The sequence below is a fragment of the Papaver somniferum genome, chromosome 1, assembly GCF_003573695.1.
Source record: "Papaver somniferum cultivar HN1 chromosome 1, ASM357369v1, whole genome shotgun sequence".
Classification (NCBI taxonomy): Eukaryota; Viridiplantae; Streptophyta; class Magnoliopsida; order Ranunculales; family Papaveraceae; genus Papaver; species Papaver somniferum.
Window position 1 is genome coordinate 132,601,514 of NC_039358.1, and position 72,089 is coordinate 132,673,602.

A 72,089-nucleotide genomic window follows, 5' to 3' on the forward strand; every position below is an offset into this window, starting at 1 on the left:
GTGTAAATAGCAGAACTTCTTGGGTGCCTTTATTACTTCTTCGGGTGCCTTTAGTAATTTCTTCCGGAGAGTGCAAATACAACTTTTCTAACCAATTTCTCCGCAAAAGCGTATTTCTCCAAAAACACCTACAGAAACATAAAATACCAACATAAGTACAAAAAACGGGTACTAATAATATGGAAAATTGAGATCAAATTAGACACATAAATGCGTCTATTAATAACTTACCTTGGATCAGTGTGAGATTGATTGGGGTTCAACCACAGTCCAGACCGAAGTTAATTTGGAGTAGGCTAGTGTCTGTAGCGGCTTAATATGGTGTGTGTTCAATCTGGACTAGGTCCCGGGGTTTTTCTGCATTTGCGGTTTCCTCGTTAACAAAATTTTGGTGTCTGTGTTATTTCTATTCCGCATTATATTTTTTTGTATAATTGAAATATCACAGGTTGTGCGTTTTTCAATCAATTAGAATATCCGACCTTTTGGTTATTGATTTAAATTGATTGACACTTGGATATTGGTCTTTGGTACCATCCAAGTTATCTCTCTTTGATAAAGACTCGCAGATTTCTATTTGCTTGAGTAAAGATCAAATCGAGAGTTTGAGATATAAATTCTTTGATATACTTTTATCTAGATTGAGTATGACTTTCTAGTTGATTCTCTAGAAAGTATATTGGAGTTTGTCCATACAGATTGCTAATCGAATTTTTGGGTGTGGTTGTTGTACGCCCGCTTTTTCAAACAGGGCGTGCTCTTATAGATGAAGAAGCTCGTGTTGCTTCTAAACATCCATCAGAAAGGAATCAACAATCCAATTTCATCACACGTGAAGATATGGAACGACTTCTCCAAAATCGAGGAAAAGAAAACCCTGCCACCATTCATCAACATCAACCTCCTTACCCTCCTGATGTGCAAAGATCCTCTTCCAAGAGGATATTCTTCTCCTCAGTTTTCCCTTTATGACGGTACTGGTAACGCTCGTGAACGCATCTCTCGTTTTTTATAATCGCTAGGAGAACATGAATACAACCACGTCCTCCACCTTAAAGAATTTTCAAAATCACTCACTAGGAGAGCATACACATGTTGCAACAACATTGCACCAAACAGTATAACCAATTGGTGTGAGATGGTTAACGCTTTCTACAAGAAATATTTCTTTGTGTCTGAGCAAATCACTTTATCGGACCCGAGAAGGATATTTCGGCGAAACAATGAGCATCCAAATGATTATGTCAAGAGATTCATGCATTAGATTGTCGTGATCCAAATGTGACTGAACAACAACTGGTGGAATTGTGCATCAATAGCATGGTACCTGTCGACCGTGCTTTGTTGGAGAGCATGCACTTCCAGACGTTTTTTGAGCTTCATGAAGACGCTAAATGCTCAGCCACAACAGCACCAGCCTTGCTAAAAAGAACCAGACCTGCCAGGAATAAAGAGCCTCATGAGACTCGTGGAAGCGTACGTCTCATCAACGAGCGATACAACCTTCGATCTTCTGTAAGCATTTTCATCGAATGAGCAAGAGAAAATCCACCACTTCAGAATTACAACCTGCATGTGCATCCCTCCACCATCTCTAACTCCAGTACCACATGCGCGACTGCCGCAATGAGAAAACCAGTCCAAACTACAACATATCTGGCTCGACGACAACAACGTCAACAAGAGAGACGCTTTCAGAATTTCCTCTCTCATGGAAGAAGTAATTGAATTACTTGAGAGGATTTCACTTGGGGACTCAAGGGGTACACATGGACTTTCTTTATGTCAGGAACTTCATCATAGCACAACTCATCAATTAAGTCGTTCGCATATAAGAACTTCACTACTTCTCAAAGGAGACGATGCAAAGATGATAAATGCAAAAGAGTGTGGTTGGGGACTGCTCAACACTACTCATCCCAAAAATGTTGAATTTAGAAAGACGCATGCACGCTATCATTGTCATTCCAAGATGTCCAAAGATGTAGACATACTCAAGAGAGCAGACGTGTTGTCAAATCCCACTGATGTGCCTGATTGTCTATGAAGCACAACACAGACGCGAAGATCGGCATCTCATATGATCCTCATCAACACCGGGTTCAACTCCTTCCACAAAGTTATTGTCAACTCTTGTACCAGGATGATTGATCATGTTGATGAATCCTACCTTATCATTTTGAGACCGTCGTTGAGATTAAGGAAGCCTAATGATTTTTATATGCTTCGGTCGACATCAAGGAAGCTACTCCATCATCAGCTTCTCCGCGCCTCTCTTACCCTTACCTTGGTGTTACCTGCTACAAGTCGAGTCATCATCTCATGCTATTATTCTCGCTCGATTCGCCAATCCATATTACCGATGATATCTTGAAGGAACGATACGAGATCTACCATTATGTGAGGAATGTCCTATTCCGTTTTCGGAACATCGTCACGTGGCATATGTGAAGCAACTTCTGGAGAGGATGCAAGATCATACATCCGAAGGTTCCACACACAAGTAAGTCTTATTGAATAATTTTATTTACAATCAGCTATTCTTCTTCCCATTAGGACCTGGGGACTTGATCCGTCTATCAACCCAACTGTAACTAGACGATGTGAATGGAAAGCTGGCCCTTTTTAATATCTTATGATTACAAACAATTTCAAAGCAAGATCTCGATAAACTCAAAGTCTTTGCAAAACAATCTCCTACTAACTCAAATACCAGAAAATCAAACCATAAAAGAACATTTCTTGTCTTTCAAAATACCTAAGGATAAAATGTTCTAAGTAGAGAATACAGGCATTCAAGAGAAATCATCCAGTAGAATCTTATCCTTCTCAGAGAACACCCTCCTATCTCTTGAAGAACACCTTCTTTCAACTCCAGTTCATGAGTCAGCTTCTTAATCTTTACTTCGTTTTTCCTGATGAGACTACTAGAAGGAACCAAACCTGTTGCAATTTTTAAATCCATGGAAGTAGCAATTCCTTGATGGAACCATGAGACATGGTACACTCGAAGTCTTCACACATGCTCAGATGTTACTACCGGTGGAACAGTTCAATACATTATGACCTTTGTAGTACGCAAAAAAATGAAGTTAACTGGTGCACTAAATTCCAACAAGCATCCAATATTTCGTTTAGGCAATCTGTATGAAATAACTCCAATATACTTCCAAGAGAATCAAATAGACAGTCAGACTCGATCAAGGAAAATACATCCAAGATTTATATCTCTATTTCTCAAATCAATCTGCAATCGAACATATAGGAATCTGTGAGCCGGATCAATATGAGAAATAACTTGAATGGTACCAAAGACCAATGTTCAAGTGTCAACCAATTTATATCAACAACCAAAGGTTGGATTATCTAATTGATTGAACTACGCACAGCCTTTGATATTTCAAGTATATAGAAAATATAATGCGTAAAAGAAATAACACAAACACCAGAAGTTTTGTTAACGAGGAAACCGCAAATGCAGAAAAACCCGGGACCTAGTCCACATTTGAACACCACACTATATTAAGCCGCTACAAACTCTAGCCTACTAAAAATTAACTTCGGAATGGAATGTAGTTGAGCTCTAACCAATCTCAAACTGATTAAGGTACAGTCGCGTTCCTTACGCCTCTGAATCCCAGCAAGACTCTACGTACTTGATTCCTTTAGCTTATCTCACCCACAACTAAGAGTTGCTTCGACCCAAAGTCGAAGACTTGATAAACAAATCTGTCTCACACATAAAAGTCTATTGAATAGATAACTCTGTCTCTCGTAGAAATACCTACGAGTTTTTGTTCGGTCTTTTTATAAATCAAGGTGAACATGAACCAATTGATACACCGGACGTGTATTCCCGAAGAACAACCTAGTAATATCAATTACCTCACAATAATCTTAATCGTATGGTAGCGAAACATGATATTGTCGAATCACAAAGAATGAGACGAAGAGCATTGTGATTACTTTTTATCTTACCTATCGGAGATTAAATCTCGAGAAAATCTTAGAGAAGATAGTACTCAATATGATAGAACAAAGTAAGATCATAACACGCAACTATAAAGAAAATAGTTGGGAATGGCTTCAGAATCCCAATGAAGTCTTCAAGTCGTTAACCTATAATGGTTTTAGGAAAAACCTAGGTTAAAGTAGAATCGACTCTAGTTGCAACTAGTATCACATAGAAGGTGTGGGGATTAGGTTTCCAAGTTGCTAGAGTTCTCCCATATATAGTCTTCAAATCAGGGTTTGCAATCAATGTTACCTTGGTAACAAAGAATTCAATATTCACTGTTAAATGAAAACCTGATTAGATTCAAGCTAATATCTTTCAACCGTTAGATTGTCTTAGCTTGTTATACACATGTGAAATATACCTTCATTTAGATATGGGTAACAGTACCTAAACGTGTACACTTATTTGGCTCAACAATAGTTAACCGAAGTTAGCCATATGAACACTTTCATATCAACCATATTCATCTTAATCACAACTAGTTCAAATGACTCAAATGAAACTAGTAATATAGTTGTTCAATTGTTTATATTCTCATAGAAGTATACAAAACACAATTGAAGCAAAATCGGTTTTGATTTACTCGAATCAATTCATGAACTTCATAGACACGGTTTGCAAAGATTGCATTCCTTATTATATAAATGTATTTTTTCATGAGTATGTAAACATACTTAACCGATTTTAGAACTTAACCCACGCAGGTATGCAGACGGGTACGCATACCTAGGTTCCCGGACTTGGTCTTGTTTGCCAGTATGCAAACGGGTACGCATACTGTCGTTCATGACCGAACTCAACTATTGAATCAGTACGCATACGGCTATGCATATTAAATCCCCTGACTTGGAATATAACTGCAACAGTTAGCTTACAAGTATGCATACTGTGCTATATCCAATCAAAGGTTAATTGTCATAAACTCCATTTTAATAATTGAAACATTCTTTGAAGGCGAGAATAGCTGTCTCACACAAACTATTACCTTTAAAGTAATTTTCAAGTGATCAACTGATCAATACGAAACATTTCGAGTCTACATCAAATGACTATCTCACACAAATCATATAAGATGTTACCAGGCGATTTTCACATGATCATCTTTTGACTTTCGTCAAGAATAAAAGATGAACTTGGTTAAAGCGAAAGCATACCAACACATATTTCGAGAAGATATAAATGAGTTAAACTCAGCTCGAAATATTAAATATGTATAATATAAAGTCTATATAGATATACAACTTTTGTATCAATAGGATAGAACAGAAATGGACTTCTAAGTGATAGATGAGTTCAAGTCCCCACATACTTTTTGTTGATGAAGTTCCACAAGATCCCTTCACTAGTTCTTCGTCTTCAATCGATGAACGTTGTGAAGTCTAAAGCTCAATTAAACATTTTATCCTAATCTGAAACATAGCTATAAGTATACTAGAAATCAAGACTTATAGATTTGAAAACTAAACTTGACAAACAAGCTTGAGATAGCAACGCTTGCGAGTTCGACCGAGAAGTTCTCTAACAATATCCCCTTTTGTCAATTTTAGTGACAAAACTATCAATACATATGGATTACAAAATAAATAAACTTTGTAGCTTCTGATCCAAATGCTTGATTTCCTTGGTTCTTCAACATTACTCGAAATCTTCGTCACTTCCAAGTACTCCAGTGATTCTGAACGTGTTCAACTCAGCATCATAGTTTTTGAAGATCCGTATCCATAACAATAAGAAAGCAATTGTTCTCAGTTATTGTTATACAGTGTCATAGTATTATTACACAACATCAAAGTTCAATTGTATCACAACTTTGGCAATAATACTATGGTGATATGTATCACTCCCCCTTACATAATGATCCGCAAACCATATGTATATTAGTGTAAACTAAAAAATAATTCTCCCCCTTTTTGTCAATATAAATTTGCAAAGATATGAAAACTAGCGGGATCATAACGAAATTCTCAAAGAGATACTTCATGACTAAAAGAGAACATATCAACTTTGTTTCGATGATTTCACATAGTCGAAACTTATTGTAATCATCACGGAGTTTATAAAGATACAAGATAACTCCTACAATATTCCACAGCCATACTCCCCACAAAGATTTTGCAATTAAGCACAAGTTCAATTAAGAACTCTCCCCAATAAAATGTCATTCCCTAAAGAACAACAAGAGCGACCTTACTTTTGCAAGAAAAGAAGGATTTCTTTGGACATTAACAAATCACATGAAACATGAATTTTTATCCAGAAAACTCAATTAAATTAAACACAGAGGAACCTTAATGATTAATTTAATCGGAAATGCTCAACATAACATATCTTACATATCCATATAGTACTTTCACATAGAAGTGGATCAGGGAAAGATCAATATTGTGGAATATTCAAAGATTCATTTATTTTTCATTAATATTTGCATAATGATATCATAGACTTAATCTTTGTAATTCAGAAGTTCATTTTATTTTCCAACGATCTTTGCATAATGACACAATATACTTAACTTTTGACATATATGGGACAATCATAGTTCACGGACGTAAACACTCATATCCCATAACATTATTTGCAATATATGAAACCAATAAATATTAATACTGGAAAATCATCTTCCAAATAAACTTTAGAATTTAAATAAATAAATATAAAAACATTGCAAGATGAAAATCATTGGCAATAACAATGTGTAATCACAATATAAGCTATTCCAAACCCTAGTTATCCTTCTTAAAACACAATAATAAATTCTCATAAGAAGTTTCCTAGACATTAAGACCTCTGAAAATTTCTTTATCGTCCCCGAACTCCTTGTCGTCATCAGCCATTGGAACATAAGGTTCATGAAGAAAGGAGTAAATTCCAACGAACCTTCTTAACTGATGCCGAACCAAGGCCTTCTGAATTTCAAGAGTTCTCAAAACAATAGCCTTTATTTTCTGAATCTCCTTCCTGATAACCTTGAACTCTTCAAGAACACCAAAAAACTTCTGATGATTAGAGGGGATAGCCCTTAGTTTCTTCATATTCTTCCTTTTTCCCTTTAAAGTTGTAGAGGAATGAGATATATATTTTTCATTCATGATTGATGGATTAACAATCATATTAACATATTTTCCATCAAAAGACATAATACTTGGAGTCTCCATACAAATGGATTGTGAGAATACAAAGAATACACTCTACAAGCAGTCTTGTGATAAAAAGAGTTTTCAAAGAAGGAAAAGAAATGTAGGGTTACAGAACCTTTATACAAGAAAAGGGATTCACGTACGACCAATTCACATCCCTAAAAAAGGATGAATTGTCGAATTTAACCCTCTTTTAATAATAAAAAGGGAAATCTTTTCAATACCAATTTATGATATGAAAGGATCAACAGAATTCCGGAAAACAAAATAAAAAAGGGAAATATTTTGTGCCTGATCAAAGAGACAAGAGTTGAGCACAAACCATGCTTTAGAGGTCTAATCATTTCTTTAGAAATTAACTTCTTCAGAGAAGAATTGAGTTTCCTTACTTCAGAGGAATTAGACTTCTGAACAAGTTTGAGATTGTTTGCTAATCGATTTTCTCTTCATTGAAGTTTGTTAACATATCTTATTTTATGCTTGTACTTGAAATACTTAGAGAGTTCATGACCCTTAAAAGTACAATAAGAACATGTCAATGTGGAGGACGGTTCAGACATCATAGATGAGCATGCTGCTAGAAAAATTAAGGTACTTGAAACATGTGAGATACAACTTTCAGTAGACAGGGAAAAATCAATTTTACCCTCTAGAGTGGTTGAAGAAGTTTTCCGGAAAGAATATCAAGATTGATGTATGTATTGCTACAATTATCAAAATCAATATTTTCACCAAGGAGCGCAACACTTGACTTTCCATCTTCATTAGAATCATAGTGATCAGACATTTCATCAAGAGTTGCAGCAAGACCTTTGTCCCCAGTGTATTTTCTACAATTTGGGCACTCATTAGCAAAATGACCAAAATCTTTACACTTGAAGCACTATGGCATATCCTATTCATCAGTATCGGTGGTGTTTTCATTCTTATGAGGGGCACGATCATGATATTTGACTGATGACCTGGGTTTATCTCTGATGAACTCTTTAGTTCTCTTCAACAGAAGATCTCTAAAGTGTCTTGTGATCAATGAAAACTGAGTTGTCAAGATCTCCATCTGATGAATCAGTTTCAATAGTATCAACTATAGAGTTGCTAACACTTTTACTTTTATCAAGTAATTTAGTGTTCTTTTATGCTTTGAAAGCAATATCCTTTCCAGATTTGGATGTATGCTCATGATCAAAGATCTTTAACTTCCCAACAAGAGTATTTCTGGAAAGTGTATTAAGGTTATTTCCTTCAACGATGGCATGTTTCTTAGAATCGTATCTGGCTGGGAGCGATCTGAGAATCTTCATCACAATGTCCTTTTCAGGAATAGTATTACCCAATGCAAAAGATGCATTAACAATTTCAGACACTTTGCGATTAAGCTCATCAAAAGAATCTTCATCATCCATACGAAGGTTTTTCCAATCAGAATTTAGGTTTTGAAGCCTATCTTCTTTCTCAGGGGAATTTCCAATACAGTTTCTAAGTGTTCTTTTGTGCTTTGAAAGCAATATCCTTTCCAAATTTGGATGTATGCTCGTGATCAAAACTCTTTAACTTCCCAAAAAGAGTATTTCTGAAAAGTGTATTAAAGTTATTTCCTTCAATGATGGCATGTTTCTTCGAATCGTATTTGGATGGGAGCGATCTAAAAATTTTCATCACAATGTCTTTTTCAGGAATAGTCTTACCCAATGCAAAATATGCATTAACAATTTCAGACACTCAAAAGAATCTTCATCAGTCATACGAAGGTTTTCCCAATCAGAATTTAGGTTTTGAATCCTAACTTCTTTCTCAGAGGAATTTCCTTCGAACACAGTTTCTAAGATATCCCAAGCATCTTTATACTTAGTGCACGCAGTCACATGGTGCTGAAATCTGGGGTAATGGCATGTTTGATAGCATTTAAGCCGTCATAATTTTGCTTCGCAGCAAGGATCTCGTCAGGATCATACCTACCAATATCCTTTGGAAAAGTTACATCGCCTTCTGTAACAACCGGAGGATCATAGCCATTAACAACACGAACCCGTGTTCGAAAATCACGTGTTTATAGAAAGGCACGCGTAACAATTTTCTACCACGAGTAATTCGAGCCATCGAAGACTGGTGATATGTTTATAGAGATAGCGCTTCTGTCCATAGAGTCAGATTGCTACAAACACAGACTTATGAGGTCTTGAACGTGTTTGCTTGCTCTGATACCGATTGAAAAAGCGGGGATCTAACAACCACACCCAATATTTCGTTTAGGAAATTTGTATGGACTAACTCCAATATATTTCCAAAAGAATCAACTAGATAGTCAGACTCAATCAAGGAAAATACATCTAAGAGTTCTATCTCTATTTCCCAAATCAATCTACAATCGAACAGATAGGAATCTGTGAGCCGGATCAATATGAGAAATAACTTGAATGGTACCAAAGACCAATGTTTAAGTGTCAATCAATTTATATCAACAACCAAAGGTTGGATTATCTAATTGATTGAACTACGCCTAACCTTTGATATTTCAATTATATAGAAAATATAATGCGGAAAAGAAATAACACAAACACCAGAAGTTTTGTTAACGAGGAAACCGCAAATGTAGAAAAACCCGGGACCTAGTCCAGATTTAAACACCATATTATATTAAGCCGCTACAGACTCTAGCCTACTCCAAGCTAACTTCGGACTGGACTGTAGTTGAACCCCAATCAGTCTCCCACTGATCCAAGGTACAGTTGTACTCCCTACGCCTCTGAATCCCAGCAGGACTCTACGCACTAGATTCCCTTAGATGATCTCACCCACAACTAAGAGTTTCTACGACCCAAAGTCGAAGACTTGATAAACAAATCTGTCTCACACAGAAAAGTCTATTGAATAGATAAATTTGTCTCTAATAGAAATATCTACGAGTTTTTTTCCCTTCTTTTGATAAATCAAGGTGAACATGAACATTTTGATACACCGGACTTATATTCCCAAAGAACAGCCTAGTAATATCAGTCACCTCACAATAATCTTAATTTTATAGTAACGAAACAAGATATTGTGGAATCACAAAGAATGAGACGAAGAGATTTGTGATTACTTTTATCTTACCTATCAGAGATTAAATATCGAGCAAATATTAGAGAAGATAGTACTCAATATGATAGCAGATCAGAACACATAACTACAAAGAAAATAGTTGGTTCTTCAAGTCGTTAACCTATAATGGTTTTAGGAAAAACCTAGGTTAAAGGAGAATCGACTCTAGTCGCAACTAGTATCACATAGAAAGTGTGGGGATTAGGTTTCCCAGTTGCTAGAGTTCTCCCTTATATAGTCTTCAAATCAGGATTTGCAATCGATGTTACCTTGGTAACAAAGCATTCAATATTCACTGTTAGATGAAAAAATGATTAGATTCAAGCTAATATCTTTCAATCGTTAGATTGTCTTAACTTGTTACACACATGTGAAATGTAACTTCATTTAGATATAGGTAACCGTACCTAAACGTGTACACTTAGTTGGCTCAACAATAGTTAACCGAAGTTAGCCATATGAACACTTTCATAGCTTATTCATCTTAATCACAACTAGTTCAAATGACTCAAATAAAACTAGTAATAGAGTTGTCCAATTGTTTATATTCTCATAGAAGTATACGAGACACAATTGAAGCAAAATCGATTTTGAGTCACTCGAATCAATTCATGAACATTATAACCACGGTTTGCAAAGATTTCATTCCTTATTATATATAAATGTATTTGTTCATGAGTATGTAAACATACTTAAACGCCTTTAGAACTTAACCCACTCATGTATGCAAACGGGTACCCATACCTAAGTTCCCGTACTTGGTCTTGTTCGCCAGTATGCAAACGGGTACGCAAAATATCGTTCATGACCGAACTCAGTTGAAATCAGTATGCATACTGATCGCTGTCGTATGCGTCAAAAATAAATTACACTTTCTCACAACTCAAAATAAATAATATAACAAGGGTAAGAAAGGATCGTTCCCATAGAGAGGATCTAGGTTGTCAAGTTTTTTCGGTTTCCTATATAAACAAGGGGGGATTTCTGATTTGTATGTAAAGGAAAATAAACTAAAAGAAAATAATGAAATAAACAAGCAAATCAATAAGATGAAGATATTGGTCAAGGATTAGTTTTCATTCACAAACATGAATTTGTAACAATAACTAGAATTGATATTTAATCTCAACTTTTATCAAAAGTCCTAGGATACCTTGATCGCAAGAATATCCCGCTAATTTCCTCTTGTCATCAACAAACACATTAAAAGATGCGAAAGTGAATTCTTCCTAGAAAGTAACCTAAAGTGTAAAAGCACAATTAAGTTTAACTCCCTAAGAGCACTAAGTTCTATGAAATAAGACTAACCAATGCAAACGAACGTGTAAAAGCACTAATCCGTTTTAACAATGGTTATGATCCACTTGTGATTACTAGGATGTATCACTACAAGCAAACAATTATGCTACTTGTATTCAAGGTGTATCACAATTACGTATAATAAACCCTAAACTAGCAATAGATATGATTACGAGTTCTACCAATTTGCAACTTGACAAAACTAACAATCAATCATACATGCCGATATTTCTAGCGAATCATAATCGACAAAACATGGAGACAAAACTAATTTATTGAATGAAAACCCATATTTGGAAATCCAACTTATTCCTTAACCAATAATAAAATTTAGGTACTCATGTTAAAGGGGTTCATCACAAGAAGAAAAATAAAAGTTTCCATCTTTCTAAACCCTAGAACAAAAGTAGAAGATGAAGATCATCCCCCAGAAGATATTAGAATCCTTCTTTTTATAGCTTTTCAGTTATGCTCGGTTCCAAACTAAGGCTCTCACAGCCCATTAGCCAAGCCCATAAATTAAGTCCAAGTCCTTCTCTGGGTTGAATCGATAACTGACTCTCCGAGTCAACTCACCTGACTCGAGCTCAGTTGCAGCCGCAACCAACTCCCTGTAACTTCATAACTTGCAATATTGGTGCATTCATAGCAGCAGCTTCACTTCCACTCTCTACTCCTGCAACTCAAGAACATCTCCAACCAGTGTTATGTCTTTTATTCTCAGCATCAAAACCATTCTGAATCACCACCAACACTGAATCCATTACAATTCATTGCAGCTCAGATATCACCCTCTTCTCAACCATACTACCATTTGCTTGCAACTTCACATCATTCATAACTCAAACTGCCATCTTGTAGCTTCAAATGCATAACTTCTCAGCAATAGTATCACCACCAGGGCCATTTCCTCCAACACAGTTCACCAGCACAAAACTCCATCTGCAAAAGCCAAACACACTTCCTATTTTCTTGGCCACAGTCCCATGGAAATCCGTAAACAACAGCATCTTGAGCCTCCATTCTCTTCAGCTCCGGCTGATGCTCATCTACTTGCAGCTGCAACTACAAAGCCATCGTATCCTTGTCTCTGTTGTCTGCAATAAATCATCACCGTTCTCAACTCAAATTCCATGTCTTCTTACATTGCAGCACATCCTCATTCTGCTCTTCTCACCACCTTAAATCCACTGTAATGCAGCTCAGCTGCAACAGCAACACCTAGCCTTCATATCTCCATTTTCTGAGGTTTTGAACTCTTCGCATCCAACAACAACCATCAGCTGAACCTCATACCTTATCAGCACAACCAAGCCAGCGGCACCAGCTTGCAAATTCCTAGCTCTGCACCACAACTGCACAACCTCTCTATCACAGCCATACTCAAGTTCCCTGCTTGCCAATTCACAATACCAACAGCAGCATCACCATCTGAATTGCACCTACATCTCCGCCAGCAAACCAGTGCAACCACCACTATCTATGTGGCTTCAACTGTAACCATTCAGACATCTCAGAGCCAACTCCATTCTCAGCAACTACAACTGCCACTGCAATTACAGAAACTACCAAAACCATCATTCAACTCAGTTTTTCCTTGTTTGCAGCATCACTAGAACCTCAAGCCAACAGCACTACTACCACCTGCTCCCTGCAACCATCACATGCCATATCTCTAATCAATTCAACTCATCTACCTCCTGCAACCAGCAGAACAAACCCCTTGAATCAGCATCAGTACCGCCATCTCAATTCCATTCTACAATTCAAACTACCAGAACCCATCACTTGACGGCAAATCTGAAAACCCCTCTTCTGAATTTCATCAAATCAATACCAGATATCAAACCCATAAGTTATCACCAGAAACCTTCAAAAACATCCCATCAGATTCATACCCCTTTATTATTCTTCTTTGAATCGAGATATCAACCAGTATAAAGAGCAATCACCACTTCATAGTTCCACCTTGTTGCCAATTTGAATTCCAGAGAAAACCCATCTTTGATTCTTCAACGGACACCCATTACCAACTCCATTGCTACCAAATCAAATGCATCAGATTTTTTCAATGAACTCCCTTCTCAGATCCACGAGATTAAAAATAATTCATTCTCAATCTTCTTATGATAATCTCTGACTCCATTAATTAACCAGTAACAGCATTAGAACATCAATTTTTCCCTCTTTTCTTTTGGATTCGTGTTCAGAGGCAGACGCCATGGCTTCTCTCGGTTTCAGATAGAATAAATTACTGAGAAATGATTACTCTCAATTTTAGGGTCTTGTAGGAGTGGCAACTAGACTTAGGCGCCCAAAATGGATAAGGGCCACCAAGCAGAGGTGCCCCAGTTTCTGAACTTGTATTGGTGATGTAGAATGTTCCATATCCTTGACTGGCTCCAAATATCACTCACCATTGAAATAGCTAAATTGTCCTTTTCGCTTTAAATGAGTGATTTCTTCTTCTTTCGCCTCGAATGACTCCAAAGCACCTAAATAACTCAAAAACACACATAAGATACATATTTTACAAGAAAACTCGCCAAGAAAGCATAAACTGTAGATATAAATGAAGGTGTTTACGACAACTATCAAATTCTCCCACACTTAGACTTTGCTAGTCCTCGAGCAAATAAACAAAACAAAACTTATTCTAAAACATACATACAGCTCCGTGTCGTCGAGGCTACGGTTACTCTTAGCATGAATAACAATCCTTTGAATAGTGGACGAGTTATAGTCTCGTGAGGGTTTACTAGAGATATACCCACAAAACCTACTTTACCAACTTACTAGTTCTCCGAAATGATTGCATCCAACGCGCTAAGAAGACATAGAGATTCTGCACACTAGTCATAAGAAGTTAGACACATATATGAACACAATCTCATCCTTGAAAGTTGAGAGAGAAATAACCATCCCTTGTCGAAAGAAATTCGGGTTCGGAGTGATCAAAAGTCTCGACTCTGCCTCACAAGAAAGGGTTTTATGAAGTTACTCTCAATAATAAATAGCTTTTTATGGGCCACACATGTGTCCAGGTAGGAATGAAGAGAAAATCCTACGACACGTTGGATGGTAGGAAGGCAAAAACCCTCTGAATTGTTTTGAAAACCCACATCTTTTATTCATTTTGAAAACTCTTTTTTCTGACGATCTCTAAGAAAAGAAATCAACCACTTAACGAAGGTGGGAATATGCTTACTTACCTCGTTATCCGTTCGACGTGCATCTAGCACCACTCTCACAACATCCATAGAAACGTCTTCGGTCTTCAATCGGTGTCTTCATCTTCGGTCTTCAACTGTCGATGATAACTCTTGAACTTCGTAGAATCTTGACAATGTGATTCTTTCCTCTAATTCCTTGTTGCTTGAAACTTCATTATAGATATTCCTTCTTTCCATTGGCTTTATTGAAACAATAAAACTAAAATCAAACCAAAATATAATACAACACATTTTTCTTGTCTCTTTCTTCTCTTTTTTTTTCTTTTTTTTTTTTTTTTTTTTTTTTTTTCTTTTTTTTCTTTTTTTTTTTAATTGAGACAAAAAAAACTAAAACAAACACAAAATGAAAACAAAACAAAACCAAATAATAAAACTAATAATGAACCTAACAAAATTTTCTCTTGTCTCTTTTTTTTTTCTTTTTTCTTTTTTTTCAATCTCCTTTTTCTTTTTTTTTTTTTTTTTTTTTTTTGCTTTATGAGACAAGAGAAATAAACACAAACTGAAAATAAAAATGCAAATGCAAGTACAAAGGCCATGGTGTAAGTACTTTACCGCTCGAATCTTCACAACTTGTATGTCTCGATATCATAAACTTCTTGAACTCATATTGATAATCTTCACTCTTGTACAATAGTCTTCAACTTGTAAAAATTGTGATCCTTGTCTTGTTTCTATACTTGAATCTGAAATCTGATCATTTCTGTACCATTGCTTGTAAACCTTAAACGTCTTCAACTTTCCTTTGAATTTGTGATGCTCCTCTTGTTGATGATTGATGAGTGCTAAAAAGTACATATTTCTATATATTTTTCTTGGCATTTAACTCATCTTTTGTGCATTAATTCTACATTTTATCCCATATTCTGTGTTTTCGTTGTTTTCAAGAATAAATACTTTTCTTAATTAATTTTGCATTTTTAGGTACTAAATAAAGCCTGGTTAACTCACGGAGCGAAAAGAGCAGAGGAACGGCAAAGACTCTCGCTAGGAGGAAGCGAAGAATGATGTTTGCAAGAGCCGGATCAACGAGAAGTGGGCTTGAAGAGGAAGAATTGTTCTTAAAGAAGATATGGGCTTGGCATACCCAAGGCCCAAAACCCTTACCCAAATCCATTTCCATTATCCATACCCATTTCTGTGAGAGCCGTCAGATTGGATCCATCTCATCATCCAACGGTCGCCTCATCATTGTGCATCAAACTCCGAAGCTCCCGTCAAACACTTTAGTACCTAACTCCATCTGAAGCCGTCAGTTTTGTTGTATCTCATCATCCAACGGTCGCTTCTATCGCGTCATTGGATCTTTCCATCACCTTTTCATCATACGCTTTCGCTTCGCTGATCATCAACCTTTGATACACCCGCCTCACACCCTAGCATCGGAACCTATACCCTTCACCCAAACACTCCCTTCCCTTCTTCCCATCGATCTTATCTTCCCCAAATTTCTTTCTTCTTCCCCCGACAACAGTCTGCAACTCCATCCCTTCACCCTATGCGCCACCATCTCCATACCCTGTCCATCACCAAAAACCCCATAAACCCATTCCCTAGTTGCCTCTCTTTCTCGTTCTTAGCACCCACACACCTTAGGTGCTACAATCAAGAGAGAGATGAAACTAGGGTTTCATCACAGTTGAAAAAGATACCCAAATCGAGGAGTTGATCGAGCAGATAATAACAGAAGAGGAAGAGAAGTACAAGTATGGGTCGAGCAGATTTCAGGAAAGTATTGATTTTTTAGTAGTTATTTTCGAAACCCTAATTTTCTGATTTGGGGATTTTCATTTAGGGTTTGTAAAAGGGGATTTCTTGTACTATAAATAGATATTAGGTTTGTGTGTGTGAGGGTATGCCTGGGCTAGCCAGAGCTTCACCCTTCAGAGGACTGGACTAGCCAGTTCCTCAACTATGTTGTGTTGTTCATGTTTTGATATATTGTTAAGTTACTGTTCTGTTTTGAATTCTGTTTTGTTCATGTTTCTGTTTTGTTTATTTTCTGTTTTGTTTATTTTCAATTCCTTGTTCTGTTAATGATATTTTATGTTCAGTTTATTTGCAATTTCATGTTTAGTTCCATTTTAATGTTAATTATGTTCTGAGTTCATTGCTAGGGTTGAGATGAAACTAATAACCTACTGCTAATTTTGATTTATGTTTTAGTATTGTTCTTGTTGTGCTATAATGTTGTGAATAACAGGATTATTTAACTATCTAAATGATTGATCTGTGGTTAGTTTGTTTTGTGAGAGGGCAGCTAATACTAGGGTTAGGAATCATATTAGTGACACTAAATCTTTCTCATGTAACCACCCTTTGATGTGCAGCAGACTAGAATCTTTACTGCCATCTAGATAATCGGCAGAGCCTAGAAGTTTTCCGTTATCTATACAAGGGATAAGAACATTATTGAGACTGAATCCACTTAGTGTAGGATAGGAGGTAGATTCAACTGCCCTAGTGACCTTTTAATCTACATTCTTTCTTACACTTAGCTCACTGTCTGCCTTAGTAACTTCATATTGTTCTTCACTTCTTTTACTCACTGTCTTTGTCACTGTATTACTCTTTTACTCACTGTCCTGTTTAGCTACATTGATGTTTTGCACCACTGTTACTGTTAGAGAATTAGCTTAGGAACATAGAGAGATTCAATCACACACACCTAGTCTCTGTGGTTCGACCCTGACTTGCACACATCTACTACAACAGACCTTGTGCACTTGCAGGTATCACTGTAGGCATCCATTTATTCTCTTATTTTCACACTCTTATTCGCCTACCAATGATGATGGTGTTTCTATGGACCTGTAGGTGTAGAGAGAGATAAAGTGGATGGTGCTAACTGCGAACAAGATTACAAGTGGTATGTAAGTTAGCAATTCGATGTCACCATCATGATTGATAAAGTAGCACTCAAAAGATCAAAATAGTGCTTCTATTGGTGGGAAATTGGGTAGCTCACCATTCTACCCGGAGTTTACGTACGGTGACACACTCTAAAAGAACATATTTAGACAGGTACAAAGAATTGAAGGTCTGTGCCTCACATTATGTAACATGGGTAGTCTCCACTATAGGGGACCACTCTAATACCGAATTCAGTCTGCACCTCATTTTCCATTGGGATGGTTAAATCCAACTTTAACTCTCATACAAGTATGAAACCCGATCATGTTCTCTGTCATCTCTAAGTTCAGTCACTCTTGTGAGAATCTCGATGTAATCTTAGCGACATGTATACTATGTGACTCTAAACTAACTACAAATTGGAGTTTTTTATTCACTATTTTACAAAAAAGTTGAAATTTTTACAATGCAAATGCTTAACCACTCCCCCACACTTAAACTTTACATTGTCCTCAATGTAAATTGAATCGTTCAAAGAAAGTCAAGCTGGGAAATTTCTCATAATGATATGCGACAAGAAATCAGAAAAAGTAAATGCAAGACAAGAAAAAGCTAAAAACAAACAAGAATATAAAAATAAGACAAAAAATACTCATCCTATGTGTTGCCTCCCATTTAGCGCTTGGTTTAAAGTCGCCAGCCCGACTATAACCTTGCAAGATTCATTCCCCATATACCAACAATCTGAAAAGTTGGGGATCCTTCCACGTAACCTGTTTTGCAAACACTAGCTTCACACAAATACCAGTTTCATAAAAAATAAATGAAGTTATTTACCGATAGAAGTTTCCCCCACACTTATTCTTTTCTACACTTGGAAGTGTATAAAGAACATAAAAATCAGGAACTTCTATGGTTTCTTCTATGCAAACATCCATAGTATGAGAATCAAATGTTTCTAATGGAGAAAATCGAGAAACAAAGTCGTTCAACAATATTCTCGAAGCACATACATTCATACCAATAAGAGGTAAAGAAGAAGAAACAATATGCAAAGGGTTAGACAAACCTTTCACAATCTCTTGTAGCTCGGAATCCTTTTCATCCTTGAAAAAATCAAGTGAATTATTTACCTCTTGTATATCATGGTCCTCTATCAAACCTTGCAACCATTCTTCGTCAGTTTCTGCCTTAACTAAAGTTTCGACATAAACATCATCGTTACAATCCTTTGCAAGCTCAATTGGGTCTTCCACAATATTGGTCATATCGGTTTCATTCTCGACACACTCCTCTTCGTTGTAAGGCACAAACTCTTTTGCGGCTCCAAATTTCGTTGTAAGGAACTTTTTTAGAAGACTCAAAAATGCATCATCCTCAAGCTCCACCCTTTGAATAGGCTCTTGATCATTATTAAGATCAATGCTTGAGTAATATATAGAAGTGTCAACATATTCCTCTTCGTCTTCATTTTGATCCCAAAAAGATTCTGTTGTACACCTTTAAGAAATGTCACCATGAGTTGGTTCAAGCGATGTATCTTCATAATCATCATCTCTTTCATAGTTAACATAAGATTGGTTCTCGCTGAATTTAGTGTTGCTAATCTCAATATCATCCTTTTGAATAGGTGAATGATCATTATTAAGATCAATAGTTGAGGTAGCTACACAATTATCAATGAAATACCCCAAAGGTTGGACCTTTTCAACATTAGCATCAATCAAATATTCATCACAAACCATATGCACATTAGAATAGTTATTGTTTTTAAAAGCAAAGTTCTTCCTCATACCTTTCTTCTTTGATTTGATCAATACCTCTTTGTAAGTTAGCAATACCTTCACGAAGTTCTTGGAGTTGCTCTTCTGTAGCCTCTTTATCTTTTTGGAACTCTTGTTGTACAAAGTTGGAAACTTTGTCTAGAAAGTCAAAGACTTTTTGTTCACGAGCATAAGAATCCTCCCATCCTTGTGGTTGTTCACACACATACCCGCCATAAGGTTGTTGAGGAAAACCATAAGGATCCATGGAATATTGGTCATAGCCAATGAATTGGTTTTGATTATACCCCTGGAATTGTTGGAAGTTGTCATGTTGTTGAGATTGTTGGAAACTGTATCCATTGTTCCAATATGCTCCATCCATGAGAAATAAGTACCTGAAACACGATTCTCAAAACAAGGTTAAAAACCAAAAAATAAAACAAAAACAAGAAAATAAGAAACCAAAAACAAGTGACAAATGCTGCCTCCCCGGCAACGGCGCCAAAAATTTGATCGCTGTCGTATGCGCCAAAAATAAATTACACTTTCTCACAACTCAAAATAAATAATATAACAAGGGTAAGAAAGGATCGTTCTCACAGAGAGGATCTAGGTTTTCAAGTTGTTTCGGTTTCCTATATAAACAAGGGGGGATTTCTGATTTTTATGTAAAGGAAAATAAACTAAAAGCAAATAATGAAATAAACAAGCAAATCAATAAGATGAAGATATTGGTCAAGGATTAGTTTTCATTCACAAACATGAATTTGTAACAATAACTAGAATTGATATTTTATCTCAACTTTTATCAAAAGTCCTAGGATACCTTGATCGCAAGAATATCCCACTAATTTCCTCTTGTCATCAACAAACACATTAAAAGATGCGAAAGTGAATTCTTCCTAGAAAGCAACCTAAAGTGTAAAAGCACAATTAAGTTTAACTCCCTAAGAGCACTAGGTTCTATGAAATAAGACTAATCAATGCAAACGAACGTGTAAAAGCACTAATCCGTTTTAACAATGGTTATGATCCACTTGTGACTACTAGGATGTATCACTACAAGTAATAATCACAATTATGCTACTTGTATTCAAGGTGTATCACGATTACATATAATAAACTCTAAACTAGCAATAAATATGATTACGAGTTCTACCAATTTGCAACTTGGAAAAACTAACAATCAATCATGCATGGCGATGTTTCTAGCGAATCATAATCGACAAAACATGGAGACAAAACTAATTTATTGAATGAAAACCCATATTTGGAAATCCAACTTATTCCTTAACCAATAATAAAATCTAGGTATTCATGTTAAAGGGGTTCATCACAAAAAGAAAAATAAAAGTTTCCATCTTTCTAACCCCTAGAACAAAAGTAGAAGATGAAGATCATCCCCCAGAAGATATTAGAATCCTTCTTTGTATAGCTTTTTAGTTATGCTCGGTTCCAAACTAAGGCTCTCACAGCCCATTAGCCAAGCCCATAAATTAAGTCCAAGTCCTTCTCTGGGTTGAATCGATAACTGAATCTCCGAGTCAACTCACCTTACTCGAGCTCAGTTGCAGCCGCAACCAACTCCCTGTAACTTCATAACCTGCAATATTGGTGCATTCATAGCAGCAGATTCACTTCCACTCTCTACTTCTGCAACTCAAGAACATCTCCAACCAGTTCTATGTCTTCTATTCTCAGCATCAAAACCATTCTGAATCACCACCAACACTGACTCCATTACAATTCATTGCAGCTCAGATATCACCCTCTTCTCAACCATACTACCATTTGCTTGCAACTTCACATCATTCATAACTCGAACTGCCATCTTGTAGCTTCAAATGCATAACTGCTCAGCAACAGTATCACCACCAGGGCCATTTCCTCCAACACAGTTCACCAACACAAAACTCCAGCCGCAAAAGCAAAACACACTGCCTATTTTCTTGGACACAGTCCCATGGAAATCCGCAAACAACAACATCTTGAGCCTCCATTCTCTTCAGCTCCGGCTGATGCTCATCTACTTGCAGCTGCAACTACAAAGCCATCGTCTCCTTGTCTCTGTTGTCTGCAATAAATCATCACCGTTCTCAACTCAAATTCCATGTCTTCTTACATTGCAGCACATCCTCATTCTGCTCTTTCTCAATCTCAGGGAAATCTCACGGCTAAACCAATGTCACATTTTTCTCCACAACATCAGTCACTTTAGGCAATTCAGCTCAACAATACCACCTTATCTTCATCTCAGGTTCAAGACTGAGCTCACAACCTTAAATCTACTGTAATGCAGCTCAGCTGCAACAGCAACACCTAGCCTTCATATCTCCATTTCCTGGGGTTTTGAACTCTTCGCATCCAACAACAACCATCAGCTCAACCTCATACCTTATCAGCACAACCAAGCCAGCGGCACCAGCTTGCAAATTCCTAGCTCTGCACCACAACTGCACAACCTCTCTATCACAGCCATACTCAAGTTCCCTGCTTGCCAATTCACAATACCAACAGCAGCATCACCATCTGAATTGCACCTACATATCCGCCAGCAAACCAGTGCAACCACCACTATCTATGTGGCTTCAACTGTAACCATTCAGACATCTCAGAGCCAACTCCATTCTCAGCAACTACAACTGCCACTGCAATTACAGAAACTACCAGAACCATCATTCAACTCAGTTGTTCCTTGTTTGCAGCATCACTAGAACCTCAAGCCAACAGCACTACTACCACCTGCTCCCTGCAACCATCACATGCCATATCTCTAATCAATTCAGCTCATCTACCTCCTGCAACCAGCAGAACAAACCCCTTGAATCAGCATCAGTACCGCCATCTCAATTCCATTCTACAATTCAAACTACCAGAACCCATCACTTGACGGCAAATCTGAAAACCCCTCTTCTGAATTTCATCAAATCAATACCAGATATCAAACCCATAAGTTATCACCAGAAACCTTCAAAAACATCCCATCAGATTCATACCCCTTTATTATTCTTCTTTGAATCGAGATATCAACCAGTATAAAGAGCAATCACCACTTCATAGTTCCACCTTGTTGCCAATTTGAATTCCAGAGAAAACCCATCTTCGATTCTTCAACGGACACCCATTACCAACTCCATTGCTCCCAAATCAAATGCATCAGATTTCTTCAATTAACTCCCTTCTCAGATCCACGAGATTAAAACTAATTCATTCTCAATCTTCTTATGATAATCTCTGACTCCATTAATTAACCAGTAACAGCATTAGAGCATCAATTTTTCCCTCTTTTCTTTTGGATTCGTGTTCAGAGGCAGCCGTCATGGCTTCTCTCGGTTTCAGATAGAAGAAATTACTGAGAAATGATTACTCTCAATTTTAGGGTCTTGTAGGAGTGGCAGCTAGAATTAGGCGCCCAAAATGGATAAGGGCCACCAAGCAGAGGTGCCCCAGTTTATGAACTTGTATTGGTGATGTAGATTGTCCCATAACCTTAACTGGCTCCGAATATCACTCACCATTGAAATAGCTAAATTGTCCTTTTCGCTTTAAATGAGTGATTTCTTCTTCTTTCGCCTCGAATGACTCCAAAGCACCTAAATAACTCAAAAACACACATAAGATACATATTTTACAAGAAAACTCGCCAAGAAAGCATAAACTATAGATATAAATGAAGGTGTTTACGACAACTATCACATACGGGTATGCATACTACAGTTCTCGGACTTCAACTGTTGAATCAGTAGGCATACGGGTATGCATACTAAATTCCCGGACTTGGAATATACTTGTAATAGTTAGCATACAAGTACGCATACTGGGTTATATCCAATCATGTGCCATATACAAGTACGCATATTGTGTTATCCCTGCTTTGACTATTAGCTTCAAAGCAATTTTCAAGTGATCAATTGATCAATACGAAAAATTTCGAGTCTACATCAAATGACTGTCTCACACAAATTATATAAGATATTACCAGGCAATTTTCACATGATCATCTTTTGACTTTCGTAAAGAATAAAAGATGAACTTGGTTAAAGCAAAAGCTTACTAACACATATTTCGAGAAAGATATGAATTCTTTTATGATAAAAATAGAGGGGCGGATCATCAAAATCCAAGTTCGCATGAGAATTCTACAGCAGTTTTAGTGAAGGGTCTCACATCTGAATTTTCTGATTACGAAATTTCATGAATTTCTTCATCTATTAACATAAACTTCTATTCAGTCTTTCATTCAAGAGGTGGATTAATATGATTATGAGACCATATGTCTTGCTACATATGCGTGACTACTTCCATACTCATATATATTTTTCTCCACTCTTTCATGAACACCCGTCACCTCTTGTTGATATCATGAAAAACAGTATTTGACCTATCACTTACTACCACCTGCTGCCTAGATTGTGTGTGATTGGTCGAAATTATTAGGGCTTACAGGCACGACCCATTCAGCAACTACCATATGGAACTTTTTAAATTCTTCATGTAACTTGCTCCATTTTTTCAACAAAAATACTCGAGACATCAAACATCATCAGGGTATTGGTCTGGAGGTTTACACGCCCATTATGAGAAAGTGTCAGGAAAGTCAGACAGTTAACGAGTGAAGGAGTAGTGGGTATGTAACAGTCCAGTCTTCCTCCACGATGGGGACACAGTTCCATCACTTTCACACGATCTCCACCTTCTCACTCCTTCATAACTTCCACTTCCTATAAGATCAGGGTGTACATGCATGGCTACATATAAATAGGTTTTTAATCTATTCCTAAAAAAAGGTAATCATCATCATCAACATGTGAGTATCCAAAACACACAGTGAACACACTGCTTACAACCTTCAAGCATGCTCTAGTTTCTGATACACGTTCATACACCTTCACCTCTCTTAGAGTCTAACACTCTGATCTCAATAACTTCTCTGCTTCCCTTTCTAAGACCAACCCTTCTCCATCATTTTATGACCGAAGCAAACTAGAATGACCATTTCTTGGTTTAGGACAGAATTGTACAGATTGATCTATCGAATCTAAAGTACTCATGTGCGGTATTTTTTTTAGGGTCTAGACTTGTTTCTCATCGACACACCAATTTACCCTTTTCAGCAGAATCATTTTTTACCCTACTACATACATACAAATATATACTGCTTCACATGTTATGTTTTCAATATAGCATGACTTGAAAGATACGTTAGGAATGGATACAAGATCAAGTCATTACTAACCTCAAATGGAAGGAAGATGTCATCGTTGTAGTCGTTACTTCTTCACATTCTTCAGGTCTTCGGAGTAATACTTGTACGTCTCAACCTTCCTAGACTTTCTAGTCTTACCTAAACGAAGTTGACTCTGGTATTTAATCAAGCGACTCTAGATGAGTTTAGATACTATAATAATATCGCAGATTGGAGAACAGAACTTCATGCATATTTGGCGAAAGGGGAAACACCAAGAAATATATTGGAAGCACACAAGTTAAAAAGCTGCGCAATGAATTATGAATTAAGAGATGGGCTGCTATATCGAAAATCCTTTAATGGACCATCACTCAGATGTTTAACACGAGAGGAAGGAGAAAAAGTGCTAAAAATGTTACATAGTGGGGATGCTGGCAATCATAGTGGGGGAAGATCTTTGGCACATAGAGCAAAAATTCAAGGCTATTACTGGCCATACATGCACGAAGATGCAAAACAAATATCAAGACGTTGCGAAGATTGTCAGCGGCATGGAAATAAAATACATGCACCTGGAGCATCATTGTCATCTTCAACCAGTGTGTGGCCTTTTGGAAAGTGGGGCTTAGATATTGTGGGGCCATTTTTACCAGGTTCTGGACAAAGAAGATACTTACTATTCACAACAGATTATTTCACAAAATGGACAGAAGTGAAGGCAATACAGCATATTCGCGACAAAGATATCTTTACATTCATATTCGAAAATATCATTTGCAGATTCGGAATTCCTGCGCAGTTAGTATCTGATAATGGGAAACAGTTTTAAGGACAGAACATAGAAATGTTACTTAATGCATTTAAGATAAAATGTGGATAGTCTACTCCTTTGTATCCACAAGCTAATGGGCAGGTAGAGGCAACAAACAAAACAATTGCAGATATACTAAAGAAGAAATTAGAAGGACATCATAGAGCATGGTGCGAACAAGTACATATTGCAGTATGGGCTTATAATACAACTAGAAGAGAAGCTACTGGAATGTAACCTTTTTGTTTAACATACGGAGTTGAAGCGGTGTTACCAACAGAAGTTGTTATTCCGACAACAAAGAGAGAATCTTGGGAGAAAAATCTTAGTGCGGGTTTGATCTTAAACAAACTTGATGAATTAGAAGAAGAAAAAAAGAAAGAGCTTTACAACATATGGAGAATTATCAGCGAAGATTAGCCCGAGAATATAATAAACGTGTCAAAGTACGCGAATTCCAACCAGGAGATTTAGTTCTGCGAGAGACACCAATATATCAGCGAGAAAATGGTGGAAAATTAGCGAAAAATGGGATGGACCTTACATCATTAAGGAGATAGTTGGAACATGAGCTTATAAATTAATTGATCCAGAAGGTAGAGATGTTGGTCATAGACTTGACAGACCACGGAACAGATTGTGAGTTGGAATTGTTTTAATTTCGCCAGAAGGAGTGAAGATGGCTTTTTCATTCAGATTGGAATTCGCATCCACTAATAAAGAAACGGAATATGAAGTTGTGATACATGCCTTAAAGTTCGCAATAGAAATGAAATTAGAAAATGCCAGGATCACTAGTGATTCGCAGCTAGTTGTTCGCCAAATAAAGGGAGAGTACAATACAAATGAACCATCCTTGAAGAAATACAAGAAGCTCGTTGAAGAATTATCAGAGAAAATCCAAAAAATAAAATGGAGGCACATTTCAAGGAAGGATAAAAGACTCGCAGACGCTTTTGCTTTCATCTCAAGCATGATGACAGATCCAACTGTGAGATGCATAAAAATACAAACACTTCTGTCACCAACAGATCTAACAAGCTTGTTTCTCTCGTATAGACCTTTTATAGCTTGTTGTATATACTGACTATGTATCTTTGGGTATTTCTCTTTGAGATCTACTTTGATATAGTTTGTAAACTAAGATTGATTATTTCGGTAATGCTGATCTTAGTTGATGTAACCGATACAAAAGAGTTTATATTGATTAAAAGAAAAAACATTTGTAACTCAATCATATCTTTGGTTAACTTTTTGATATGGGATTGATAGAGCGATTACTGAAATAGATTACTGCTTTACTGTTTTTGGAATACGATCCGAAGGAGTTGAGTTATAATAGTGTTCACAGCAGGTGAAGCGAATTAAGATAGTGGACTCTATCTTAGGATTTACCTGTGTAGACCAGATACATAGTAGGTGCAGGGATACTAAAGGAACTGAGTAACTTGGAGTTAGTTTATACTTGGTCTCAACTATAAGAAGTTGTAGGTATCCCAAAATGGACTAGGTACCGGGGTTGTTCTGCATTTGTGGTTTCCTCGTTAACAAAATCTTGTGTCGTGTGGTTTACTTTACTTTCGAGTTATATTATTTTGTCTTTATAACTAAAGTAAATACACGTGTTACGTTAATCCACCTATTAGTCACTTCTCATAGTTTGGTTCAGATTTCGATCGTACTTTATATACCAAGTGTAGACCTTGTTGTTGTAATCTTCTTGACAGTACTTGTCTGTATTAGATTACACAGGGTCTGTCTTGCATATGATGATATCTAAAAGATTATGGTGTACTTGGTGCCCTCGTCATTTCACTTTTATCATAAGAGAAAAGGTCTTAGAATAGACAAAGATTATTGAATTAACTTAGATACAAGTTTCATAACTATCTAAGAAGATTACTACCAACCCGTGCTTTACGATTCGCAAATAAATTCTTTAATGTCTCATTCTTATTCTTGAAGAACATAAGTAGTGTCATTTCTTGAAATCTCTCTTCTGGTTCAAAATCGCGGTGCATCATGTACCACCCCTACCCCCCAACCCACCTATCCCTTTTCGGAAAACAACCTTATGAAGCACACACAAATTTTCCAAGGGATAGTTTGTGTAGTTACATAAAACCTCTATTTATAGTGAATGATCAAGGTTAGGTTGCTTAAAAACAAAGATACCTTGACTAGGAAAGGAACACCAAGTATTTGACTAAAATAGGCCTTTAATCACGTATTCACGGTTTTAGTTCACGAAATGTTGCTAAAAGTTCATGTACAATTTCCAATTCACGAAATCAACCTTTGCCACATATTACAAGTGTTGCTTCAATAAATCACTCATAACTTCTTCGTTAATACTTATAACTCATAATTGAGTGATTCTTAGCTCGTTGCATTCGTATTTTCAATGAATACAACATGCAGACATTTCCAGGGTCAAAGGTAATTCTCATTAAAATATTAGGTACAAAATCTTCTGGTGTATATACAAAAGTATATCTATTGTCATAGAAATTGTTCCTAAGAGTGAGCATTTTACATCGATAAATTAGGAAAGTAGAATAAAAAAGAATTTCCAAAAGAAATCAGTCTCCACACATGTTTGTTGATGTCACCGTTATCCTTCAGTATTCATTCTTCAAGGGCATTCGGTGATTGCTGATACTCAACTACCATACTTTAATTCAAGTCTGAGACTAACCTTAGTAGACTATAAATCAAGATATAGTTTATATCAACTAAAATTTACAACAACCTTACATACCAAACCTTGTAAGTTTGACCAAGCAATACTCTAACAATAGTAGTTTTCAAGTTACAATAAAAATTTATAGTTTCAATGCATATTATGAGACGCGACAAGAACTATGAGTCACATTATACATTTTTTGGCCGCAGGTTCGAATATGAGAAAAGTTTTACGATAATTTATAGGTTCAATACGGATTACGAGCCACAAGTACGAATTATGGGCCACATTGTAGATTTTCAGTCTGAATGTGAGACAAGTTTCGAGTCACTTAGCAAAATCTGGACCTGTGGTAAATTTAGAGTCAAGGTGGTTTTGGCTCGCAAAGTTTATTCCTGGTCATGAAGCAAAGTTTGGGAAAAAATGACAAATTTGTTTCCTAATATACCACAAATCTAAGTACAGAGAAGATTTTAGTCACTAAGCAAATTTTGGAAAACGTGGCATATTTAGGTGAAGTAACACTTGTTTGCCACTGCAGATTTTTGGTTGCGGTGTCAGATATTTTTTATCTTGAACAAATCAAAAAGATTTTATCTTACAATACGAATTTCGGATCATAAGAACATATTATAAGCGACAAATAAAATTGTTGTCAACATTGAAACTTTTAACCACCTTGTAGATTTTGGGTCCCTCGGCGCGATCCTTGGCCTTTTTGGAGTTATGTGGCAATTTTAATCTGCGAATATTTTAAGCTATGATTTATGTCATATCGATAGAATCTAATATTTTTATTTCATCTCATAATGTATGCAATATATTTAACAGTTATATTACCGGGTAATTTAGGTGTTTTAAGTGCAAATTGTTTCAACTAACCCAGTAAGGATACAAAACCAGTAGTGCTCCTGGTGGAAGAATAGGGGTTGGGGTAAGAAAAGGTTAAATAACAACAAAATTTTGTTGTGCTGTGGACTAAAGATGTTTACATTTCGGTTTATTTTGCTCTCTTGTAAAAGCTAAATATTTTCAAAACTCCATTGATTTTAGTGCCAAAAAACACTACAATGAATCTTGGATACAGAAATGCATTTTGTAAGGTATTTCAATGATCCATAAATACAGCTACTGGGTGGTAGTGATGGTAAGATGATTGATGTTTGGTATGATATTTCGTTACCAGGTAGTGAGAATAATTAACTTGATCTATTTATGTGGTACAAGATACAACTCCATGACACTTGTATTTGGGTTAATTGACTCAAATACAAAGAAGTAAAATTTTGACAAAGTTATAAATCACAGTCCTTCTAATGTTGTTGATAAAATTTTTGGAGTTAGAATTTTTAACTATCATGATAGTGTATTGAAAAGGATTGACTAAGATAATTGCTAGCTTGATCGAGAATTCTCTGTTAAATCTTTGTATGAAAAATTGCATAATCATGTAGTTGTTACACCTATATGTACAACTGTTAGGTTCTGTAAAAAAATTGGATACTAAATAATGTTTTACAGAGAATTAAAATTTTCTTACAGAAATGCATTCATAATGCAGTACCAGTAAGGAAAAAATTGTGTCAATTCATAATAGATATGCATTGTGTTTTCTGTAGTAATCCATGTGAATCTGTTCAACATCATTTTTCGAATGCTCATATGCTAAATCAGTCTAGATGTTGCCTCCTTTGGGAGATCTAAAACCTTAACTTGACTTCAGTTATGTCCTTCTACAAAGTTTTACTCCAACTGGATAGCAGGTTTTCGTTAGCTAGGGAAGCCAGCCTAAAGCATGGGTGTGCAGTTGCACACCCTGTCCAGATGGCTCGCAAGCCCAATATTTCACATTTTGTCCTTTTTTTTAGTGCAAAATGGCCTTTAAAGCCCACTTTTCACCCAAATCATGAATAAGAAAATTTGTTGCATCCCCGATTCTAAAAACCTGACTCTTCCACTACTAGTAAGGATAATGTTATTAAACGGCTACAAAATGTAGGTACTCACAACAATCTTTCGGTATAAATCCATTACTAATGTGAAAAATTAGTAGTTCATAGACATTTAAATTTTTGGTCCCCACCATGTTGGAAATCTCAGATAACTATGTTTTGGAGAACCAGTTCTGACTGGTTCTAAGAAACAATCACAATTCTGATCAGGAATCGAAAGCACCTTCATTGCATCAACTTAAACTTCGATGCTTCACGGATTGATTGAAATTCAATTGCAGGATATGGCTTGATTCTAAGGTCTGATGTTGGTTCAACTATCACAGCTAGAGTTGAGACCTTCAATGCAACCAGTCCTGAGGAAGCAGAAGCACCGACGCTGCTGGAAGCAGCTCATTGGGCAAGAGACATGAACTTTAAAGATTTTTGGATTGATGGAGATTGTCAAAGAATCGTTAAATTTGCACGAGGAAAAAAAAAAGACATTTCAATCGGAAATGAAGCAATAATCTCTGAAGCTCTAAAGATGTTAATGACTTGTGTCCACCTTTCCGGAATAATCTTAAATCATATGAATGGTAATAAGGTAGCAGATGTTCTGGCAAAGAAAGTAAGGAAGCTAGGTCTGTAAGCAATAATAGAATTCAATGCCAAGCTTCCTCCTTTCTTTTTCTTCTTCGGATAGGAATTTAGCTTCAAATATACTTTCGTGTTCTGTTGGGGAACATTCATATTTCAGTTATTACTGAAACAAAGGCAACCAGCAAACTAGATGGCCTTTTGTAATCTTTTTTGGGTGTCGTAAGATCTAAAAAAGAAAATGGAGTGGAATGTGATCAATGAGCCCTTCGTTCCTTTTTAATAGGCTGGTTTTGTTTTTAGAGAAAATTAAGGAAATTAAGAGAACTAATCATTGAAAATGGTCCTCATGACACTTGTTAATAAAAGAAGTGAAATGATCCCCATGACACTTGTCAGCAAAAGAAATATAGTGAAATGGTCCACATGACACTTGTCATAAAAAGAAGTTACGAGAAAAGTGGTCCCAGAAAACTAAAGTAACATTTGATTTTCCCAATTAAGAAACCGGCCTATTTTTTTGAAACATTTATTTTAGGAAACCAACCTATTAAAAAGGAACGGAGGGAGTAATATAGTGAACTAAGAATATCGACCTACTCATGTGTCCAAGCATAGTGTATTTTGACACTTGGAACTTGATTAATAGCACTGATAATTTTCATTTTTGTTAACAGGTGACAACGTTCAAGCCTTGTTACTTTCTATATCTTCAATTTTATACTATCCCTTTGTATATCGAAAAGAAAAAAAGATTGACTACTTCTACATCCTCATGCGATTGTTCCGTTGAAAGTGCAAAAGAGGCTTCTAAAAATCAGCACAAGGACATGATGCATTATTGATTATTGAAGGGTTGAAGAGACAGCAGTCGAATCATACTATTTGTTTCTTCGAACCCATAATACAACATTAATTTTGTGTACCCGTATTAACCTAGTTAATATGGGCTTATTAGCTAATCGGACATCCTCCGCGACTTCTTCCAATGCACTAGGGTCTCACAGAGGAAATTCCTTCTGGAGAAAATCTATGTTCCGCGAGTCACAAGCATCAAGCATGTCGTTTCGGGATGCACAGCTGCATACATCAAAAGGTGCAGTGCGAGTAAAATTATCAGTTGGTGAATGCAAGCTACCTTCCTGCTTTCACAACATTTAAGAAAAGATTATTTTTCCAACTTACCTGAGGGAAATTCTCAAATACTGCCAGGCATTATCTGCTTTAGGATTCATAGCAAGTGCTCTCACATAGTAGCGGATTGATTCCTCATACAGACCCTGGTTCCGATGTTCATTTTACATGTTGATTAGTTACCCAATCATCAAATCTTTCCATCAACTACAGAGACCAAAACCTAACAACTAGACCATCACTTTAGCTTCCATGGTACCCAGATTTTAAACTCTTTAGTTGATGCCAAATGAATAACTGTATTACAGAAATGAGGGATCAAACCTGGTTGGCAAAACTGATGCCCATATTTGCCCATGCACGAACATAGTTGGGTTTCAAATCTAGGGCCTAGGAACACAGAAAGACGCATATTAGATCATATCACATTTGAATCCATACTGGAAATTAGGATAGGAGACTGAACAGTTGAAGGAAGCAAATATATACAATGCAATAGGACTAGTGCGACCATAAAAGAAGGATACAAATCAAATATTAGTTTAATAACTAACCAACATCAAGATGGTCAATTACATGGAGATAAGTTCAAGGGAGGGAAAAAGAAAGATGTCGAAGAAAAGATTAACTAGTATTTGAGATTTTATATGACATACAGTCAGAAACACTACTAACAACTATAGGTCTGGAAACCATCATGAACTTGACACATATATTACCATTCTCCAAGTCCCAGTGATTCCTTGATGGAAAACCAGCATTTTTCATTTAGAAAACTGTATTACATGCTGATAAGCTAACATTGAGATTTTGGATAGCATAAATCAACTGCACTACCTAAACAAGTTTAAGTCTGGTCACCATCACTACCTAATAAGTATAAGTCTGGTCACCATCATTAACTATAAATAACTATTTTCACAGTCGAACTGAACCCTATAAATACGAAAAACTAGCATTTCTCATTTACGAAAGTGTGTTACCTGCTGATAAGCTAATATTGCATCTGCACTCTGAACACTGTTAGCCTGAGTTGCACCAAGTTTGTTCCAGAGAGAATAATCACGTGGTTTGAGTTTCAAAGCTGTCTGAAAGGATTCTATTGCCCTGTCATACTCTCTAGATAAGTTGTAGAGGACACCAAGAACTATGTGCACATCAGAATCCTCAGGTGAAACCTGAGCAGCTTCATTGAATAATCTAGCAACCTACAAAAAGAAAACCAGATACATCACTTATAACATGAGTTCCGAAATTATCAATAACATTTACTACTAATATGTTTCTACTGACTTAAAGACAAACTCCCAGAAATGCGCGAGACTTGAGAACCAGAAAAGAACTCCTATATGAAACAGCAAGGCAAACAATAAAACTTTTGTTTCCTGAACTGGAAGCTTACATCCGCGTAGTACAGAGATTCAGACTTCTCTGGAGAGGCAAGATGGCCGTACTTAGGGTGATGTTGAAGCCATCTATATAAATATCTTATTGCTGCTGCCTGCTCCAACTCTGAAACGTTGTTAAGAAAGATAGAGTTTTCTAATCACCAACCTCAATATATTCAAAAATACAGATTTATCTTAGAAATAAAATTTGGCATGTAATTTGCCCCAGAAGGAAAAGGCTGCATGATGCTTCCGAAGAAGAAGAGCACATAACATCCGGGTGTCATGGGCGACAATCAGTATAAAATTACCTGGACCTCTTTCTACATTCAAACATACATCAAGACATCACTAACCATTGGTATGACTCACGCCAAGAGCAAGAAGAACTTCTAGGTTTGCCGGATCAACCTCCTGCGCACGCATCATGGACGCAATAGCCTACAAAATAGCAAATGTCCACTAGATAAAAGAGGCATACTCAACTTGAACGAAGTTAACTGCTTCACCAATGAACTCATATATTTTCCAGCATGAATACTAGGCACATTTTAAGTAATAACTATTATGTTATCCTACACTGTTTCTGCTATATAATTAATTGTTTAAATATTTTATTAATGAGGGACCCACACTCCTCGTCTCTGGACACCAAGTATACATTTGGATGTGACGTGAGATGAACAAAGGCTTTTTTTCTGAAGATATTATGCTTACCTTGTAGAGCATCCTCACCATAAAATGGTTCTACTTTAAAATATCTAACCCTATATTTTACTGCAGTCAACAGTAGGATTGTTATTCACTACCGTTAAATAGATTGAATATTTTAATAAATAATGATGGGGATGCAAATTCTGGAGCGAGCTGATGCTTGCTGAGGTCGTTCTACCCATCATACAGATTAGATCATTGATGTAGACCCCACCTCACAAATAAAAAAGAACATTTAGGACCACTTGACGGCTAAACAATGATCAAAACAGACCCTTCTTCTTCCTTATTGTACATATAAACACCACTCAGTTACTCTGAACGCAAAAATGTACCTCCAAATGGGAGATGTAAGAGGGAAGAGCCCTTGAGGCAAGTATAGTTAAGAAGAGACACTGTTACCAATTTATTTTGCACCTTCCCAAAAATCGAATACTTCAAGCTAGAATTTAATATGTAGAAATTACCTGTTGATCATCATCGTTTTCTGCATGTGTTATACCAAGCAACCTCCAACCTTCGGCGTTCTCGGGATTCTTCAGAACTTCAGCCTCTAATGCAAGCACGGCTTCACTCAAAAGACCTTTACGGAACAGCTCTTGCCCTTCTTTCAAAGGGTTAGGATGACCAACATAAGGGTTCATGTCAGAGAAGACGTAAACTCCCCTTGAAGCATCTGACCGTTGTTTGGCAGCTGTTTGCTCATTTACGTATCTGTTATAATTGATCAAGTAAAGGCCAAATTAGAATAACAAACCTCGTCTCTAATGGTAAATGTAAAACAGGCTCAATCACAGCACAAGGGAAAAGAAGAAGAACCGTTAAGGTGTCAATTCTCAAAAAGGTTTCTCATGGAAAGTTGACAACTTACTCATCGTACGCAGTTGCCCAGTTGTCAGCTGAATTCTGCCCCACAGCTCCTTCATCGACCTGCTGCGCAAATTCTTCTGCCCAGTCTTGAACATGTAACTTGGAGAACTCATTGACCCACTGATCATCAACCAACCCAGTTTTTTCCTGTTCTGTAGCAAACTCAGATGCCCATGTATCCGCCCCATAGGAATGCTAAAAATATACCAAAAAGGAATAATATTTTGTTTCAGTGGATGTGCGTGCAAAGAAAGCATGATGTATGTAAAAGGACAACCTACTTACTAGATTTTTACACCGTCGACACATGGGGACCCATTTCCAAAACATGTTAATTCTATAGTGGTTATTCTGTTTTCATCTCACCATTTCCGACACCTTTTGGACACCACTAGCCAGCACTAGTACCCATTGCATTAGTACATGGGTCAAACTATAAACATATACAGGTAGATCTTCATCATTCCTAAGAATCCACAAACTTGACTTGAGTTGGTCAAAAGAACTAGCTGAAGGTTTGTTTGCCACAGTGAGATACGAGGAAGAAGTAGAGTTGAAGAACCTAATCAAGGATAGTTGCATGTTTGGTTGTTTGGGTTTTTCAAATAGCAGAACGAATTTCTATCCCCATCCTACGGAGTTCAGTTGCACCCTTTCTTCTATCCTATTCCATCCACTACTGCCATGGTAAAAAGCACGCCCAAAGGAACAGCTCACCGCTACATAGATAACTCCAAGAATTTGCCTCAAAATTATTTTGAAAGATAAAGACATGCAGTTCTATTTGTGTTTAACCTTTACGTTCTAGAATGTACTCCCTTTATGCCAAACTGACCCACTATGTCATCCCACAGGACTTGATCGCAGCAAGCAAGAGGCCAAACAGCGATAAGAGATTTAGAAGTTCTAGAAACAATAAATAAGCCTTTTCAGGACAAATACGGAACAACACAATCAGAATAAACTTATTATGTTACGCCACTCCACACTCTGTTTAGGATTCACTGGCCTTCATACTTAAACCGTCAGGGACACTTAAAATTCATCGATTCGACGCCAATGGCGGTTTCCTTCTATTGATTATATCGTAATTATTCAAGAGCATGCACCTATTTTCGAACTTCAGATATTTTAGGAGGGGGTTGGGAATTCATAATGAGTTTTAGTGGCGTTTTACGAAACAGATTTACCTCATCGCGTGCATACTGATCGGCCCAAGAGTTATGAATACCATAATGTTTCTGTTGATATTCATCTGCCCAATCACCAGAAGCAGAAGTTTCCGCTGGCTTCACTTGATTATCATCAATAATAAGCTCACCACGGCTCATTTTTGACACAAACTGGAGGAACTTCGAGTTCTGGGGACAACAAGGAAAAATTGAGATATGAGTGACCTGTCAGCATTTTCTCCTAAAAGTTTCAAGTAACTCATTCTAGTCACAGACGGATCCAAAAACTTTCGCAATTAAAGCTTTGTTTTTAGAATTTGAATATATGAAGAGGCTCCTTAGGAAAGTGGGATTCAGTAAAAAAGAGGTTATACATAATTTTTCATACATTTGCTTTTTGTTTGACAGTATACACTCTGTAGTCCACATACTAGACAATGTTTTTCAGCAACTAACTTCTAAGTTCCTTTGGAGGCAATCATGACTTGCAGCATAGATGTACCTGAAATTTTGGGTCATCATTTTGGGCTAATGTATGTGCCAGCATACGGGTCTGCTCCATTGCTGCTAAATTAGAATTATTTGCACCTTGCATTTGACCCGTGGATATCAACTGAGGCTGTTCCTGAAAAACAAAAACAAGTTGAAATGATCAAGGCATTGAAGTGTGTACACTGCTTATTACTGGATGGGTGCCTACCCCATAATAATTTTGTCACATGCTGAGTATAATTGATAAATGGATACGGTTTAATTTCTCTACAGGTTACTACCAATCATGGTACTTCCTTACCTGTTCAAATTCAGAAGCCCAACCATTAGAGCCATGCTGCTGCTCAAATGAACGAGCCCAAGATTCAGGATCACCACGTGATACAATCTGCTGGTTATATTCAGCAGCCCATCTATCAGAAGGATGAGAGGGCCCAGCTCTTAGAGCACCTTGAGACTCATTCCAATGCTCTTCAAATTCTTGGAATCTTCCTGGCAAATGTCCCTTTGCACGAAGATCATTATCAATCTCTAGAGAATGTAACAGTGCATTCACCTGAGTAAAAGAACAACTATTAACGAACTCAAAAGAGTCAACAAGAATCGAAGTTAATGGAAAGTATAATTAGAAGAGAGCTTCAATTCTGGAGTTCAAAATCTGAGATCAGGCTCAGAAGTTAGAGCGATGAAATGTATACACAGTTTTTGGATGCAAATTCTTTTAGTTGGCCCTATTATTTGATCGATAGAGAGCAAAGACATAACCTAGGTCAGAGCAACTAAAATCTGCTTATACTAAATAAGCCAGCAACACGCTTATGTCATTGATTCTGTACCTATAAAATAAGCTGAAAAAATTCCAATATTTGCCAACTTATGTCAAACCTGTGAATTAATAAAATCTTCACTTTTATCTGCAAAGAAGTGTCGTGCCATTATGCTGCTACGATCACGTATGCACTGTTTGTCACCTTCAGATAGACCTAAAACCGGAAGCGAGACAGGACGAAAAGGGATACCAGCTCGGCTACTTCCAACAAAAGAGTGCAGGAAACTCGATAATACTCTTTGTGGAGGTCCTGCGAGATTCAGAAATAGCTACAAGTAAGTTCAGATGGATCAGACCAGATTCAATAATTTCGCCACGGGGTTACGGGATAAAGCAACAGGCAGAAAAAATTATCAGTTGTCCCTTTCGCTGATTAATACAATTTTGACATGTACATGGTGCATGTAAGTTTAGCAAGATCATTTTTCAATGGATTGGGTGTGCATCCAGCCATCCACTATTAACAATATGGTGCGCAGGAGGCACTTCCCTCAATGGACGCTACGGAGACCAATCTGAAGGGACTACAGCCAGCTGACTGCTACTACAGTACAACAAAGAGATGAAGGCGAGTTACGTCACTAGAGAAATTGGTCAAACCTCCTTTGATGTGGAAGTTCCCTTTATACAGAATAGATGATTTCATGATTTCATTACACTAAACTAATGAAACTGGATATTTCTTTTTCTTCTACTGTTTATCCAGAACAAATTTTTGTATGACCCTTCACCATTCTTTTCAAAATGGATTGTTAACATACCAAACAAGATAGTTTGAAAAAACATTTTTCACATGATTAGTGCTATACTTGGGCATAGATAATTCCAAAAATGATGGAACAATTTTTTAAGGTTTACCATCCAAAGTGGGCTGAAGCTGAGAACTTGCACCATGGTCATAAATCTGCTCAAAGTCAGCAAGATGAGGTGCTCCTTGAATTTCTCTTGGATGTGCAAAAGGAGGAAGTTGAGGACGTTGGATTTCATCCCAAACACCTCCAAAACCTGCCTGATCTGCACGATATGCATGAAGGAACTCGGAGCCCTGGAAAGGCAAAATGTTAGAATAAAAATTCAGAGAACCAATCTCCAATACGGCTTAAAGAAATAGATATAAAAGCATATTATAAAACCTGAGCTCCGGGTTGCTGATCATACTCTAACCCTGGAAGTGCCGACTGACCATCAGTCCCTGGGTAGAAAGAGGCATCTGGATGACCTGTACGTGTAATTCCAGGAAGCTCCCTAACACTATCCTGTTCAGAATAACCAAGATAGATAAACAAATCAGTTACACAAAAAAAAAAAAAAAAAAAAAAAAAGACCTTTTTAGTGTCCCAAATAATGAAACAAGGAGAATTATATGAAATTAGTGTACGAGAATAATGCCCCAAGCTGAATAGAGTATGGCGATGCTTGTTTGGTGTATTAGTGTTTTGAATTCAAAACCCTAAGCTAGTTTGTTAGAATATACAGAATTCTCTATAAAGGTGGGCAAAGGTTGGGTTAGGGCAAAATTCTTTACAGATTAATGAGTAAGCAAAAAAAAAAAAAAAACTAGATTTAAAGTAAAGATGTGTACAAGGAATCGAAATACAAATACATACACGTGTTTTAGAAGCAGCACCGAAGAGATTTTCAGCAAGAGCAGCAACTGGATTTGAAGATGATGACGATCCAGGTACAGGACAGGATGTTCCTCCTGTAACCAGTTCTCTCATCGCCATCTTCTCTCACTCGCTCTCTTCTTCTTCTGATTATTTATCAATTTTATTTCAGTTTCGTTTCCACTGAAATTGAAGACGACTTGATAAATTTCAAAAAAAAAAAAAAGACTCGATTTTGATTTTTGAGGAAGAGAAAAACTCTCTATCTCTCAGCTGTCTGTCTGTTTGTTTGTTATTATCTCAATCTCTGGTGAGTCTAGTCTACTGGATGGTAATATTTTATCTCGTTTCTTTCTTCTAACTTCTGCGTTCATCTCCTCCAGTCCAAAACGACATCGGTGTTGGTTCGCGTGCCCACACATTTACGATTCCGTCACCCACGTACACCATCCAAATTCCACACTACTCTAGTTACACGTGTGAAGTGCGCATGTCGAACATTCTCAACCTCCAGTGAACTGTTTGGGGCCGTTCAAAATTGATAATAAGCGTTAATCGTAGATTCAATTATTCTATTGAATGAAGGAGGGTAAGTACATTTCTGTAGGCCATTCAAGTAATTAGAGCAATAGGTGAAACGTAATTTGGAATGAATGTTGCTAGGAGGTTAATCGTATGACAGAAAGCAGCAATGAAGAGAAAATAGATGAGCTGATAAAACTGCTATAGATCAAGAACATTTTAAGTTCTCTTGTTCAAAAAAAAGAACATTTTAAGTTTCACTTTATATCTCTGATCTCTCTATGCTAATTCGTTTACTTGAAGATCACCTTACAGCAGGAATCGTGGGATTCACTCTTTGAACTCAGCAGGCAGCAGCGTTTAACTCATTGTGGAGCAATGAATCCTAAAGCTGCACAAAGTTGATTCTGTTCTGCCACATAAAAACCTAGGACCTATATCATTATGATTTACGATTTTAAGAACAAATTTGCAACCATTCAGAAACAGGTAGGAGGTTTTATTGAATGTAGAAATTTGCAACTATCTAGGTTCAGCAATGGATGTCCTTTGTGCCTATTCCTTCTCATGGTAACTTCAAAACAAAAATCGCTAACTACCAGTTCTTGAAATACCACTTTTGTGTGATTGGGTGATGATACTGTGCCCTGTATGCATCTCTTCTGTCTATTTTTTTACAGGAGTACTTTCCACACTCACAATATTATCTGATTCCCAAACTCGTTAAGTTAACCATTTAGAAAAGGGAAAAATATTTGAGGTAACAAGAAGACATTATCCAGGAGTAATTGTTCCTAATGCATGGATGCTTCAGAGAATGAGCAAACAAACACGAAAGAAGCTACCAAATATTGAAAAAATGTGCATCTTCGCTTTGTTTTTATTGGGAGACATCACATAATATAACTAGGAACGCCCTCATTTTCTTGTAATTCTTGTAAATCCTTCAGATTGACAACTCTGATTTCGAAACAAGAACCCCGTCGCTATCTGCATACAGCCACTCCCCTTCACGGATAAAAGCTCCTCCTATGTAAACAGGTATATGCTTTTCACCAACACCCTTTTTGTTTGATTTCAAAGGATGAGATGCCAACGCCCTAACACCGATATCACATCCATTAATCTCATCGACATCTCTAACACAGCCATTGACTACAATACCTGCCCATCCCATGTTCACAGCTAATTGGGCCAAGTTCCCTCCAAGAATGGCACAACGCATGCTTCCCCCACCATCGATAACTAGGACCCTTCCTTCTCCCCGGGTCTCAAGCAGTTCCCGTACCAGTACATTGTCCTCGAACACTTTAACCGTGACTACCGGTCCTGAAAATGCACGCCCTTGCCCATATATCTGGAAAATTGGGTGGAGAACACGCAGTTCACCACTGTGTAAAAGTGACGCATTTGAGTCACAAACTTCAGCAGTTGCTAAGGCGGCCATGTCTCCTGCAGATATGTATACAGTTCATTGAGGAAGTGTCACTTAGTATGCAAACATTAGAACAACAACAAAACACAGACAAATGAATGCAGAGGTGATAACAAGTTATCTAGAGCAGTTAATTGGACCTTCTACAGTTTTAGGCGCTTAGCTGAAGTGAGCTATGACAGACATATCAGGACGATCTCTAAACTAGTTTAATTTACATAAAATAAAAAATAAATAAAAAAATAACTCCTGATCTATCCCTCTTAGCACCCTATGAACACAGCCATGCAACACTTACGAAAGAAGTAAATTGGAAGCAATCTTTCAACTCAATTGATGCAAGTGCAATGTTAGGGAAGTTGTAGTCCTGGGATGTAACCTTTCCCATTAACCTCTAGAAAGAGCAAGATGCAAGCTAAGGCATAGCAATTTCAACCTTACTAAATTCTATTCTAATTTTGACATCAAGAAACAAAGAGGGTTTACTTGATTTCCACTACTGGTATCTGGAACAGTGGAACTACCCATAAGAAGAAAAAGAAAGATATTAACATTTCAAATGTTTTCCTGTTCATGGATCTCTAAGATGTAATTTCATTCATGTCGGTAAAACTGAAGTCAACAAAATCAGAAATAAAAATTGTACGCTTAATACGGCAGATTCCCATTTCATTTTTCCGGGTAAATGAAATTTGGAACCTTGAACTAAGGCATTTCTTGACTATGTGTTTGTTTGTTCATGGAAAAGTAAATAAAGAGATAATTCCATACATATATTAGTCCTAGGAAAATACCTGAAAACTTACCCAGCAATTGCGCAGAAGTTCCAGCAAAGACCGAAAGAAAGAGGGGGAAGGCCTCTCGGTGAATTACTATGGGAATAGTGGATTATCCAAAGTTCCAGTACAATTTGATGTCGATGACGAAGATGACGATAGATATTTAGGGCTCAAGTAACAGCCTTTCGTTGATTTATGTGCCCTGACAAACATTACCCTCACCCCCTAAAATCGAGTGAAACTGCAAACGAACTTAATCATATTTATGACGAATAAGAAAAGTAAAAGAAAACAACAAAGTAAACGTGAGCATCCCGATACCCGATTCTTGATTTCAAACGATTCCTCTCTCCAGTCTCTCTAGAGAGTCTAGTCACTACCCACTTTCGGAAGAAAAAAAAAATGTTAAAAGGGAAGCCCAATTAGTCGAGAAAACTCAGACTTACGGTCATTGTGGGCAAAACTAGTAAAATTTTAAAATGCATCATTATAGCAACCTAACCTACTGATAAGTGCGATCACATGTCTCGCTACTTATCATATGTCTTGTTTTCCTTTTCCTAAATTTGATTTCATATAAAAAAAATTTTGGTGATCAAAGAAAAACTCCCGCAGAACGGCTTACTTCTAAATTTGATTCCATACAAAGACCTTTTTGGTGGTCAAAGAAAAACCTCCGCAGAGCGGCTTACTTTCGTTCCTGGCTTGACATAGGTAAGTCTAAAAGTTGTGGAGGTTTGGGTATTCGCAACTCTTTTCCTTTGAATCGGGTTTTTATTTCTAAAATAGCCTGGAGAATTTCTCACTATCCAAATCATTTAATCTCGGTGTTATTGAAAGACAAATATTTTCCGAACCAAAACTTGCTAGAAATTGATAAAGCAGTTGATTCCTCTTCTTGGATTGGAAAGGAATAGTTAAAAGTATTAGTTTCTTAAAGATGAACATTGTTTACAAGATAAATAATGGAAAATCTACTCTGATCTGGTCCCCCGTCTAATAATCCTAATTTTCTTAATTATACTTTTGTTAGTGAGCTTATTGATCAGCATCATGGTACTTGGGATATTGATCTTCTGAATAATTTGTTATGTCCTGAAGATGTTGTTAAGATTAGAACTATTTATCTGAATTTACTTTGTGAAGATAACATTAAGTGGGCACATACCAGGGATGGTAACCTTACTATTAAATCTGCTTATAAAGTTTATACTAATGATTTTTGTTCTGCTGAGGAATCTGCTTTCTGGAACAAGGTTTGGGCTATTGACTGTCTCCCTAAGATCAGGTTTTTTATGTGGAAGGTGTTTGCTCACATGTTGCGTGTTAACTCCACTATGCATGTTTATAATAACTCCATTGATGCTTCCTGTCCTCTCTGCAATAATGACTCGGAAACAGTTCTCCACCTTTTCTTTCAGTGTTCTGTGGCTACTCGCATTTGGTTTGCTTTATCTCTGCAACATTTAATCTCGATAATTTCCCTTGGCCTGATGACTATTTTCTTAGATGGTTTGATATTAGGATTGGTCCCTCTCCTTTTCCAGTTGGATGGCCTAGCATTGGGGCAATTGTCATGTGGTGCATTTGGAAGTTGCGTTGTGAAGTGGTGTTTCAAAAAGTAGTTGTAAATTGGGATAGAGTAATTCTCAACACTATGAGAATGATTAATACATATATAGCTCCTCCTACTGAGCATGTTGTTAGAAAGGATATCAAAACTCCTATAAGTGAAGTCAGACATATTCTCTTTTTAGATGGTTCTTTTAAAAGTTTTAATATGGGTGATGGGCTGATTCTTTTTGATGTTACAGGAAGAATAGAGAGTTCTCGTTCGGATTTTGGGCAACTTCCAGATGCAGTTTTTGCGGGAGCTACTGCACTAATTTTGGCGATTTCCTGGGTCAGGGAGTTGAACTTGTCCAAAGTTCTTTTTGTTAGTGACTGTCTTCAAGTGGTAGACTTTGTGAACGGAGATAGTTGCTCGGCCGGGTGGAGATGTGGTGATCTTCTTGCTGATTGCAGAAGTTTCATGTCTAGTAGTGTCTGTAAGCTTGTTTATATTAGGCGTGTTAAGAATAAAATGGAAGACTGGCTTGCACGCCGTGCTCGAAAGTTGTGTATTAAAGCTTATTGGACTTCTCTTACCCCTTTTTTGAACTTCTATGAAAGGGATGAAAACATTGTGGAAGCTTGTGAACATCTTCTTTGTCAATGAATCATTTGTTTCTTAGCAAAAAAAAAAAGTGCGATCACCAAGTGGTCTGGTGGTTGGCATACTCCCTCCCACTGTGTAGGTAAGGCTTCGAACCCTGTAATTGTTGAATTCCATTCCAATTTAAGGAGTTTGGATGTAGTTTAGGGACCACTAGTCTAGGGTATCAAAAAAAACAAACTATTGATGCGTACAACCGATACGGAAATAGGAATCAAATGTTTCTTTCTTGGTGATTACAGATTCACAAGGGGCAATTAACGATGTTTGTTATCTTTTTTATGAATAATAAGTTTATAATCTAAGAGTCAACGGGAAATAAACCAAATCTCGCGTTGTTGATTTATTTTATCTTTTTTTCTATAAGGAAAAAAGAGATTGAACCGAGTCAATTATACTTTGGTGGCAAAATTATTCGGTAGGCCGACCATGTCGTTGTAAAGAAGATGAAAAATATAATTATGTGGATATCCTTGAAAGTTATAGGATGTTCTTATATTGGATTGATTTTTGTTAGAGGGAAAACAAAAATGGATAAATCGTAGTCGACTCGCAAATCCCGACCTGTCCAATATATTTTTAAAATTCGGAACAAATTGCCCTCACTAAATATACCTAATACCACGCACACTAAACAACTCTTGTCGTCGCCTCCATCACCGAGTCATGAATAACAGGAACAACATTTTTTCTTCTTTTAATGTTTACGTTTCTTAGTACTGTAAATAGTAACTTAATTCATTAAAGAACATAAGTCACGAACCCAACAGTACTCTTTTCTTATTCAAAGTCCAAACTACTTTCATCATAAACAATGAAGATCAGTAAATCACCAAGTATAGTGTCTTGTTGTGATCTAATTTAAAATTTAATGACTTGGGTCCTTGCAATCCAACCTTCAAGAACATATATTTTCCTAATGTTTTTTTCTTTCCCTGATTGATTGTTATTGCTAGTTATAATATCTCTTTAAGAAATGGATTACTCACAGTTCTTTTTTAACTTTTAACGAGATTCAAAAATTCACATGAAGGGTCAAGATAGATTCATCAAAAGCGGTATTGTAATTCCTGATGGTAGAATCGTTGGGTTTCTTAAAGATGGTAGGCACGCCGAATGTGTTGGTGGCGGTGCTCTTGTGTTGATTATTTTTTTTCATCTAATTTTAGGTTTTGATTTGGTTTGATTTTTTTATCTAAGTTTAGATTTTGAAATAATCTCTAAGATATGGTTGTAGATTTTTTGTGGTCGTTGGTTGGGTGTATTAAGTTGGGTAATTTGGTCTCAGTTAGGGTAATATATTGGATAGGTCTCGATTCGTGAATCGACTACGGTTTTCGCTCTCCTCAAATCCTTTTTTCCTCTCCCTCTAACAAAAATCATTGGATTTGAGAGCCAACACAATTGATGCTTGATTAGCTTTCTCAGTTACCTAATAAAAAGAGAACAACTTTGAATCTAAATTGTTGTTCAAAAAGTTAATTTCCATGTCCTCCCAAGTTGATTATGCCTTCCAAGCAATGTTGCTCTCTAAGTTGATGGTGAGTTTAATAAGGTTGTTGCGGCTAGCTTCTATGGTTATTATGGGCTCTTTTAGTTGTACCCCATTTTCGTGCTTGAATTGTTGCTAGCACTTATCCCACATCCTTATTTTGCATTCTAGTTCATGTTGTCCTTACTTACCTACAAATACCAGAAAAGTTTCTTAAGATTGGTGCAGATGGAGATAACTTTGTCGAGGAGTTCCAGTTAGTATGAATATTAATTTTGGAAGATCCTAAGGGAGGACATTGCCAGTTGATGTTCATGTTTGGACTCAATGCATTGTGAATAGATACTTTCATCATTGGCCTAACCCTATAGTTATCCTCCCAAAAATGTTCGGCTCCAGTGAGAGTATGTTAAGGATTTGGGGTGGTTTTTTTTAACACCTTATCACATATCGCAAGCCAGATATGTCAAGCTACTACATCACATAAAGCATCAAATGGTCCAAGATCTTTATCTCATCTTATTGGATTACGTTCATCTCTCAGTTCATTGTTGCATGAACATTGATCGGGGACCACGACAAAAGAATTTGTTGAAGATGCAAATCAAACACTTCTAGTAAAGGGACATCCACAAATATATTCTAAAGTTTTATCTTACTTTTAACAGAAGGGGAAAAAGTTGGGAATATCAATATATATCGCAATGAAATAGGTAATTTGAAATATGGTTTGCATACATTTATAGATGAACAAATAAAATTTAGGAGCTTTATGAATTTGCCAGATTTTACCCCATGAAAAATTTCAGGTATGAGTAAAAAAATTAAGAATATGGTAAAGTGAAGTTGTGGTAGAGTTAGACTTCATTTGGCTTTAGCATTTATTTGACTGTATTGCGTCTCCTAGATATATTGAGAATATGTATGATACTCCAAGATGTTTATATGTCAAATATGTTTAGCACTTAGCAGCGCATCCATATGTAAATTGTAAATGATGGGATTTAGTAGGTGACTGACCAAAAAAATATTTTTAGGAAGATGTAAGGAACTAACATCTAGGTTTTGCGGGGTCCATTGATCCTTATTTCTATCGATAATACTCTCATACATATTAGTAGTTTTATCACTTCTACACCTTTTTGAATGCATACCCAGATCCAAGCAATGTAAGGTATACTAATGTATTGTTAAAAGATCATGGATGACCAGGTATGTGAAAAACATAACTTCTTCGTTAACTTTGTGAGATAACTCATAACTCCAACTAACTTGATCTGTATGAGTCTGTCATTTTCTTTATACTTTTTCATGGTGAGGACCACTTCTTGCGGCATTACTATATTGTTTGTTATCTTTTATTTGGCATAAAGACTGATTGGAATGAGATATGATTCTAGATAAAATAGGTCTGAGTTTATTTGCTAGAATTTTATATGACTTTATAAGTTATGTCACACAAATTTATAGACCCAATATGAAAGAGTCGAAGGATTATTAGTTTCGATGTGAGAGCAAGGAAAGTTGAATTAATCTCTTTAATAAGATGTTTATGGTAAAATAAATGTTGGACCATCTCCTCAATGTCATCATACGAAATAGACCATTAGTGAGTGAAGAATTTAAAATTGAAGTCATCTGATCCAGAGGGTTAATCAGTGGCTAGAGCTTTCACAACTTTAGATATTTCAGAACGAGTAGGAATGGCAGTTAAAAACTGATTATCTTCACTGGAAACTTCAGAGGTAAAAGTTTATGTAACTAAGTTGTGGCTAAGTTCAAGATTATGAGTAGAAATGGATTTTAAGTAGTTGGTAAGGATATTATAAATATCCTTATGAGTGCTGCGAGTAATTCCTAACAAATCAGAGAGGGAAAAAAAATCTTATTTGCATAGCCTATTCAGGGTACCTGAGGGTAAAAATCTAGTGTCGTATATCCAAACCTCTAGTAATTTTCTTTATATTTTTCTTTCCAGATTGTTCTTCAGGGTGAATAACACTTCTAATTCATCTCTTTTCCAGTGCAAAACATTATCTTATTTGCTACTAGTATTAGTATTATGGATCAAGTTAATGGGTTCTAGGATACCTTTTGTTTTTGTTTGGTTCCACATAATGGGATCTTTTTGACTAGTTTTAGCTTGATAGTGACTCTATAAGCAGATGACCTAAGATTGGTTGGTTCCCAACAATCTTGAATTATCTTAAGAGAGCCTTTGGAATTTATATCCAAAGACTAAGAAATTTAAAGGACATGAAAAGAATCCTGAGAAGTCTTGGTATTTAAGAGGATTAGAGAATTTTCCTACCCAATAAGAGGAAGATGGGTGACTACAACATTGTGTTTGGAAGCTATCCATCCAGTATCGAGTAGGACTTTTTATAGTCTAGCTTAGATTTTGTTTGTGAATTTTGTGCTTGTTATAGACCAAGTGAAATTTGGCCAATGTATCCAAGGTCCACTAAACATGTGCCTTTAATTATTGTTTTGAAATTGAGAATAGAATTGGGATTGAAAGGGTTACTATCCACGTAAAAATGAATCTCAGATCACGGTAGGGAATAGTTATCGAGGGATACCATTTGATAATAATGAGAACATCATGGTAAATGATCTAGTGATTCTTCATTGATACCCAAGCTTCACTATCTTGTTTTTAAAACTTATTTTGAAGATACTGTGAGAGACACTGGAAATGATAAATCTTTTACTCTAACTTAGAGTTGTCAATAGATCTGGTTCCTTTTGGGGTATCGCTTGACCCGAAACCGGACCCCATAAAAAAATGGGTCATGGTCCTAACGGTTCCGGGTTCCAGTCCTAGTTTAGTGGATCCGGAACTGAACCGGATAAAACACTAAATACCCATCGAGTCCGAGTATTCATTGGGTCTTCTAAGATCAACTATATTTTTTGCTAATTTTTTTTTATATTCATCATGTTCGATTGGATCAAATAATTTTTCATATAAATTTATTGTTATATTTGTTCAAATATTCTAGCTAAGATTAAATATAAGAAAAAAAATACATAAGCAACACTAGCCAAAATCTTTGCATTTTATGTAAAATTAATAAACTAAGTGACAAATCTCTGGATACCCAATATTCACGGGTACCGGGCAGCAAATACCCGTAAGGACCCGAAAGCTTATCGGTTCCTAACGTTTCTACCATCGGATAACAATATTACAAATGGACCCATTTTAAGGCCCGAAACCTAACCTTATCACCAGGGTCTTGGTCGGTTCCATAAAATTGGATACTCATTGATAGCCCCTACTCTTTACCCCACTTAAGTTGAAGGATTTTGGATACATCAAGCAGAGAGTATGGAAAGAGGCGAATTAATAACTGCATAATTTATTATATTATAGACATCAATTTCGTGCTAGTGCTTTCCATATTTCATTTGCATTACTCTTGTTTTATTTTGTTTGTCCCTAGTTAGTTTGAATGCTAAAATGAACACGTGAAGATGGACCAAAGACCAAGTAAAATTCGATCAAATTCAAGTTTTCAGATTTATGTTTTAGAGAAAGAGACAAAACAAAGCAAAAAAAAAACTAGGTCATTCCGACCTCGAATGAAGAAGTTATGATAAAAACAATTTACACCTTATTGTATGAACTCATCCTAGGACATGACCTAGGACCGTATCATCCATGTTATTGACAAAAAAATGTTGTGGAATACTGGAATTGTCTTCAAGAGTGAAAAAATTTGGTTTCGAAATGGGTCCAAGTCCTAAAATTGTGAGGGATACTTAAGGAAACATCTAAGACTTCTAAAACATATTTTATCAAGGCCATGAAGAGGAGAAGGTCACAAGGAGCGAAAGCTAGGGTTTTGGAGCAATTTCATCATCATATTTATTTCTCTTTGATTATCTCATATTATATCATGGGTTTTACTAAATCATGAGTATCCAAACTCCTATTTAATTAAGAATGAATTTTATATAAATATGATTTGATTTGGTAATGAAATCTATTTGAATTCTTCATAAGTTATTGTTTGTATTTACCATATTGAATGTTCACGATTGATTGATTATTTAGGTAGCCAACTATGTCAGTTTGTTGATAATTTACATCCAATAAAGAATTGAGATATTTGTAACTGTTTAGCAATCCCTTAGACAATAAGAAATTGTGAGACCTTACAGAGGGATGCTGTGGAGCTATTACGAGTAAAAAACAAAACTAGTAAGTTACCAGTATTATTGTGTTTGATACTAGGATCAACCTAAGTTCACAAATCCTAAGGAATTTGATTGAGTTACACCTTGAGAGAGTACTACATGGTGGCTTAGACGAATAGAATCTGACAGTATAAAGTACTTATTATATATATAGCAAGATTAGAAATTTTGGGATAGCATAGAGGACTTGTTATCCTAAAGTTGGTGATAATCTGTGATCAATAACGAATATATAAATACAGTCAAACCTTTACATAAGAATACTCCATATAGGAATAACCTTCGTATAAAAATAAAATTATGGTCCCAACTTGGGCCAGTTATATTTAAGAATAAACTTCGTATTGGAATAAACGATAATTTTTCCGGTCCTGTCTCAAGGACTTACCTCCATATAAGAACAACTGAAAATATAGTACACTCCATACGTCTCATAATAAATGACCTATTCATTTCAAAATTTTATCCCATTAACAAGTGACCTATATCATTAAACAAGAGGATATTTCTAAAACTACCCTTTTATAATTGATAATTGTTAGTATTAAAATATGTATAATAATTTGATAGCCATGTTTATATCCATCATGTGGGTGTTTTAAAATGCTTTTTAATGATATAAAGTTTAGGAATATCCGTGGTTTAGTTTGGGTGATAAATCATTTTAAATTTTACTAATTACTCCCCCCGTCCCTAATAAGATGACCTACACTATGTTTGTTTACTCCTGACTCATCTGAGTCGTCTGGATCTGAGTGAAATCACCTGACTCATCTGGATCTGACTCAATATGTTTGTTTTGAGTCAGATCTGACTCAAAAAACGTGTGTCAGTGGTTTGGTCCCGTGAGTCAGGGATATTTTGTTACCTGACTCAAATGGGTCCGAGTCAGGGGTTATGTCTGAGTCATAGGTCGAGTCAGATCTGACTCAAAATGGAAAACAAACGGTCTGACTGCTGACTCGTCCCGAGTCAGAGGTTGACTCAGATGCAGACGCCGAGTCAGCTGCAAACAAACAAGATGCTAGTTGTAGTTTGCACAAATTTTAAGGCAAGGAGGAAAGTGGAGTATATTTAACTATTTTTTACAATTATACCCTTATGGGAAATAATTAGTAAAATTTAGAAACGATTTATCTCTTAAAGTATACCACGGTTTTTTATAAACTTTATACCGTTGAAAAGCATTTTAAAACACCTACTCAACCAATATAAACATGACTATCAAATTATACATATTTCTTATAGAAAAAATAATCAATTAAAGGGGTAGTTTTAGAAATATCCCTTGATTAGTGAAATAGGTCATCTATTTATGGGACAAAGTTTAAAACCAAGTAGGTCATCTTATTAGGGACGGAGGGAGTATTATTCATAAGAGTATAATTGTAAAAAGATACTTAAAAATACTCCTCTCTCCTCCTTGCCTTAAAAAATGTGCAAACTTAAACTAGGTCACCTTTATTGGACGGAGGCAGTATATAATATAGGTCTTGTCATACATCAAAGTTTAAGACGAAAAGATTCTTTTAACCAGATTATAAGATCACTTTGCTTCGAAGTGGATTACATATTTATTTTTTGCAAATATCTTTCACTCATATGAATTTATTTGTAAATTTCTGGTGTCATAGTTACTTTATGCGAATTATGTTATAAAAAATTTCATACATTCGTACATGTAAAACAAAATCCCCCTTTAGGTAGTATTTTTATTACCTAGGTACATTTTCGCTTTTCATTATATGTATGTATTTTCCCTGGGTACATGTATAACAGAAAAAATGGTATAGACAAGGTAGATCTCCATATAAGAATATTCTTTGTGGTCCCTAGAATATTCTTATACAGAGGTTTTCACTGTATACTAGCTGATTCAATGATTGTTTAGTGATGAAAAAGGATTCCCCAATCATATATCTCTTCATTGCTTACAATCTAATTGCTTTTACTTGCTTGTTACTTACTTTATTTTTATAACCTAAAACAAAACCTCCTATGTGAATTCGACAACCAAAAACTCCTTGCTCCTCGTGAGAATGATCCTTATTAATATTGTATTACTTATTAGTGGAGCAAAAATAAGTGATTTAATTTGGTGTGCCTACGACACTCGTCAAATTTTGGTGGCACTGGCGGGGAATAATTTGTAGCTTTTAGTTGTTATTAGTTTTCATTTTCTTTTTATTTTTAGGTTTCATCATTAGTTTTTGATTATTTTTTTTTTCTGGATTTCAGATTTCAGATTACAGTGTTGGTTACAGTGTAGTATTACTACTCGAAACGAAACATTTCTACAAGATCTGTTATTGGAAGTGTTAGAGCACTGCTCGGTCGAACTCGCAAGCATTGCTATCTCAAGCTTGTTTGTCAAGTTTAGTTGTCAAAACTATAAGTCTTGATTTCTAGTCTACTTATAGCTACGTCTCGGATTAGGATAGAATGTGTAGTTGAGCTTTAGACTTCACGACGTTCATCGATTGAAGACGAAAAACTACTAAGGGGAGCTTGTGGAACTTCATCAACAAAAGATATGTGGATACTTGAACTCATTTATCACTCAGAAGTCTATTTCTATTCTACCTCCTATTAAGACAAAAGTCGTATAGATATATAGGCTTTACTTTATAAACATTTGATATTTCGAGTTGAGTTTAACTCGCTTACATATTTATCGAAATATGTGTTGGTAAGCTTTCGCTTTAACCAAGTTCATCTTTATTTTTGAGGAAAGTCAAAAGATGATCATGTGAAAATCGACTGGTAACATCTTACATGATTTGTGTGAGACAGTCATTTGATTTCCTATCCATCTATTGATCACTTGAAAATTGCTTTGAAGCTAATTGTTTGTGTGAGACAACTATTCCTGTCTTCTAAGAATGTTTCAATGATTAAAATGGAGTTTAGAACTTTTAACATTGATTGGATATAGCACAGTATGCGTACTTGTATGCTAACTGTTTCAAGTTACTCTAAGTCCGGAAACCATGGTATGCATACCCGTATGCGTACTGGTTTAACAGTTGAAGTCCGAACTTAGTATGCATACTCGTATGCGTACTGACGTAACATTTCAAGTCCGGGAATTTAGTATGTGTACCCGTTTGCATATTAATTCAACTGAGTTCGGTCGTGAACGACAGTATGCGTACCCGTTTGCATACTGGAGGATAGACCAAGTCCGGAACTCTAGGTATGCGTACCCGTTTGCATACCTAAGTGTGTTAAGTCCGGTTTATTCGTGAACAAATACATTTATATAATAAGGATGCAAATTATGGATATAATGTTCATGGATTGATTCGAGTGAGTCAAAATCGATTTTGATTTAATTGTGTCTTGTATACTTTTGTGAGAATATAAACAATTGAACAACTCTATAACTAGTTTCATTTGAGTCATTTGAACTAGTTGTGATTAAGATGAACAAGGTTGATATGAAAGTGTTCATATGGATAACTTCGGTTAACTATTGTTGAGTCAACTAAGTGTACACGTTTAGGTACGGTTACCCATATATAAATATAGGTACATTTCATTCGTGTGTAACAAGCTAAGTTCAATATAACAGTTGAAAGATATTAGCTTGAATCTAATCAGGTTTTAATCTAACAATGAATATTGAATGCATTGTTACCAAGGTAACATTGATTGCAAACCCTGATTTGAAGACTATATAAGGAAGAACTCTAACAACTGGGAAACCTAATCCCCACACCTCCTGTGTGATACTAGTTGCGACTAGAGTCGATTCTCCTTTAACCTAGTGTTTTGGGGTAAAAAATGATTCTCCTGGAAATGGTAAATTTGGGTGTGCCACCGAGAAACGAATCTAAACCCTAAACAAATGCACTGCAAGGGAGTACTTTAGATTCGAGAGATCAATCTGTATAATTCTGGTCTATACCAAGAAATGGTCGTTCCAGACTTGATTTGGTCACAAAGTGAAGGAGAAGGGTTGATCTTAGGGAGGGAAGCGAAGAAGGTGTTCAGATCAAAATTGTTTAATTTTGAAGGTGTGGTTGTTTTATGACTTGTATCATAATATGGAACTGTTTTGCGGAATGTAAGTTATCAGTTCTTGGTGTTTTTCTGGATACTTGTGTTGATAACCCTTGTTTTTTGTCGAAATAGGTCGAAAACCTTGGATGCAGGAAGAAGTCATGGCGACAAACGTGGATTAGGATATGATGGAATTGATACGTTTTCAATTAAAAAGGAATTAAAATTCGTAAAGTTTGTTAGCTCATCTACTCCAGAAAATCCACCTGAACAAGCTAGTATGTCTGAGACACCTAAGTGTGTAACTGAGATTCCAACGGAAACCATCTTCGGAAACAGTTAGAAGAAGACTCCAACCAAGGATCACCATAGTAGCCGAACGTCTCATAAAGGTAAAACTAAAAACTTTATTCCTTTCAATAAGCATTGCTATTATTGTAGAGATAAATGTCATATGCAAAGGAATTGTAAAATTCGAAAGATACAAAACGCTCTATCATTTGTATCTAAAGAATTGAACAGTGTCATCTCCAAAAACCTATCAGATCATCACTGTCCTGTGAGACAAACAAATTTTTACAAAAATTCAAAATCATATCCTAAAAGAAACTTTTCTAAAAAGAAAAATAATAGAAAAGGTAATATTTTTATCAAAGGGGATATGAGATCTGATATTTCAAGATGGAAAGATGCAATGTCACTAGAAATTAAGAACCTTCATTCAAAATCCACCTACAAGTTGATACCAAAATCCGAGAAGGTATCCAAAAGGAAGTTATCTAAAACAGATTCTAAGAAAAACAATCCGGTTTTAATCTTAGACAAAGATGACTATGTATGTCTAGTACTTAGGCTCAAAAAGGATCTAGAAATATCCAGTGATATCAATGTGAAAGCATCTTTCGATGATTTGCTAAACTATAGAAAAACAAAAGGGGAGTTAACATTACCTCTATGACTTCTCAAAACTTGCAATAGCCTCTTTGTAAGTTTAGGCTAGGTTTTTGTTTCGGTTTCTACAGAAAAACTTTCCTTTTTGAGCTGCTGCCTTAACAAAAAAAAAAGGAAACAAGGGACTATAAATAGGCCCGATTATGCTCCTACGATATCACAAACCTGTGATACAATGCTTTCATTTTATGAAGGTTGTGAGAAAGATTTAACTGAAGAACAGAGAATCAATCTCATTATGACCGTTCAGCATCGAGACTGGCTCAAAGAAAGAATTGTTCAAACAAGAGGTGTTCTTGCTGAACTCAAGGTTCTAGTGGAAGAACTTGAAAAACAGGAAGTGGTTGCTGGCAAGTCTCTTGAGACATGCTTTAAAAGTTTGAACACTGAAGAAACCTCAGTGAACAACAAGAGCGCCACTAGAGATTAAGTTATATGATGTAATACTTAATCCAAGAAAACATACATCAATTTTTATTTATTTCAATGATTGTATTAAGTCTATTATGAATAAAATTATTTGATTTATAATTTTTCTTGTGATAGTTTTTGATTTACATAGTTTGTGCTTGAATGCTTTATTATTGCTATGTATGTTTATGGGATGTTTATTTTCGGTTTTACTACCTTGATATTCGATCTCATAATGTTGTGAACCCTTATGGTTTCGGTGACTTTTTGATTTAGCAGAATTAAGTTCTAGCCCATGTTGGTAGGCTTCATCAAAGGATCATGAGGGGTTCTGATAGAAAAAATATGTGAAAAATTCACAATATGTTGAATCGATTTTGATTTAGCATAAAAGCATATGTGTTTCGAGGGTTTTCAACTTTTGCTTGCAATAGTTAAAAACTGGTTTTCAACCTTTCTCTGATAAAGGTTGGTTGTTGTTATTCTTTTATTTTGCATAAGAATGACAACATAATGATATTTCGATATCAATTCTCCCTGGAAGAAGATGCAAACATATTGGAGAAGAGGATGCGAAATTTGAGGTAACAATCTTGTTAGTTAATTGTTTTCCTGTTTAAGAAAAGCCTGATTTTATTTCATATATTTATTGCTTTTGCTTAACAAAATTTCGGTACAATTGATGTTTTATTCCATTATGTGTGTATGGATGTGTGTGTGATTCAATTGGTTCCGGTTAAGAAAAACTATTGTTATCTTTCTTTATTGTGTGGTATCAATTGTTTAGGCTTACAAAATTTCGGTGCAATTGCGGTGCTTTGATGTCTATGTTGTTTCAATTGCTTCCGGTTGAGGTGAATAATTATGCAAGTTGATTTATTTTGGTTTGTATGAATTGTTTATGGCTTAACGAAAAAAAAAGGTTTATGAGATGAATTGTTTAGTCCAATTCAATTCCGGATAAGAGAAACTAAGTTAATTCTGATCTTAGTTAGACTTATCAAAGTGGAGGTTTCGGTTATTCAAGTCTAATCAAATTCCTTAACAAGAAATGCTAGTTAACTAACCTAGTACTTGTTGTTGGTTAAACTTCAACATAGAAGTCACTAACAAGCTGGTTAGGACAAGATTAGGAAATTGATGTAATCCTAAGGGAATTAGAAGTCATCTAGTTCTAAGAAAAGGAAAGAAATGTAATAAGGTAATAGGACTAGGAAAAGGAATTCATAGTTCTATATATATATGATCACCAAAGTTGTGGTTGATCATACGAGCAAGATTAGAGCTTGTGTTTAGTTTTGAGAGATTTTCTAAACATCAATAAAGAGAGTTGTCTTTATATAATCTAAGTTTCATCTTGTAGTTGCCATTAATTGGTATCAGAGTTTGTTTCTGAGCCATGGAAAACGAAACCACCATTGTGGGTGCAAAACAGTTCACACCACCATCAATACAAGTTTCAATCCTCAACGCCACAAACTACACAGTATGGGCCATGAGAATGAAGGTATTGATGAAAATCTACAAGGTGTGGGATACAATTGAACCAAGAACATATGATGCAGATAAGAACAACATAGCTATAGGATTACTCTTTCAAGCAATACCAGAATGTCTTGTTCTACAAGTTGGTGAACATGAAACTTCAAAGAAAATTTGGGATGCAATAAAGGCACGTAATCTCGGAGCTGATCGAGTTAAAGAAGCCTGTCTGCAAACCTTAATGTCTGAATTTGAAAGAGTGAAGATGAAAGACACTGATACTATTGATAGCTTTGCAGGAAAGCTATCAGAGATAGCCTCAAAAGCTGCGTCACTTGGACAATCCATTGATGAAGATAAACTGGTAAATAAGTTTCTCAATAGTTTACCAAGATCCAAGTATATTCATATCATAGATTCTCTCGAACAAGTCTTAGATTTAAAGAAGACTAGCTATGAAGATATAATTGGAAGATTGAAAGCATATGAAGAGAGAATCATTGATGAAGAAAACAATGGAGAAACTCAAGGAAAACTCTTGTACACAAACTCTTACCAACAAAACTCTGCGACAAGAGGAAGAGTTCGTGGAAGAGGTGGTAGAGTAAACAGAGGCCGAGGAAGGGGAGGAAGGTTTAACTCACAAGATAGAACAACAAGTCAGAATGATCAAAACCAAGGGAAAGAAAAGAAGGATAGATCAAACATTATTTGTTACAGATGTGATAAACCAGGACACTTCTCCTCTGTATGCCCTGAAAGAATACAAAAGATGGAAGAAGCAAACAAGAATGAAAAAAGGGAAGCAGATACAACTCTTTTCATGCACGAAGTTGTATTCTTAAACGAGGGGAAACTAATACCAAAGAACTACGAATCAAAGAATGGAGAAGAAGGAATCTGGTATTTAGATAATGGATCCAGCAATCACATGACTGGTAAGAGACACTACTTTTCTGAACTCAATGAGAAAATCAAAGGACAAGTGAAGTTTGGGGATGGATCTTCTGTAGAAATTGAAGGGAAATGATCAATTCTATTTTAGAGCAAGACCGGAGTTCAAAAACTTGTCACAAACATCTACTTCATCCCAAACTTACAAAGAAACATTCTAAGTTTAGGACAAGCTACAGAAGTTGGATGTGATGTTAGAATGTGACAAGATTATATAACAGTTCATGACCCAAGTGGAAGACTTTTAGTTAGAGTCTCACGCTCACAGAATAGACTCTACAAGATAAGTCTCATGATTGGAAGGTCATTGTGTCTGAATATGAGACTGGAAGATTAGACATGGAAGTGGCACGCAAGGTTAGGACACATAAGTTTCAGAACCTTAAAGGCAATGTCTCAGAACAAGATGGTTCGAGGACTACCACAGATAAATGATGAAGCAAAAATCTGTGAATCATGTTTAGTTGGGAAACAAACTCGTCAAGGTTTCCCAAAAGCAACAACATTCAGAGCCTCAAAGCCATTAGAGCTTCTTCATGCTGATTTATGTGGTCCTATTACACCACAAACCCTTGCAAATAACAAATACATATTTGTTATTATAGATGACTTCTCAAGATATATGTGGTTTATTCTTATGAAAGAAAAGAGTGAAGCATTTGACAGATTCAAAGCTTTCAGAAATCTGATAGAAAAAGAGTTAAAAGAGGAGGTCAAAATGCTTAGAACTGATAGAGGAGGAGAGTTCACTTCCTTAGAGTTCAACAAGTTCTGTGAGTCAAATGGAATCAAAAGGAAACTCACAGCACCATATACACCACAACAAAACGGAGTGGTGGAGAGGAGAAACAGGACTCTAATGGAGATGACAAGAAGTTCTTTAAAGGCTATGCAGGTACCTAATTATGTATGGGGAGAATCTGTACGACACTCCACATACCTAATAAACAGGATACCTACGAAAGCTCTGAAAGACATGACTCCATATGAAATCTTGCGAAAGAGAAAACCAAACATAGATCATTTAAGAGTGTTTGGTTGCAAAGCATACGCAAAAGTTGATTCTGCAACTCTTAAGAAAATGGATGATCGATCTCAGACTCTTGTGCATCTAGGAATTGATCCTAGATCCAAAGCTTACAGATTATTCAATCCAACAACGAAAAGAGTGATAGTGAGTCGAGATGTGGTATTCGATGAAAAAGCAAACTGGAACTGGAAAGAAACTAGTGATGGACCAAGTAGGGATCCAGGAATGTTTCACATGAAATGGGGTCAAGTAATTGATGAAGGCGAAGGACCCATAATCATCAATACCAATGGAAACAATGATGTTAATCAAGAAGAAGAAGAAAATAATGAAAACACTGAGAATAATGTAGAAGAAGAAGAAAAACAAGAAGCTTATGCAAGGAAAATTCTGAAAGAAGCAGGACTTGAAACTTGTAATCCAACTAAGATACCAATGGAGTTTGTACTTAAAGTTTCAAAGGCACAAGAAGAAGCATAGGTTGATTCAACGAGTTATAGAAGAAATGTTGGATGCCTAAGATACTTATTACACACAAGACCAGACTTGGATTTCTCTGTGGGAGTAGCAAGCCGTTATATGCAGAGTCCACGCAAGTCTCATGGTGATGTAATAAAGCAGTAATTGAGATATCTAAGAGGAACAATCAGCTTTGGATTGAAGTATGGTCGAGGAGGATCAAAAGGAATTGTTGGGTATAGTGACAACGGTCATAATATTGACCAAGATGATGGAAAAGGTACAACTGGTCATATATTTTATCTAGGTGAAGCACCTATTACATGGTGTTCACAGAAGCAAGACACTGTAGCCCTCTCATCCTGTGAAGCTGAGTTTATGGCTGCAACAGAAGCAGCTAAACAATCAATATGGCTTCAAGAACTGTTGGGTGAAATCAAAGGAAGAGAACCTGAAAAATTTCTCATCAAGATTGATAATAAATCTGCAATAGCACTCACAAAGAATCCCGTGTTTCATGGTAAGACTAAACACATTCACAAGAGATATCATTTTATAAGGGAATGTATCGAGAAGGAGATCATCAACGTTGAACACATACCAGGAACTGAGCAGAAAGAAGATATATTGACAAAGGCATTAGCTCGGATCAAGTTTGAAGAAATGAGACAACCGATTGGAGTACAAGATATGTCACGGGTAAGGTTGAAGCTTAACGGGGAGAATGTTGGTTAAACTTCAACATAGAAGTCACTAACAAGCTGGTTAGGACAAGATTAGGAAATTGATGTAATCCTAAGGGAATTAGAAGTCATCTAGCTCTAAGAAAAGGAAATACATGTAATAAGGTAATAGGACTAGGAAAAGGAATTCATAGTTCTATATATATATGATCACCAAAGTTGTGGTTGATCATATGAGCAAGATTAGAGCTTGTGTTTAGTTTTGAGATATTTTCTAAACATCAATAAAGAAAGTTGTCTTTATATAAGCTAAGTTTCATCTTGAAGTTGCCATTACTTGTCTTGTTTAAAAGTTAAAGGTCTAAGTTATATGGATAATTAGAACCTGATGAGAAAAATAGAGTTATCTTTATTTTGGTCTTATCGAATAAAGCGATTTTATTTGTACAATCGATTTAGCAAAGGAACTAATGTGCTTAGTTGATTTCTGGTTTGCTAAACTATTAGGGAAAATTGCTTCGGGCAATTGTTTCCTTGGTAACATATCAAACAAAATTACTTTGTAGTTTCAGTTTTGATATTGGTTATCAAAATTGGTGTGTGGAACCCTCGTGCTTAACTCTATAGGTTGCAAGTCTATTTTGAAATTTGTAAGATCCTTTTCAGTTTGTCCTTTATTTTTTCGTTTCTTTGTCATTTTATGACAAAAAAGGGGTAGAAATATATGGAGTAAACAAGTGATCCTAGCATGGATTTATATTAATTGGTATCACTAAGAAAAAAGACATTGGTGCTTAAACGTTTATCTAACGAAAGAGTGAAAGCATAGACTAAGGGGGAGTAACATATCATTACAAAGGGAATACCAAAGACGTGCGGATTGATAAAATCCACCTATCTTACCTTTAGGGGGAGAAATATTCAGTGTTATTATAATGTCAACAGCGGCATTTAAGGATTGAATGTATACAGATTATTGTGCTGTTGAATTCGGGAATCAAGCGTATGTGTAATGAATTCTTGTAATTTGTTTATCCATATGATGTAAGAGTTTTGTCACTAAAATTGACAAAGAGGGAGATTGTTAGAGCATAGTTCGGTTGAACCCACCAAGCGTTGGTATGTCAAGTTTGGTTGTCATATTTTAATGAATCAAAACTCATTTAAAGAGTTGTTTGATTATGTACTAGAGTCAACTTCGTATAGGTTAGATTGAAAGTATTAGGATATGAGACATTACAAGTATTGCAAAGACTTTAGGAAGTGAAGAAGTAAGAAGCTACAATGACAACATCATCCTTCCACTTGAGGTTAGTGATATTGGACTTAAACTGTATCATTCCCTAACATATCTTTCAAGTCGTGCATATTGAAAACAAAACTGCAAAGCATGAACACTCTAGTTAGACATAGTATTAAGGAATACAATACGAGGTTTATTGCTTAACCATTAAACTTTGTAGATAAGACATCAACATAATCGTTTAAATGCTATTGTGATTATGTATGGGTATGAGGTGAAGATTTCATCCTAGGAAACAATGTTTTACATGTGTTTTAAGGAAATAAATTCATGAACTTGCTTTGTGAATCGAAAAGGAAATCGCCAGGAATTATTGGTATTGTTATTCATTGCATATCTTGTGAACAACCAATATGTGTGATTAGTATAACCACTCATGACTTGTTTGTGTTCTTGGTAAAACTATTCACAAAGGCCTGAATTTTGTATTGGTATGACATTTTATTAGTGAAACCGATCTTAAGTAATTACCTGAGATGGTATGATCGATTTTGTGTTATTGGTAAGACCGACTCTGGGTAAAGGGGGACCGATCCTAGTAAGAGGTGCAACCTATCACAAAGGGGAATCGATCCTTGTATGAGGTGCAACATGTTTTAGCAGAAAGGGGAACCGATCCTATGGACATGTACAACACGTTTTTAGGCAAAGGGGAAACGATTCTATGGACATGTGCAACACATTCAAGTTAGATACCATATGTATGTGAGGAACCGATCCTAGTACCTAGTCAACCGAATTTTTGGAAAGCTAGTGTGACTATGCACAGTACTCACATGGAGGTAGAACCGAAACTTGTTTTGGTAGAACCGTGAAACCCATGATTTTTGATTGAGTGTTATTGATCAATCACATAATTCTTGAAAGTTAGATGAACCAATTCTAAACTTGTTTGGAAGTGTGGAAAATCAGTTTCAAGGTTGTAAGTATGAAAGAGGACTTACAAAGTAAGGATGTCGACATACTTTGAACATGTGCAGTAACGCTAATCTTTAATTGTTAAAAGTTATTCCTTAATAGCTAAAGGAAGAAAATCCCAGGATCGAAACATAAATAAGTGAAGAATCTTTTATTTAAGGTTTTTAATTTTATTTTAGGAAAATGAGAATTAGTAATGTGCATTTACTAGTTGGAGATTTTCCAAAGAGATTTTCGGTCAATATTCTGGACAGAAAATTTCCAAGAATTATGGAAATCGAATTTGGAATATATTGTATATCTTGATAATATTTTCGATTTCGGAAATTCCTTGGTGTCCAAACTTCCTTGTCTATGAATACTTGAAGTTTGCATATCTATCAAACTAATCCTTCGTGATAGCAAACTTCCTCGGTTGTGTTGTTACTGGTGAAGCCGCCTATTCGGAGAGGAGAGTAACCTAATTAGGCGAAATCTCTTACGGCCGCTCAGTTCAAAGTCTTCTTTGGGATTAAGAATCTCTATTAGTACCGTTGGTGGGAAACTAGATAATTGCGGTTTATCTTTTGTTTTCGATTGATTTGATTGACTAACGGTGGTTGAACTTTGATTGCACCTAGTTTTTTTATGCTTGAGAATCTTCTCTTCTGATATAAGATTCACTCAAACTAGATCGAAGTTTCGACAGGGATCTTTAGACTGTTTTTAGATCTAAAGACGTCTTGTGATAATCCATTGTTAACATACTCTGTTCTGTGCATGATTGGTCATAAGAGATTCAAGTTGTTGTGTGCAGGTGTTTATTGAAGATCTAAGAAAATTTGAATACAAAGAAGATATTGAAGATTTCGGATTTGGGGTTCATAATCTTTGGTGTGCACAATACTTGTTTCGGTATAGAGGATCCAACTATAATCGGTTTATCCTTGTGGTATATTAGATTGATTAGTTATGTAGATCGGCATCAATACAATTCTTTGTGATTAAAAGTATTGATTGCAAAATCCTAACAATTACCTTTTGTAGTTGATCATAAGATAGATCTAAGAACCTGACTAAGGAGTTTATTGAGATAAACAGAAGAGCCTTTGTCGAACTCACATCACTTAGTTGAAAAGAGTTGCTACCAAACAAATTTTTTGTTCCTTTTCTGTTTGCAATACGAACCAAAGGAATTGTTCCAAGTACGTGACTTATTCATAAGTTGGAGGCGTGGGAATACAGACGAAACTAGGTGAACTATAGGTTTAGTTGTTTGGTCTCAACTATACGAAGTTGGTTTGATTTTGTATAGCGGTTTAATCCTGAGAGTATTCAATTATGGACGAGGTCCCGGGGTTTCTCTGCATTTTCGGTTTCCTCGTTAACAAAATCTTGCTGTGTCTTTTATTTTTCTATTTCCGCAATTATAATTGTTTTTATTATAATTAGAAGTAATAAAATACACAAACGTTAATTCCTATTTACTTGATAAGTAATCCTATTGTTTTTGGTTAAGTCTGAACCTTTTTATCAAGTAAACATACTTCGTTGTTGTATTGTCTCGATCTCGTATCCATAGACGATCACACGAAGTGTGAACCGATTAGTTGTATTGTCTCGACTCATTCCGTAGAAATCACTTTCGGATAAAGGACTTATAGGTAGGAAAAGTTTTAGATTGAGGTATATTTGGGTACCCTCGTCTTTTCAGATTTCTATCTGTTTGATTTGGTGATTATATTGAGAAACAAAGATATAACTCTTGGATGTATTTTCCTTGATTGAGTCTTACTGTCTAGTTGATTCTCATGGAACCCTAATCTATCTCACACTGATTTAAGGTACAGTTGCGCTCCTTACGTCTATGATCCCAGCAGGATACTGCACACTCGATTTCCTTAGTCGATCTCACCCATAACCAAGAGTTGCTACGACCCAAAGCCGAAGACTTGATAGACAAATCTGTCTCACACAGAAAAGTCTATAGGATTGAATAAATCTGTCTCCCACAGAAATACCCAAGAGTTTTTGTTCCGTCTTTTGATAAATCAAGGTGAACAGTAACCAAATGATAACCCAGACTTATATTTCCGAAGAACAGCCTAGAATTATCAATCACCTCACAATAAACTTAATCGACTAGCGAAACAAGTTATTGTGGAATCACAAACGATGAGACGAAGTGTTTGTGATTACTTTTATATCTTGCCTATCGGAGATATAAAATCTCGAGCCAATTATTTCAATTGTATTCAACACGATAGAAACAACAAGATCAGATTACTCAACTACAAAAATAATAGTTGGATCTGGCTTCACAATCCCAATGAAGTCTTCAAGTCGTTAACCTACAGGGTCTCGAGAAGAAACCTGAGGTTAAAGGAGAATCGACTCTAGTTACGCAACTAGTAACACACATGAGGTGTGAGGATTAGGTTTCCCAGTTGCTAGAGTTCTCCTTTATATAGTTTTCAAATCAGGGTTTGCAATTCAAGTTACCTTGGTAACAAAGCATTCAATATTCAGCGTTAGATGAAAAACCTGATTCAACCAAGCTAATATCTTTCAACCGTTAGATCGAACTTATCTTGTTACACACAAATGAAATGTACCCTCATTTAGGTTTATGTAACCGTACCTAAACTTGTACGCCATGTTGGTTCACAAATAGTTAACCGAGGTTAGCCATATGATTACTCTCATATCAACCTTATTCATCTCAACCATAACTAGTTCAAATGACTCAAATGAAACTAGTTAAAGAGTTTTTCAATTGCTATTAGAAAACACAATTGAAACCAAATCGGTTTGATTCACTTGAATCAATTATGAACATTATAGCCACGGTTTGCAAAGATTGCATTCCTTATGATTTAAATGTTTAAGTCCATGCACTGACCGATTTGACAAAGTAACCAGCTTATGTATGCGTACGGGTATGCGTACTTAAGCAACCGAATTTGAGTTTGTTTAGTTTCCAAACTCAACAGAAATTTTCGGTTCGAAAACTTCCGCCAGTATGCGTACGAGTACGCATACTTAAGGTGACTAGTTAAGAGTTTGTCAAAACCAAACTCAGCAGAAATTTTCGGTTCGAAAACTTCCTCCCGTATGCGTATGGGTACGCTTACTTAACCTGTCTCCTTCACCAATTTCGTATACACACATATGCATACACTTGGCTCCCGGTTTATGGATTTATACATTAATGTGCGAATACACTATATGTGCTTATATCCAAACATGGTTACATTCTCAACTCTTTATTTCAACCATTGAAACATTCTTCTATAATGACAATAGTCGTTTTCACACACTATTAGCATCAAAGAAATTTTCAAGATATTGAAATAATCATTATCGAGACATTCCAAGCCTACATCTAATGATTGTATCACACAAACCATGTAAGATGTTACTCGAAAATTTTCTCATGATATAAGATGAACTTGATAGAAGCGAAAGCTTACCAACACATATTTCGAGAGATATGTAAGCGAGATATACTCAGCTCAAAATCTCAAATGTGTATAGAGAAAACTATATCTTAACACGACTTATGTCTCAATACAGGAGATAGTAGAAATAGACTTTCCAAGTGATAGATGAGTTTAAGTCTCCACATACCTTTTGTCGAAGAAGTTCCACAAGATCCCCTTAGTAGTTCTTCGTCTTCAAATGATGAACTCTGTGAAATCTAAGCTCAACTACACTATCTATGTCCTAGTCCGAGACATCTATAAATAGGCTAGAAATCAAGACTTATAGTTTTGATCACTAACATTGACAAACATGCTTGAGATAGCAGTGCATGCGATTTCGACCGAGCAGTGCTCTAACAATAACCTCTGTCGGTTGAAATAGGTTGAAAACCTATTTATATAAGTCATAACTGAACGCACCATGATCTCATAGGAAGTGGGAGTAGTTGAGTGATGGAGAAGTGGGATCGTGTGAAAATGTTGAAAACCACGTCTTTCAATGAGGGAAGACGTTTTAGTGTACACCCACTACTTCTCTGCTGCCACTAACTGTCCGCTATTCCTGACACTTTCTCATAATGAGCGTGTTGCACGCTGCACACTGTAAACCGCCAGACCAATACCCTGATGAACATCCCCCAGTTTGCGACATGTTTGACGTCTCGAGTATTTTCGTGAAAATATGCAGCAGGTTGCTGAGTGGGTCTTGTTTGCAAGACCTAGTTATTTTGACCAATCACGCGCAAGCTAGGCGGCGGGCGGTCATGTATTACAAGCCAAGCCATGAGGCTTGCCGCAAGAAACTTCACTTAGCGCTTCTTAGGTCAAATAATTAAATTATTTGTGAAATCGATATTTATAAAACATCGTTTGTAATCGATGCATATAATACATCGCTTTTAAGCAAGCAACTCAAACTAATTGATGCTCATAAAGCATCGTTGTATAAAGATGCTTTAAATTAGTTGCGGAGCCTAATGTCTTAAAAGAAGCATGACCGACCATTTTCGAGAAGCTGCTGGGAGCCGTTCATGAGCGCCAAAGATAGGTCGATCGGTCCTTATAGGAGAGTGACGGTTGGCGACCACGGCGACATCTTATTGGTGTCCTAAGATTTGATCTAGGCCGGTCAATTCGGCTAGCGAAGTTGGACGGCTAAGATGATTTGCGGCATTTAACGGCTGCTTCTGAATTTATTTAAAATTCCTATTGGCAGCGCGGCTAACAATTTTTGGGCGATCATTTAGGAGCCATATAGGCAAGCCGCGTCTTGGCCGGTTGTTCCTTATGGAAGAGGGGTGTCCGGTGACCACGGCGACATCTCACTGGTCCCCTAAAATTAGATCTAGGCTGGTTGATTCTTCTAGCGAAGTTGGACCGTCGGGATGATTTGCGGCAGTTACATACTACCACTAATTCAATTTAGGGTTTAATAGCCGTGTGGCCAACCTACTTTGGGGCTAACGATTTTTGGTGTTATCCGCGTGCTGGGAGCTATTCGATCGGCCAACACAATAGCCGGGCCGCTGGTGAGCGTATCCGCACCTTGTCTGTTGATTGATATTGAATCTAGGCCGGTCAATTCGTCTGGCGAAGTTGGGCGGTCGAGATCGTTTTGCGGCAGCAATATACTGCTGCTAGCATATATTAGGGTTTTGTAACTCACGCGGCCAACCAACTTTGGGTAATCGTTTGGTGACTCCGCTTGCGAGTGGGAAGGATTCCGATTGGCCTAAGTATTAGTGGGCCCGCCGGTGTGCCTGATGGTGCTTGTCTGACCATGTTAGGAGGTGGTTAGACTTGATAAATCGACCGGTCAAAACGTACGGTCGTGATCGTTTTAAGACGGACATGGACATCCTATATTAGATTCCTTAAGGAATTAGGTGTGTCGACCAACCAACTTCCAACTTTATTTAAAAGTGCGTGTGGCGCTTTTGGAGTGATCTGATTGGTCGGTAGGGAAAGAGGGGCCAACAAGCATTAACATGGGGCGCGGCCGGCCAGCCAAGGGCAGTGCCTGCTAGGGAAAACCGGCCGACCAAGTGGTGTGGCCGCGCTTTCTTTTGCTGCTACTTTTATTTGCCGCAGTTTCTCTTTTATTTCTTGTTTTCTACTTTTGGTAGGATTTTGCTCCTACTAGTCCACAACGGATTAATTTCCTAGCTTACTTAGGTTTGGTCTTGACCAATAGGATTCGAGATATTGCGCAGGCCGTAAAAAAAGACCTAATTTTTTGTAAATTAGTAAAATTAGGTTACCAAAAATTGAATTATGTGGGCTGACACAAAAGCAATCAAATTCTGGTGAATTTTGTGCGTTCATACAAAAGCACTAATTATATTTCAGAGGACATCATAACTTTGTGTGTCCCTGATTGAGTACTTTCATGCATATCATAATCCCGACACTTCGGGAAATCCATGCTACTCTGCTGCGAGCGAACATTAATTGTCATGTCATGTCAACATCAAGAGTTCGGCTGGGGAACATGGCATAAAATGAATACTCGGAAGACCATGCATTAGTGAGTAATGCAGGTGAAAGGTAAAATTTACAGAATATTTGGGATTGTTGCTGCACGCACCATTCTGGATAAATTTTATATATAAATATATTGAGTTGCTCAATACATATATAAGTAAAGAGGCATGGGAACTCATCACTCTTAAATGGCTCAGTTTCTTTGCAGAATGATGGCACATTAAACATAGGGTTTTATAATTTTAGGCCTGAACTGAAAACCACCATCAACATTAAGTCCTATGCTTAGCACATAACAGTGATATTGTTGCGGGGTAAGCACTAGATGGTGACAGGTAAAAATTCACGAGGAAAGTTTAAACAGACGCTACCGGGATAGAGGCCAGCTGGGTCTTCGAGAAAGATATGTCTGATGAAGTATCAAGGCATGTGATGATCATTCTCTTAGTACATGCCAATTAGTTCCAGGTGGATGAGCATATAGTCGGTTGATATTCCGCATCTAAAGCATATATTCTCGGCAGATAGATAGTCCTTTCTTTTCCCAGATCTTGTTGACTTGCTGAATATAAAAGAAAGCACTTGAGCCTTTCTTTTCACATCTATAATCACAGAGCTGCACTTGTCCTTCTTCCAGGTATGCAATTCATGTTCTCTTGTATATATATATATATATTTGTAAGTTGTTGAAATAACTGTGTCACTTTTCTACAGTGTATGATGGGAACTCCTGGTGATGATTAGTCTTCCAACTCTCAGAGAAAGATTTTGAAGATGTCAATCCCAGGATAACCGCATTTGAAGAGGTATTGGCTAAGATTGATCGTCCGTTTCGTGAAGCTGGACGATCCATACAGGGTATATCCCTTGCACATCTGATCATTGTTCAAGGGCGTGTTCAAGCTTTCCTGGCTTCAGTCAGCATGGAAGAAAAGTGGAGACGCAATGAAACGTCTCATTCAACAAGCGCTAGGGCTGAAAGATTTGCGGCTCGGCTAAAGCGACGAAGGATTGAGCCTGAGCATTCTTCAGGTGAAAATAAACATGATTACCCTACCCATAATGGCGTCATAATTCTCGACTCTGATGTGGACGAACCGGAGCATCCTTAAAAGGCTGTTGGAGCAGTTTCTGAAAAGGATGTCGGAGCAGCTTCTGAAGAGTGTATATGAGAGGCCTCTTAAAAAGATGTTGATGTGGATTCCAAAGAAAAGGTTGAAGTAGCTTCTGGAAGGGTGGTTGAAGCGGCTTTTGGAGAGGACGTTGAAGCGGCTTCGGCTTCTGGAGAGGACATTGAAGCGGCTTCTGGAGAGAACATTGAAGCGGCTTCGGCTTCTGGAGAGGACATTGAAGCGGCTTCTGGAGAGAACGTTGAAGCAGCTTCGGCTTCTAGAGAGGGCATTGAAGCGACTTCTAAAGAGAACTACAGTGAGGGAGCCATTAAACCTGGCATTGATGTTGATAACTAAATTTCCCACTTTGTTATTCCCTTTCGTAGATAATCATTTTTTCGTAGCTAGATGCTTTTTGATATTCAGTGGTTTTTATTTATGTGGCTGGAGACAGGGCTTCATCGAATAATAATCTTTTATTTATGCTGCTTTGATAATTTTATGTTTCCACTTAGATGAATAAATGAAATCTCCTGACTGAGAAATCCAAATCCTCGGAAGAAATCTCGTAATACCTTGGAACTTTAGACGCCGCATCCTTTGGTAGAGTTACGGTAGAGCCTCATATTCATTCCTCGAATGCCACGATTAGTACATTGATTGCGAAAAAATGAGTTCTTCCCATTTTTATGAGGCGATACGATATGGTAGATGGGAAGACGACACACAAATAGTGCTGGTCGGCAAGTCGTGTTTTCTGCTCATGGTATCTCAACACACGCAACGCTGGCAATGACAACTCGAGATAGGGGAAATAACAATAATGGCTAAGGATTCGACCACCTTCTGTTTGATTTTCCCTTGCAAATTACATGGTTCTTGAAGATTTGTGGCGCGCCAACTAGATATGTATGACATGGGCACCGTTTCAGAAGAAGTAGTTGTGCGCTGCTTTCCGGTTTTATGAAAGAGTTCCAAAAACCCAAAATTTATAGACTGAAAAGAACAAAGTTCCTTTTACGGATTCCTCGAGACTATCTCAGGGCTTGAATTTGAAGCAGGCTGCTCTTCAAGGCATGAAAGATGTCTTCTCTAAAAGGGATGTACTGCTGGAAAATTTCCTTGAATATTTTGTCCTTCCCTTTTCCTTTGCCTATTCTCCCTTTGAGTATGTCTTGGAAAATAAGAGATGCTTCCTCTGTAGTTCGATTTTCTGGCTTTGAGCTAGTAGGTAATTGTGTTTTGAGGGTTTTGAGTTTATTTGAGGTTTTATTTTGAAATGATCCAAGGGCAATGAAAAGAGATAATACTTCAATTAACTGATAAACTGAAATCCTAATTATGAACGCAAGACGGTGCAATCATTTTGGAGGAATTACAAATATTGCATGAAAAGGGAAATGCTAAAGGAAACTCTAAGGAAAAGGACGACATGATATTTTAGGTATTGAAAGGTTTGATCCACCTGATGTGCATTACTACGCCTTCTAGCTTGTTGGCACTGATGAGCTTGCAGTAGCCTCCCAACATAACTTATGCTACCAGATACACCTCATCTTTTCCTTCTGCGGAATCAAGCGAGATAGGTTGAGTAGAAATCCTTACTACTATATCCCCAACTTGAAATGGGTTTGGGCGTTGCACCGTTACTTGATTCTTAGATTCCTTATCTTTGACTGAGACAACTTTTAAACTCTTGATAAAATACTTGAAAGGACCAGCATCCCATTCACATCTCCTAGTGACAGCTGGGTTGATAATCGGATCGAGTCCCCGAGCTTTGACGGAAGGAGGAGTGACTGGTTGCAAAAAGGGTTGTTCAATAAGAATTACTTGTGTGCGGAATCTGTGAACAAATACTGATGCGCTCCCTCCAGGAATTTGCGTCACATTTGCGAGCTATTGATATGGAAACAAATAGTCTTTAAGGTTGGATGGCTTGTTGGAGACCCTTACAGGTATAGACACTGGCAAAGGACATACTCCCAGCTTCACCTTGTTGTCGTGTATCCATGAGCTCCCCAAGACCATATCATAATTTGGGTATTCTTTAACTATATGAAATTTGGCGTGTGTTAGAGCATCTCCCACATTGATTTAGATATTAATGTACCCGTAAGCGTCTCTGGATTCTCCTTCTGAGTTTTCGATTATGGTTGGGTAATGAACAACTTCTTGTTTTGAAGTCCTTGCAGCTCTCAGAGTTTTGACTGTGACAATGTTGAAGTCAGAGGCCGCGTCAATCAGTATGTTGTCAAACTCGACATCCTTCAAGTGGGCGGTGATTATGAGTCCCCAGTTGCATATATCAGTCGTGCTTTCCAGGAGAGGTTTGGGTTTTGGAGCGGCTTCCCTGACTGGAAACAGCCGTTTGCCTGATACAACATGGTTGAGGACTGCAAATATATCTTGACGCTTCTCCTTGGAGAAGTACAGAATCTCACATAAATTTTCCATCATAGACTGTACGTTTTTGTGGACGGAGTCCCCAGAAATCATGCAGCTCCTGACAGGAAGGGGATCTCTGTGAACTCCTTAAGTGCCTAATTGAAGTTCGCTTGCATCCACCTTTTCTTTGAAAATGCGTTTCAATTTGTTGCAGTCACTGGTTGGGTGATTGACGAACCTATGGTAACAACAATATTTGGGATTTGCCATTTCTTCTTCAGTTGGTGGACGCCTGAGAGGAGGTAGCTTGATGGCGTCATCTTGAATCCACGCTTCTAGGAGTTCGATTACCTCTTCAATCGGAAACGGGAAGGTTAGAGCAGCCTCTCCAGTTTATTGTTGCTGTGCAGGCGTCTTAGTCGCATCTTTCTGGGTCTGTTGCGCTGGTGCCGCACGTTTGGGTTGTTGTTCTGCAGCTGAATCTTTTCTCTTTCCTCCTTCACTCACCATACTTACAGAGGGTTGAGTGTTGTATTGTTTGTTGATGAGACGTCTATTCCCGCGAGTCTCACGTGCATCTTCATTCCTGGCGGGCCTGGTTCTTTCCAGCAAGGCTGGTGCCGTTGTGGCCGAATGCTTAGCATCTTCATGAAGTTCAGAGAATGTCTAGAAGCGCAGGTTCTCCATTAAAGTGCGATAGACAGGTACCATGCCATTAATGCACAGCTCCACCAATTGATGTTCAGTTACATTTGGGTCATGACAATCTAAAGCTTGAATCCTGAATCTCTTGGCATAATCATTTGGATGTTCATTGTTTCGCTGAAACATCCTTCCAAGTCTGACAAGGTGATTTGCTCAGATACAAAGAAATATTTCTTGTAAAAAGCGGTAACCGTTTCGTACCAATTGGCTATTATGTTTGGTGCAATATTATTATACCAGGTGTACGCCCTTCCAGTGAGTGATTTTGAGAATTCTTTTAGGTGG

At 36.7% G+C, this 72,089-nt stretch overlaps 2 protein-coding genes across 3 annotated transcripts; both read right to left on the reverse strand.

Annotated features, from left to right (window-relative positions):
• Positions 1 to 31,238: 31,238 nt before the first annotated feature.
• Positions 31,239 to 39,172, reverse strand: LOC113301161 (peroxisome biogenesis protein 5-like). The gene is made up of 15 exons (XM_026549929.1): positions 38,807 to 39,172; positions 38,333 to 38,455; positions 38,058 to 38,244; positions 37,256 to 37,449; positions 36,672 to 36,926; positions 36,381 to 36,503; positions 35,897 to 36,067; positions 34,708 to 34,901; positions 34,304 to 34,550; positions 33,479 to 33,563; positions 33,137 to 33,246; positions 32,718 to 32,942; positions 32,059 to 32,124; positions 31,786 to 31,880; positions 31,239 to 31,680 (listed from the first exon to the last, which is right to left on the reverse strand). Exons 1-15 carry the CDS (start codon positions 38,924 to 38,926, stop codon positions 31,602 to 31,604), a joined length of 2,274 nt encoding a protein of 757 aa, XP_026405714.1. The 5' UTR covers positions 38,927 to 39,172; the 3' UTR covers positions 31,239 to 31,601.
• An 851-nt stretch (positions 39,173 to 40,023) lies between these two features.
• Positions 40,024 to 41,848, reverse strand: LOC113301170 (putative 4-hydroxy-4-methyl-2-oxoglutarate aldolase 3). 2 transcript variants are annotated; one of them, XM_026549935.1, is made up of 2 exons: positions 41,570 to 41,848; positions 40,024 to 40,780 (listed from the first exon to the last, which is right to left on the reverse strand). In XM_026549935.1, exon 2 carries the CDS (start codon positions 40,773 to 40,775, stop codon positions 40,275 to 40,277), a length of 501 nt encoding a protein of 166 aa, XP_026405720.1. In that variant the 5' UTR covers positions 40,776 to 40,780; positions 41,570 to 41,848; the 3' UTR covers positions 40,024 to 40,274. The 2 variants fall into 2 exon arrangements, with proteins under 2 accessions (XP_026405720.1, XP_026405724.1); XM_026549939.1 differs by having other exon boundaries at positions 41,558 to 41,813.
• Positions 41,849 to 72,089: the final 30,241 nt, after the last annotated feature.

Excerpts from the sequence above, each read along its gene's own strand:
- LOC113301170 (XM_026549935.1), bottom strand. The coding sequence starts at position 40,775 with ATGGCCGCCTTAGCAACTGCTGAAGTTTGTGACTCAAATGCGTCACTT.
- LOC113301161 (XM_026549929.1), bottom strand. The coding sequence starts at position 38,926 with ATGGCGATGAGAGAACTGGTTACAGGAGGAACATCCTGTCCTGTACCT. Across the intron at positions 32,943-33,136 it reads AATCTCTGTACTACGCGGAT|GTTGCTAGATTATTCAATGA; the intron begins GTAAGCTTCCAG and ends TTCTTTTTGTAG. Across the intron at positions 32,125-32,717 it reads CAATATTAGCTTATCAGCAG|GCCCTAGATTTGAAACCCAA; the intron begins GTAACACACTTT and ends CTGTGTTCCTAG.